The 72089-nt window shown below is 42.6% G+C and overlaps 3 protein-coding genes across 3 annotated transcripts; 1 reads left to right on the forward strand and 2 right to left on the reverse strand.

The window, feature by feature from the left end:
• Positions 1–30643: 30643 nt before the first annotated feature.
• On the reverse strand, positions 30644–34707 carry LOC130122857 (transmembrane protein 109-like). The gene is made up of 3 exons (XM_056291907.1): positions 33644–34707; positions 31974–32076; positions 30644–31466 (listed from the first exon to the last, which is right to left on the reverse strand). Exons 1-3 carry the CDS (start codon positions 33884–33886, stop codon positions 31108–31110), a joined length of 705 nt encoding a protein of 234 aa, XP_056147882.1. The 5' UTR covers positions 33887–34707; the 3' UTR covers positions 30644–31107.
• A 160-nt stretch (positions 34708–34867) lies between these two features.
• rnf20 (ring finger protein 20, E3 ubiquitin protein ligase) lies at positions 34868–56947 on the reverse strand. Its single transcript, XM_056283771.1, has 22 exons — positions 56657–56947; positions 55979–56161; positions 55571–55639; positions 55358–55456; positions 55083–55230; positions 53393–53578; positions 52759–52874; positions 50293–50439; positions 50111–50185; positions 49870–49989; positions 49089–49268; positions 48771–48906; positions 48434–48555; positions 48112–48268; positions 41084–41396; positions 40448–40565; positions 38796–38945; positions 38348–38560; positions 37653–37778; positions 36834–36974; positions 35908–36012; positions 34868–35598 (listed from the first exon to the last, which is right to left on the reverse strand). Exons 2-22 carry the CDS (start codon positions 56150–56152, stop codon positions 35422–35424), a joined length of 3072 nt encoding a protein of 1023 aa, XP_056139746.1. The 5' UTR covers positions 56153–56161; positions 56657–56947; the 3' UTR covers positions 34868–35421.
• Positions 56948–62248: 5301 nt separating this feature from the next.
• On the forward strand, positions 62249–65760 carry aldob (aldolase b, fructose-bisphosphate). Its single transcript, XM_056291581.1, has 9 exons — positions 62249–62399; positions 63094–63206; positions 63332–63543; positions 63659–63713; positions 63994–64154; positions 64287–64370; positions 64539–64713; positions 64863–65062; positions 65495–65760. Exons 2-9 carry the CDS (start codon positions 63095–63097, stop codon positions 65588–65590), a joined length of 1095 nt encoding a protein of 364 aa, XP_056147556.1. The 5' UTR covers positions 62249–62399; position 63094; the 3' UTR covers positions 65591–65760.
• Positions 65761–72089: the final 6329 nt, after the last annotated feature.

Genomic DNA, 72089 nt, shown 5'->3' on the forward strand with positions numbered 1-72089 from the left:
CTTCACGTTTACATTTCAAGTAAGTTTGGAATGTATTGTAAAGTTGCCACATTTCAGGCTACTTTCTAACTGTGTTTTTAGTTTTATTTCATTTGATAGTTTGATTGATTGAGTAAGTGTCACCACCTTCAAAGTTATGAGAATTATGTAAATGCTTTTTAGAGCATTCCTGGATCTTCTCACTGTGGACTGCATGCAATTTCCCAACTCTTTATCAAAAGTTGCCCAAAAATGATTCTTTTGCAAAAAACAAAAAACAAAAAACAACAAAAAACAAAAACAAAAAACAAAACAGACATTTTCAAAAACTGACGTTTGCGTCTTTGATTTTAATGGGGAAAACATTTCCAGTAAAACAGATCTGGGACTATGGAAAAAGCGTAAGGGGCTATAGCCCAACAGCTCAGACCTAGTCACGCCCATGGTACTAAGTGGTCTTAGATCAAGCTAATTCAGTGGGCTCAGCCTCGACACTAACACCGCTTAGCTCAGGCATTGTCGTTGCCATCATCACAAACCGCTCCTCAAAGTGCGCTGATTGGTCCAGCTTCCAAAACAACCGATTCTCAGTTGTACGTCTCCAGAGTCTCGTGGCGAACTGAGCTGAGCTCGCGAGTTTTAGGGTGGGGCTACTAAAATGTAAAAACACCGGAACGGTTCTTTAAATTAAAAAGCACAACAGCGGTAGCCGCGCCCATTCAGCTATGATTGAAATCTGGTTCGAGCTGAACAGAAACACAGGACATACAAAGTCGAACCTCTTTAAATAAGAAACTTTTTTTTTTAGCCGTATCCTCGGGATTTTGTTAGATGTGCAATACTCGTAGGTAGTTAGTAAAGCTGCTCGAGTTGCGGTAACCTGTAAGTGGGCAGTTACAATAGATCAGACAGCTTTCTTTCTTTTCAGGACATGCTTCGGATAATTTTAATTTTGCTCGTGTCCTGTTCTGTTGGTGAGTAGTCCTCTTCATCCACTGAATCAGACAAGGACAACTCTTAACATACATACTAAATAAATGAATTCATAAAACCTAATTAAATTGTAACATGCTGAAGTTTTCGCCGGATAATGACTGCGGTCAAGCTAGCCGCCAGTTGTTCCGCGTTCAAATCAGCCGTCACACAGATCCAAATGCGGATGTATTAGGCTTATTACGTTACACAATGAAACGGTATCTGAAATGGACAGGTTTCCAAACTCTTTACGGTTTATTTCTTCGCAGTGATATTTATAAACACACTTTGGGGCCAGATTAATATTTAGCTGTGCTAGAAATTAATTTATTCCCTTGAAAGTATAGACGCAGAGCTACTATGCATGCTCCTCTAACTGGCTTTGCATTTTTCACATGAACTATAATTCTGTACACGTTTGGATTCAGAAACACATTGTACAATGGCAAACAGTGGGAAGTGTGTTTTACTGCGGGGAAATCCCCTATCTGCGCCAATTAGATAGCATTTTTCATGCTAGGCGTTACACACCCTACAAAATCAGAAATCACCAGAATTAGTCTAATTACCTCAATGATTTGGATTTTGGATGAGTCAGGTTATTATATTATTGGATTTTAGTGGCGGTTGGCATCCGAAATATTGCATTACCGCCTTTACTGGATTTAAACTAAAATTTCCACTGACCAAATAAAATAATTAGTCCTTCCCACCCATTTCCCACTCTGCTGTCTACTGCTACTACTACTGCTACTGCTACTACTACTACTACTACTACTACTTTCAGCTGTTTCCATCTCTTCCTGTCCTCTGCATCTTACTCTGTCACACCAGCCACCTGCATGTCCCCTCTCATCGCATCCATAAACCTCCTCTTTGGCCTTCCTCTTTCCCTTTCCCCTTGCATCTCCATATTCAGCATCCTTCTCCCAATATACCCAGCGTCTGTCCTCCACACATGTCCAAGCCATCTCAATTTTGCCTCTCTTGCTTTGTCTCAAAACCATTCAACCTGAGCTGTCCCTCTAACTTGTCTATTTCTCAGATTTCTGAGAGAGACTAAAAGCCTCTTTCAGCAGCTGCTGCACACCTTCTCCAGTAAATCCCACAAAACCCAGAAATGTCTTTGCTGCATCTGCAATTATATCAATTCTCTCAGATTTTTTTTACTCCAGCAGTACAGTTAATTACCATTGCCAAAAAGGCCAAAAACTTCATCTGATCTTTACAAAAGCAAAACTCGGCGTGCTTCTTGACTGACCTGTCCTCCTTAGCTTCTTGTCTCACGTCATTCTCATTATTTCTCTCCATTCTTTTAGCAGCATCAGCATACAGCAATCCCATTTCTGATCTGATCTTATTCACTTTCTCTTACTTGGGGTCAGCTGTCCAAAGTAACGGGGAGTGCAGAAGAGAGGTGAAGAAGAGAGTGCAGGCAGAAAGTGCTTGCAGTGCAAGGGAAATAATGATAAGGGATCAGCACAGTGTCCAAAAAGAATTAAGTAACTACTACTAATATTACTTTCAGCTGCACCCGTTAGGGGTCGCCACAGCGGATCATCTGTCCACACTCTTCTGGACAGAGTGGGTGGAGAAGAGTGTATATCAACATCTCGAAATGACTCGTCATCTATTGGCAGTGGCACGCCACTTATTACTCCCTTCTTCTTTGCTTTTAACCCGAGTGGGAAGCAATCGACCTTAAGGGCTCTATCTCTGATGCTTTGAGATACAATCAATGATAACCATCCCACTTCTAGTTATCCTGCTCAGTCGTATATCTCCAATTTCCAACCTCATGTGGGTCCTTGAAAATCCTGTCTTCTCTTATTATCATATATATATATATATATATATATATATATATATATATATATATATATATATATATATAATGTGTGTGTGTGTGTATATATATGTGTATATGTGTGTTTGTATATATATATATGTGTGTGTGTATGTATATGTATATATATATATGTGTGTGTGTATGTAGTGTGTGTGTATATATATATATATATATATATATATATATATATATATATATGAGTGAGAGCGAGATTTTTCAATACACATATGTGTGTATAAAAACTACTTACATATGTATGTGTGTGTGTTTGTGTGTATGTATAAAAACAAAAATCTCCCTCACCCTTTTTTGGGTGGTGTGTGTCTTCCTCAAGCTTGGGTCCTCTACCAGAGGCCTGGGTGTTTGAGGGTTTGGTGCAGCATCTTAGCTGTTGTTCCTAGGACCACACTCTTCTGGACAGAGATCTCAGATGTTGTTCCTGGAATCTGCGGGAGCCACTCTCTCAGTTTGGGGGTCACAGCCCCTAGTGCTCCTATTACCACTGGGACTACTGTGGATTTCACCTTCCACATCCAATCTAGTTCTTCCCTCAGCCCTTGGTATTTCTCTAGCTTTTCATAAGCTTTCTTCCTGATGTTGCTGTTGCTTGGGATTGCTACATCGATCACTACTGCTGTCTTCTGTTGCTTGTCGACCACCACAATGTCTGGTTGGTTAGCCAGCACCTGCTTATCAGACTGGAACTTGGAGGTCCCACAGGATTTTAGCTCTGCCATTCTCAACCTCCTTTGGCAGTGTCTCCCATTTGGACTTGGGGGCTTCCGGTCTGTATTTAGTCCAGATATTCCTGCACACTATCCCAGCCACTTGGTTATGCCTTTCAGTGTACACATTCCCAGCTAGCATTTTACACCCTGGTGATAGCACCTTTAGATAGCAGCTAGATGGCTCAATTGGTAAGAACATCGGCTTTACTTGCCGGAGATTGGGGGTTCAAACCCCGGTTAGGACAAGTCTCTGGTAAGAGTCCGTGGTTTAGACTTCTAATGCTATACAAGCCAGATACCTCAGATATGAGTGAGAGTAACATGAATAGAGTTATACTGGCTCGGACGTTGCCCGGGTTAACAAGGTCTGCATCAGGTGTTTGGGAACTAGGGCAACCTGATGAGAGATGGGCTACAGGAAAAATACATTCATACATTCATGGACAAGGGCCGAGTGTGTGTGTGTGTGTATTTATTTATATATATATATACACTAGGAGAAGGACAACTCTGATTTCAGACCTGGGTAGATGAAGCTCGTTAGCCTTGTCAAGCAGTTCATCTAGGAGAAGGAAAACTCTGATTTAAAACCTCCACTGCCTTGCAGGTATATTGTTATCCGGGAAAGGCTTCGGGAAGAAACCCTGAGGAAAAATCTGCATCCATCTCCATTGCCAGTCGTCTCGCTAGTCTTGCCACTGGTAGTAGGTGGTCTCGGACAAGAGAGTGGGGTTGATGATGCGCAATTCTTCCTCACGTTAATCATCGTGCAAGTTATCTGTCATCCATCACAGGATGACTAGATGATCCTTGTCGCTGCGACAGATGAATAACACACACACACACACACATATATATATATATATATATATATATATATACATACACACACACACACACACAACCATATCCATGTATACATTGTCATTTATATGCCTAATAATCTATATATGTATGCTTATATTTGTACTTGAAGTAGTCCTAAACTCAAATTTATGAGGCAATTTGACTACTTATAATGAATTGATCTTTTATTGGCTGCATAACATTCAGAAAAATGCAATTTCCATTGTATGTATATGAGAGTTTGTCAGCTGATTATTCCAAATTACCACAGTAAAACGTAATTCCAATTGCTTGTGGTTGTACTTAGAATGGCCCTCTAACCAGAATTTTTTTCGATATTTTGACTATTTATGATAAATTGGGGTTTTTAGGCTGCATAACTTTCAGAAAAATCCAATTCCATTACTTGTGTAATAGAGTTTGTCCACTGATTACTCAAAAATGCTACAGTGAGAACACTTTATATTTCTTGTGGTGGTTGTCTGACTGATCGATCTGAATTACCTTGGTAATTAAATTAATTATGGGGATTTCTGGTTTTGTAGCCTATGTAATATGGCAAAAAAAATTTTTTGCTGAGATCAGAGAGTTTGCCAGGTGATTACTCTAAATTGCCACAGTAAAACCTACTTCCAACTGTTTATGGCTGTACATAGAGTGGTCCTGAACCCAAATCTATGTGATATTTTAACTACTTATGGTAAACTGGGCTTTTTTAGGCTGCATAACTTTTAGAAAAATGCCATTTCCATTGCTCGTATATGAGAGTTTGTCAGCTGAATACTCAAAAAGTGAGAACAGTTTATATTAATTGTAGTGGTAGTCTGACTGATCAACAATCTGAATTAATTAGATAATTAGTCTATTATGGTCATTTCAAGCAAGAAGCAAGAGGCAAGAAGGTCCTGGATTCGAGCCCCGGGGTAGTGCAACCTTGGGGGTCGTTCCAGATCATCCTTTGTGTGGAAACATGAGGAGACATGTTCTCCTCATGTCTGCGTGGGTTTCCTCTGGGTGCTCCTCCCACAGTCCAAAGACATGCAGGTCAGGTGAATCGGCCATACTAAATTGTCCCTAGGTGTGTGTGTGTGTGTGTGTGTGTGTGTGTGTGTGTGTGTGTGTGTGTGTGCGCGCGTGCGTGCGTGCGTGCGTGCGTGCGTGTGTGTGTGCGTGTGTGCCCTGTAATAGCCTAGCAGCCTGTCTAGGGTGTCTCCCCGCCTGCCGCCCAATGACTGCTGGGATAGGCTCCAGCGTCCCTGAGAGCAGGATAAGTGGTTTGGATAATGGATGGATGGATGAATGGTCATTTCTGGTTTTATTGCCTTTGTAATGCACCAAAAAAGCAAATTAATTTATTCACATAAGGGAGTTTGCCAGCTGATTACTCTAAATTGCCGCAGTAAAACCTATTCCCAACTACTCTCGGTTGTTCTTTGGGTGGCCCTGAACTCAAATCTATATGATTTTTTTTTGGTAACACTTTCTATGAAGCTTGCAACTATCTATAAGGCCCATAAGCATCTATAACGCCCTATAAGTGTAGCTATAAGTCATTGTAAGATTCATTATAACCATGTATACGCCCTCACAACACCTCATAACCACCATTATGATACATTATGTCAATTTAAAACGGATTTATGCATTATAAATATGTCATCATTAGCCTGTTTATCTGTCAAATGTCATAATGCATCATAGCCAACTTGTTTTGTAGAGATGCATAATGACATTTCAGTGCTATTTCACCACAGTCTTCAGCCATAGCCATTAGTCATTGTAATACACATTATAGGAAAGTATGGGCATTATAGATGATTATAGGGCGTTATAGATGCTTATAGGGCGTGATCCAAGCTTCATAGAAAGTGTTACCGATTTTTTTGACTACTTATGGTAAATTGGCTTTATTGGGTTGCATAACATTCGGAAAAATGCAATAGCTTTTGCTTGTTTATGAGAGTTTGTCAGCTGATTATTCTAAAATGCTACAGCGCAAACACTTTATATTTCTTATGATGGTTCTCTGGGTGCTCCAGAATCTGAATTAATTTGGTTTTTAGACTACTTATTGTGATTTCTGGTTTTGTAGTGTGTGTAATGTGTCAAAAAAAAAAAGAAAGAAAGAAAATGAATTGGATCAGATAATGGGGTTTGCCAGCTGATTACTCCAAAATGCCACAGTAAAACCTACTTCCATTTGCTTGTGGTTGTACTTAGTGGCGCTGAATCCAAATATTTCACGCATTTTTTCTACTAATGGTGAATATATAATACTATTATAATGCCATTGTGAAGGGGGTTGGAAAACTATTTCAAAGCCTGGTTCATTTTGTACCGTAATAAACGTAATATTTGTGCACTAAAATTTGCGTGCCGGCTGATTTGACTGAGGAACAACGACAGGCAATTAATTAGCTTGACTAAGTGGGTAACTGCTATAACTATTGTAAAACTACCACAGTCTTTAACGTTTTTTATCCCAACAAGTTTAATGCGGACCTTGAGCATGAACAAAGTGCAAATCTGCTGCACCACTTGTAGTAATCACATGAATTAAATCGTTATTCAAATAAGTAAACATTTGTTTATGTTCTCTTAATGTAAACATAAACAAATAAGTTTAGAAATGTTATGTAAGTTAAATTCTGCTTCAGCAGGTCCAACATGCATTATGAACTTTCTATTTTGATGACCATCGGAACTATTTCTGCCCCTGGCAATTGATTGTTTTGAATTTATTTTCAGTGCTACAATGGATTTTTGACAATAATCAGAATCAGAATACTTTTTTCATCCCCAAGGGGAAATTGGGTTATAATATTCTCTCTTTCACAGATTCTTTGTCTGTCATCATATCTATCTGTCTGAAAAGCTATTTATGTGAGGGATTTCTGTCTGTGTTTGTTTTACGCATGAAACGTCAAGTCTGCTGTAGGTTTATTGTGGGTTATTGCCTTTGTTCTTCCAAAAAGTTGAAAACAAACTTATAACTATATAGTGATATAATGCACCATATTTTCAATTGATAACAAATGTTAATGTCATTGTTCTGAGAGTGAAGAATTTTATAGAATCATTTACCATTTTTGTAATATTATGTTAGTTGGCAAATCAGTGTAGACATTCCAGTCCCCCCACCTCACCCCACCATCAGATCTCTCACCTCCTTATTTGTGTCATTCATGTTTTGAAGGCTCATCTGAACCAAGGACAGAACAGGCCTGCTATGGCAGTTCTTACAAATTATTTTCTGACTATGCGGCAGTTTTTCGCTATGCAAAGCTATTCTTCACTCCAAACAACCCCAGGGGTGCCAGGAAACTAGTGATGGAAAATCGTCAGGTAAGCAGGTACCAGATCCTGGAAACAGAAGGAAAACATTTCCCTGCATTCACATTTAAAAAAAGGAAAGATGGCAGAGAATCGGGTCTTGATTTAATGGGAACTGATTACTGGGTGGAAACTGTCTCTTTGTGGTTGCAAATTTGGTGTCCATATATCCAGGTGACGGACCCACGCTACAAGACCTCAGATTTTGATGTTATTGTGCTGGAGGTGACAGAGAAAGATGAAGGGACATTTTCTGTTATGTATACAAAACACAGCAAGATAACCGATATCATCAAATTGAAAGTTAAAGGTGAGAACAATATAAGGCACAGTCTTGTCAGGTTCAAAGGAAATCAGCAGTGCACTGCAGCTCTAGCAGAGGATGATAACTGTACATTAGTAAAAAAAAAGCATATAAATTAACATACATTTTAATGTTCTTTCAGATTATAGCATGTTTAATATTTTCAAAGAAATGAATACAATTCTTAGAATAAGCTAATCTTTTGTTTTCATTTGTACGTTTTCTGATTTTAGATTGCTCTACGAAGGAATTTAAGCAATATGGGGACAGTTACTCTCTTAAAATTCCCAGAAATGCAGAATCACTGGATTTGACTCCCCTAATGAGCCCAGATCAACCAAGGCTTCTGTGGAATCGCACAAGCCCTAAAACCAGTACGGGAAGCAGAGGGCAGAGGATGCATAATAATTGGATGATAAAAAACCTCACCCCGGTGGACAATGGCTACTATACCTTTAGAAGCAAAGATCAGCGGTTCATATCCAGGACAAAGTTTACAGTAACAGGTAATAACATAACTTAAGCCTTGACTGTAGGAGTAGGCCCCTGTTTGAACTGTTTGAATCTTTTTATACCTGGAGTACTTTGATTAACATCAGCTATTTTCTCAAGTAATCTATTTTTTATCCCATACACAGAGCGGACAGAATCTTATGAGAAAAAGGTCACAGAGAACTTTCAGATCAGTTTTGCAGTTTTGCTGAACCCCACCTTGGCCAACCTGGACTTTCTTCCCGGCTCGAGCTCAGAAAGATTTACGTTGATGAGGGCAGGTGTACTGTTGGACAACAGCGTGTGGTCTCCAATTAGCGAGTTAATGTTAGGGAGACTTGAGAGAGTGTCATCCGTTGACCCCAGGAGAGGAATTGTGATCTATGATCTCCAAGTATCAGATTCTGGCCGTTATGAGGTCAGAGACGAGAATGGCACCCTGGCCCTCATTGTGGATCTTCTTGTGCTGGGTGAGTAATGCTACGTTTATCCTAATAAAAAAATAAGAAAATCTGGGGCATCCGGGTGGCATGACAATCTGTTCCGTTGCCTACCAACATGGAGATCGCCGGTTCGAATCCCCGTGTTACCTCCGGCTTGGTCGGGCGTCCCTACAGACACAATTGGCCGTGTCTGCGGGTGGGAAGCCGGATGTGGGTATGTGTCCTGGTCGCTGCACTAGCGCCTCCTCTGGTTGGTCGGGGCGCCTGATTAGGGGGGAGGGGAACTGGGGGGAATAGTGTGATCCTCCCATATGCTACGTCAGCCTGGCAAAACTCCTCACTGTCAGGTGAAAAGAAGCGGCTGACGACTCCACATGTACCGGAGGAGGCAGCCCTCCCCGGATCGGCAGAGGGGGTGGAGCAGTGACCGGGACAGCTCAGAAGAGTGGGGTAATTGGCCAGATACAATTGGGGAGAAAAAGGGGGGGGGAAAGTAAAAACAAAATCTAAACACCCCATCACTGATGTATTAAATCAACTTAAACAATATTCATTTACAGAATGAATATTGTTATATATTGTTAATATTTACAGAATGAATATATGAACATCTCTCTTACAGAAGTTGCGCCCACATCATTATATATCAGTGTTGCTGTTACCATTGTCTTCATGGTGGTTTTCTGCTGTTGCTGTGTGAGGAAGTGCTGCTGTAAGAAGAGCGCTTCCAAAAGGAGTGACCCTGTTTCTCAGACAGTCATCGGTTACACTGATGCAAGTCCCACTGATTTTGCATTCTTATATATAGTTTTTATTTTTGGGGGTTTAAGGCCATGACCTCTTTTCATATTCCCATTTTCTTATTCAGCATTTAACAATCATTTAACAGGACACCAGTCAACCTTCAGGCCTAAGTATCCCTGCTTCAACACCTGCTCCAACCAACTATTATCGCCCCACTAGATACATCTCCCCAACGGAACCCATATCCAGTCCCTCTGAGCCACCACCGGTAGGTGTAGTATATGTCAAGCTTTGTATGTTTTTACTTTCTTTATTTCTTTTTTCTTATTCTTATAAACATGTGTCAGGCTCATATGTTTTGCTTTAACTTACAGTTGCCCCGTACGACTGACATGTATATCTTCTTTTACACCAAGAACTTGGTATTTTCCTCGGTTTCCAATCCAGAAATTGGGAATAAGCCCCCTTTTCAAATCACCAAGTTAGTCGATTCCAGCTTTTTCCTTGAAATCCCACTTTGGTACATGCCCAGCAAATCCCTGCATTTTAATTGTTAATAATAGTAATAATAATACATTTTATTTGTCGGTGCCTTTCAGAACACTCAAGGACACCTTACAGAACACAGTAAAAAACAAGAAGCACTGTATCAGACAGCATAAAATCAAAAAAGCAGGGTAGACAATAAAAAGTTAATGCAACAGATAAGTATAAACTCATCATCTGCACAAAACTCAATGAAGCGTGGATCAGACTGAATATGCCAGTTTGAAAAGGTACGTTTTGAGAAGGGATTTCGAAGTTGAAAGAGAGTCAGTGTTGTGAATGTCTTGTGGGAAAGAGTTCCATAGGCAGGGGGCAGAATGACTGAATGCTCTAGACCCCATGGTAGTCAAGCGGGCCGATGGTGTAGTGAGTTGGAGAGCAGAAGAGAATCTGAGAGTGCGGGAGGGCGTGTGGATATGAAGGAGTTCGGAAAGATACGAAGGAGCTAGGTTATTAAGGGCCTTAAAGGTGAGGAGCAGGATCCTGAAGTCAATACGGTATTTAACAGGGAGCCAATGGAGTTGCTGAAAAACAGGAGTGATATGATCTGTGGAAGAAGTTCTGGTAATGATATGGGCAGCTGAATTCTGGACCAATTGAAGTTTAGGAAGACACTTGAGGGGAAGACAAAAGAGGATAGAATTGCAGCAGTCAATACTGGATTTAACCAGGGTGTGAATGAGTATGGCTGTGCTTTTAGGTGTAAGTGATGGGTGAAGATGATTAATATTGCGTAGGTGGAAGTATGCAGACCGAGTAACGTTGTTGATGTGAGCGTCAAAAGGCAATGTGCTGTCCAAGATGACACCCAGACTCTTAACTTGAGGCAGTGGAAAAACTATAGAATTGTCAATCGTCAAGAGAAAAACTATCAGGTTTGGCCAAAGTAGATTTCGTGCCTACAAGGAGGACCTCCGTTTTATCACTATTAAGTTTGAGAAAGTGGTATGAAAACCAGGATTTAATTTCTAGTTATTACATGAGACATGAGACCCTGTCCTTTCTTCTGTGTCTTCAGTTCCTGATTAAGATTGAGCTTGAAATAATGGCGAGTAGACTTGATTTTACTCATGTGTTGCTATTTTTCATATATTGCCAGTTCTTTATTTGTACAGTATACAGTTTTTTTGTCTTTGTTATTTCATCAGCTGCTTCAGTGCAATGGCATAGATGGATTGATAGATAGATACTTTTTTTAAAATTAAATTAATTCATTTAATTTACACTTTTTTTAACATTTTTTATGTTTTTATTTTTGGGGGGTTAAGGCCATGACCTCTTTTCATATTCCCATTTTCTCATTTAACATCTTCATTTAACAGGACACCAGTCAACCTTCAGGCCAACGTTACCTTGCTTCAACACCTGCTCCAACCAACTATCACCACCCCACTAGATACATCTCCCCAACAGAACCCATATCCAGTTCCTTTGAGCTACCACCGGTAGGTGTAGTATATGTCAAGATTTGTATGTTTTTACTTTCTTTATTTCTTTTTTTTATTCTTATAAACATAAGTGTCAGGCTCATATGTTTTGCTTTAGCTTACAGTTGCCCCGTACGACTGACATGTATATCTTCTTTCATGCCAAGAACTTGGTATTTTCCTCGGTTTCAAATCCAGAAATTGTGAATAAGCCCCCTTTTCAAATCACCAAGTTAGTCGATTCCAGCTTTTTCCTTGAAATCCCACTTTGGTACATGCCCAGCAAATCCCTGGATTTTAATTACGTGAGACCCTGTCCTTTCTTCTCTGTCTTCAGTTCCTGGTTAAGATTGAGCTTGAAATATTGGGGAGTAGACTTGATTTTACTCATGTGTTGCTATTTTTCATATATTGCCAGTTCTTTATTTGTACAGTATCATCAGTATCCTCATCAGTTCCGTAACCTATGGAGGTTGTAGGAGCACAGCTGTTGCCTCAACAAATCTCTTCCACCGTTCCTTATCCATCGCAGCTCTCCCCGCCTCCACTACGCTCATCTGTAGCCATTCTCTGATATTGTTTACCCAGGTTTTTTCTTGGTCTCCCTCTCTTCCTAGTCCCTTCTACCAGGCCTTGCAGGATGTCGTTTGCCAGTGTCCTTTCTGTTTGGTAGATGTGCCCAAACCAGTTTAAGTTCCTTTTTTTTTATCATTGTCAGTAAACTATCATGTTGACCAATAGCTTCCTTAACTCAGTTAAGCACTTCAGTATTGGTGACGTGCGCTGTGTATGGGATTTGAAGCATTCTTCTATATGCTCTAAGTTCAAAGGCTTGTATTTTTTTCTCCATAGCTTTTGTTAGGGTCCAGGATTCTGCACTGTATAGAAGAGTTGTTATTATGATGGTGCAGAGCAGTTGCATTTTGGACTTCATTCCAAGGATTTTATCTTTCCAGATTGTGTTGAGCTTGGTCATTGCACTTGTTGCGATGGTAATTCTGCTCCTAATTTCTTTTTCCGATCTTCCGTCTTCATTATTCACAGATCTGAGATATTTGAAAGAGGTGATTTGACCTCAAGTTTTTCACTGCCAACAAGGATTTCCATGTTCTGCTCTTCAATCTCTTCAGTCTCCCTCCTCGGGTGATCTTTTGTTGTCATGATTTTGCTTTTTTGAGTACTGATCAACATACCCATGTCCTTAGCCGTCTTGTCCAGTCTTTTGGTTATTTCAGCTAGTTCTTCCCTGTTGCTGGTGATTAGAGCTATGTCATCTGCAAAGCGAAGGTTGGTGATTTTTCTTCCACCAATTGTGAGAGTTGGTTCAAAACTCTCCATAGCTTTGGTGACGATCTTTTCAAGGAATACATTGAAAAGGCACGGTCACAGTAAACAACCTTGTCTCACTCCTACTGTTTTAGTGAACCAGTCAGTGAGTGTGCTGTCCACTAGCACTGCGCTTTTCGAATCTTTATAAAGAGCTTTGATAATTTGGACAAGGTGTTCATTGATGTTATGTTTTCTCATGATTTTCCATAGAGCCTGTGTCTACACTCTGTTGAAGGCTTTCTTAAAATCAATAAAGTTGTGATGGGCTTCTCTTTGATGTTCCATAAATTTCTCACAAAGAACCCTCAAATTGAAGATTTGCTTGATTGTGCTTCTTCCAGACCTGAAACCAGCTTGTTCTTCAGCAAGAATCTGCTCAACTTGTGGTGTGATTTTCCTGAGAATGATCCTGAGCATTACCTTGCTCGCATGGCTGATTAGACTAATGGTTCTGTAGTTGCTGCATAATTTCAAGTTTCCTTTCTTTGGAAGTGGAATCAATACCGAAGTAGTCCACTGCATAGGCCATTTCTTCAGGCTATACATTTTGTTGCAGATGCTAAGTAAGATGTCTATAACTTCGTCGCTGCCATTTTTTATTAGTTCCACTGTTATATTGTCTGCTCCTGGTGCTTTGTTGTTTTTCAGATGTTTGATGGCTTCTTCAACTTCACATCTTAAGATGTGATCTTCGTCTTCTGTGCCTTTGTTCTCATCAACTATTGGTTGGTTGTATACTTCCTGATTTTCACTGAGGTCACAATTGTAAAGATCATTACAGTATTCCGCCCACCTCTTTGCAATCACTCTTTTGTCTGAGATCAGTTCTCCATTTGCGTCGTTAATAGCATATTTCTTTATGTTTTGTTCTGTAGTTAATTTCTTTACTGTTTAGAAAGACAAAGCCAAGATCAAGGTCTACGACACAGCTGTTCCCCTGACTCTACTATACTCCACTGAATGCATGACCCTGTATCGCAAGCACATCAAGAAGCTCACCAGCATACAGCTTCATCATCTGCGAAAACTGCTGCGACTCAGATGGGAAGGCAAGGTGCCCAATGTGGAAGTATTGAGACATGCTGGTACTGTCAGTGTTGAAGCCCTAATAACAGCCTCCCAGCTCAGATGAGCAGGCCAATGTGAGAAGAATGCCAGACAACCGCTTACAAAAGGGGTTTGCTACGGGGAGCTGTGCCAGGGAAAAAGGAAGCAGGGAAGCCAGAAGCTATGCTTCAAAGATGTGCTCAAGCGCCACATGAAGATCTGCAGCATAGATGACTCCAGCTCGGAGACAGTGGCCCTGGACAGACAGTGATGGCGCGCCACAGTAAGGCAATCGAGAACAGCTGTTGAACAAAAGAGACAAGAAGCCTTTGATAATGCCCACCATGCAAGACATAACAGACCAACTCAAACAACATTCGTCTGTGACAAATGTGGACGATATTGTCACTCTAATGGGGGCCTGATGGCCCACAGGCATGCTTGCCAAGCTTAAACTGCATCACAGTCATCATTGTTTTGATGGACTGCCGAAGAAGAGAAGAATATTTCTTTCTTTTTTTATCCTTATAAACATAGTATGTGTCAGGCTCATATGTTTTGCTTTAGCTTACAGTTGCCCCATACGACTAACATGTATATCTTCTTTCACAACAAGAACTTGGTATTTTCCTCAGTTTTAAATCAAGAAATTGTGAACAAGCCCCCTTTTCAAATCATCAAGTTAGTCGATTCCAACTTTTTCCATGAAATCCCACTTTGATGCATGCCCAGCAAATCCCTGCATTTTAATTACATGTGACCCTGTCCTTTCTTCTGTGTCTTCAGTTCCTGTTTAAGATTGAGCTTGAAATAATGGGAAGTAGACTTGATTTTACTCATGTGCTGCTATTTTTCATATAGTGCCAGTTCTTTATTTGTACCTTATAGAGTTGCTTTTTGTTTTTGTTATTCATCAGCTGTTTCAGTGCAATGGAATAGATAGATTGATATATATATATATATATATATATATAGAGATAGATACTTTATTATTGCCACGCAACAATATCGTTGGTAATTTTGGTACATACGTGTAGGTGCAATATTGGTACAGCATGGTAGCTCAGTTTCAGTGCAAAAAGGAAGTGAGAAGAACAAGCAACACCACAAACCTTTACAATAACATACACACAAAAAGGAAACACAGAATGTGAGTTTATGTCGAGTGAATATATATGACATGTACAGTTCAGTTCCCCACCATATCAAGTTGCCCAACAAGCAGAGAGAGTACAATGACTGCTGTACCAGAGCAAAGAAGTCTAGTCTTAGTTCAGTCCAGTGCATTCAGGTCGGTATATTGGGTCTTGTAGCAAGGGGGGCTAGCAAGGGATGTTAAGTGTTCTGACTGCTGTAAGATAGAAGCTGTTTTTGAATCGAGTGGTTTTGGTTAATAATGACCTGTAGCACCTTCCAGAGGGGAGAAGCTGGAAGAGGTGGTAGGCTGGGTGGGAGGGGTCACTGGTTATTTCAGCTGCCCGGTTGAAGGTGCACTTTATACATAGTGAATTGACTGGGGGAAGGTCACAACCAACTATGTTGGAGGCTTTATTGTCGGTTGCCTGAGGAAGTACAGTCTTTGCTGAGCCTTTTTGATGATGTGGTTGGTGTTGATATTCCATTTCAGAGTGTTACTGATGAAGGTACTGAGGAATTTGAAGGAGTCTGTCAGGGTTATGGGTTGGTCAGTGATATGAACCGGGGCTTTGATGTTTGCCCTCTTGAGGTCTACAGCTATTTCTATTGTTTTTTTTTCTAAATTTATTTCTGATGTTTCCCTTTTTTCTCCCAATTTAGTGGCCAATTGCTCCCTATTTTAATTCAAACACCCACCCTCGTACTGCATGCGTTCGCCAACTGCATCTCTCCAGCTGGCAGTCTCGAAGGAGACGCCTCGCCACTTCCGTGACAAGGCAAATCCAGGCCGAACCACTGCTTTTTCCGACACACACAAAGACGCATTCATGTGACAAACACAAGCCGACTCCACCCCCCTCCCGAAGACAGCGTTGCCAATTATTGCTGCTTCATCGAGTCCGGCCATAGTCGGATCTGACGAGACCGAGGCATGAACCCTGGTCTTCAGTGGGCAACTGCATCAACACAAAGGCGATGTTTAGACCGCTACACCACCGTGGGCCCCATATTTCTATCGTTTTTGAGGTACTGAGTAAGAGGATTTTTTTTGCTGCACCAATGTACAGCCCAATTCACATCTTGGTGGTACTGAGTCGTGTCATTGATAAGTCCAATGATAGTTGTGCCGTCAGCGTAATTGAATATTTGGACTGAGCTGTAGTGAGATGTAAACTTGTTGGTGTAGATGGAGAAAAGCAGAGGCGATAACACACAGCCTTGTATTGCTCCAGTACTTAGGCGTGATGTATCATTGTTAACCTTGACAGATTGAATTCTGTTTCTTTCTGTTTCTTGCTTAGTATCCAGTAACACAGAGCTGGGTTGATGTTCATGTCTAGAAGCCTGGTGAAGAGCTTGAGAGGATTAATGCTGTTGAAAGTTGAGCTCAAGTCTATAAACAGGATGTGTGCGTAGGTGTTGGTAGATTTCAGGTGTTACAGAGTGAAGTGAAGAGCCTGGTTTATACCATCCTCAATGGATCTATTAGCTCGATAAACAAACCAATATGGATCCATCAGAGGGGATATACAGGACTTAAGGTAGGAAAGGACTAAGTGCTCAAACATTTTCATAGCCACTGAAAGGAGGGCAACTGGCCTGCATTGAGGCATGTTGTTTTGGCTGACTTAGGAACCGGGATGATGGTAGATTTTTTTTAAAACACTGTGGGACTGGACTGGACACTGTCATAAGGAGGTGTTGAAAATGTCAGTGAACACTGGGGTCAGTTGATCCGCACAGTGGCTAAGCATAGCTGGAGAGAGCTGATCTGGCCCTGCTGCTTTCCTTTTATTTTGTTTTTGAAAAGCCTACTCACCTCAGCCTTCTGGATGGAAAAAGGATGGGTGAGGGAAGGAGGGAGAGGGGTGATAAGTGCTGGGGTGTCCTCAAACCATACATAAAAACATAAAAATCATTGAGCCTGTCGGAGAGACTAGGGTCTTCATCTGGTGGTGAAGCGGGTCCCTTTTTGTAGTTTGTCATCTCTTTCAGGCTTTTCTAGACTGCTCTGGAGTTATTGGTAGTGAGTTGTTCCAGTTTTTTTTTTTGTAGTCAGATTTGGCTTTCCTGATTGTAGAACACAGTTCATATTTAGCATACTTATATTTCTCCCTGTCGCCACTGTCTTTTTCCTGCGTAGTTCAGCTAGTTCTTTTGAGAACCAGGGTTTGTTATTATAATATAGTTTGCTATTAAAGGGAGGAATATTTGGCAGCTGGAGTATGAAACCATCATCTCTTGGATATATGCATTTACTTCCTTTTTTTTGATTTCCTCCCTTTTTTCTCCCCAATTGTATCCAGCCAATTACCCCACTCTTCCAAGCCATCCCGATCACTGCTCCACCCCCTCTACTGATCCGGGTAGGTTTGCAGATTACCATGCCTCCTCCAATACATGTGGAGTTGCCAGCTGCTTCTTTTAACCTGACAGTGAGGAGTTTCACCCGGCGGATGTAGCGCTTGGGAGGATCACACTACCCCCCCCCCCAGTTCCGAATCTCCCCCGAACAGGCGCCCCGACCGACCAGAGGAGGCGCTAGTGCAGTGACCAGGACACATATCCACATCTGGCTTCCTACCTGCAGACACGGCCAATTGTGTCTGTAAGGATGCCCTACCAAGTCGGAGGTAACAAGAGGATTTGAACTGGCGATCCTCGTGTTGGTCTCATCTCATCTCATCATCAGCCACTTCTCCGGGGTTGTGTTGTGGTGGCAGCAAGCTAAGTTGGGCACTCCAGACATCCCTCTCACCAGCAACGCCCTCCAGCTCCTCCTGGGGGATCCCAAGGCGTTCCCAGGCCAGATTGGACATGTAGTTCCTCCAGCGAGTTCTGGGTCTACCCCGGGTTCTCCCCCCAATTGGATGTGCCCGGAAAACCTCCAAAGGAAGGCGCCTAGGAGGCATCCTAATCAGATGCCCGAACCACCTCAACTGGCTCCTTTCGACGCGAAGGAGCAGCGGCTGTACTCTGAGCTCCCTCCGGATGTCCGAGCTCCTCACCCTATCTCTAAGGCTGAGCCCAGACACCCTACAGAGGAAACTCATTTCAGCCACTTGTATCCTCAATCTCCCCCTTTTGGTCACTACCGAAAGCTCATGACCATAGGTGAGGGTTGGAACAATGATTGACTTGTAAATTGAGAGCTCTGCCTTCCGGCTCAGCTCCCTCTTCGCCATAATGGTCTGGTACAACGTCTGCATTACTGTGATGCTGCATTAATCCGCCTGTCAATCTCCCGCTCCATCCTTTTTAATCACAATTTCCGCACCCCATACGCCACACGACCCCGGGAGCGCTCTTTTATTCACACCGACCAGAACTGACAATGACGTGAAGAGTCCCCCCCCCCCCCTAACTCACAAGTGGCGACATCAGTCCAAGTCACGGTCCTACAGTCAGTTAGTCAGTAAACGGTCTCCTACTTAGTGTGAGTTGAACCCCCAAAACAACAACATAAGAATAACCACAACATGAACACCACATCATTAAAACACAAATTTAAATCTAACATTGACAGTCCCATCAGCCATTGCGCTCCCCCAGCACAGAACCGCCGGCAGTCAGAGCGACCGCCTCCCCGGTCGCTACAGTATGCCGTCATTGTTTTGTTTGTGTGTGTGTGTGTGTGTGTGTGTGTGTGTGTGTGTGTGTGTGTGTGTGTGTGTGTGTGTGTGGCAGATTTGGAATGGAGTGTTTACTCATTTTATTATTAAAAATGTACATTCACGCAGCCATAGCTCACTGTTTAAAATAAAAAAAATTTGGGTTTTTTTTTGCATTTGTACATTAGGAAAAGTTAGGCATACTGTTGGTCTAAGTTGCTACACAGCCACCTGCCACTACCCCCTTCCCGCGCTAATGCTTTTGATGGTACATAAATGCATGTATTTTGTTGCTACAGTGAAGGGATAAAAAGCCCCTTAGTTTTCTTTTTAATTTATTTCTAGTTTTTCCCCTTATCCCACCCGATTAACCCAATGGCATATGGCCAGAACTCTTGTCGAATAACTCCCCTGGCTCACGTTTCCACAGGAAGGAGGTGGTCGTAACACCAGCTTCCTTCAAACTCGTGTCGGCTGCTCTCGCTATTTTACACGCTGACGCCTTGCATGGATTGCATCACCTTCAGGCCGCGAAGGAGGCGTAGGGAGAATGCTTTCAGTTGCTTGGCTGCAGGTGCCCGGGTGGGCCAGAGGGGTCGCTGGAGAACGACGAATCACCGAACACTACACCGATCTACACCCACTATCCCTTGGGTAAGGGTGGCTGTGAGGCCACAGGTGTGGCCATTCGGGGGGCAACCACAGGAACTGCCACGGCTGTGGCGACGGTCTCCCAGACTGCCCCCCGAATTCGTTGCATTGGTGTCAGAAGTGGGATGGTGAGACCGTGAGGTCATTGGAAGTGCGTGTGCCCAGAGGCGTGAGGGAGTTTATATGCTGAAGCGCGGGGACGCGCTTCCCGAAGGAGGGGGTTGGTGTAACGTGCATGGATAAGTAGACACGTTGGTCCTTGACTAACGGGTCGGACCCTTTAGTCGACTGGTTAACGTTGTCGCTTGTTGAGTGGGAGACACGGGTTCACGTCCCGGCCGTTCCTGTGGTTGCCCCCCGAATTTGCTACAGTGGCCTAATGAATGCCTTAGTCCATGGGCCAGAGCCCAAAATTTCCTATTTCGGTACACTCAAGGTGGCAAAACTTACTTATAATTTTTGAAAGGATCCATGTCTGTAGATGATATTTTGGTATGATAACCATTCCTGAGTGGCAGCTGTATCACAGTTATCAGCTCATGAAGTTAACCACCCGCTAAACTAAATTGCATTTTAGACGCTGGTGCATATCCTGGTTTAGCCTCATGGTCAGGACATTTTTCAATGTTCTATAATATTGTCTTTGGTATCATTTTAAAGGGGACCTTCTTAGCTTTCATTCAAGCCCTGTTGTGGATATTTCTCACAAATATAGAGGTCACTTGAGCTCTTCAACCCGTCAATAACACACATCTTTCTGCAATGTTCGCCTAAACTATATACTTTCTTTTAGCCCTGTGGCATCTAGGAATATCAGGGACACAAAACACAAAAACTGGAATACTCACAGGACTGTAAAGATTCAGGAAATGTATAATATACCCATTCTATTTCATTGTGTGAGGTGATTGTGAGCCATAAATGAGAAGGGCATTATTACTAAGAAACTAACTAGACCAAAGCCAGTTAGTCCATGGGTCAGACCAGATATCGATATCACCCAAGGTGACACAACTTCACTGGTGCCATTTTATTTGGTACACTAACAGAAGTAAAATAATACATGATAACCTTTCCAAATGAGCAGCTATTTCATTTTTCTTTCAGGAAACCTGTTTCTGTGCCTCTCACGATTGTGTATTTGCCCAGATTTTTACAAATATAGCATTTCAACACCCCTGGTACTGATTAGCCTAGCTTAAACTCTGGGACAGTTCTTAGTTGGCCAACAACCAAGGATAACCAGTACTGTGTACTTCCATTCATTGTGCTAAGCTAGGCTAACGTGCAGCCAGATAGCTTTCTACTAAACACATATAGAGGAAACTGGTATCTATCTTCTTGTCTCACTCTGGAGAAGATTGTAAGCTAATTTCCCATAATGTTAGCATGTTCTTTTAATGTATATGTTAATATGATTAGTTAAAGTGGCTACGAGGAACTTTCATCTTGTGTTGATTTTAGCGGCCTCATGTGGACAAAATACAGCTGTTGCATAGCAACTAGGTAATGTATCTATTTGTGGCTATGTAAGATAAATAATGGTAATATGACGCTGGTGAAGCAAAGTAAACTTTGTTTTAGTAGTGTTCATACACCTAAGTTACATGTATTTGTTTGTATGTGGCAGGTGAAAACTGACTGAATATGGCCACTGGTGAACAAGCAAGTTTTTACTCAATACCAAAGCGCCCACGGGTGGAGTGCATTATCCACTGTTCTGATGATACAGATAAGCTGGTTTCACTACAAAGTGTCGACTCATGGAGAACTCTGCTCAGGGCAGCTCAGATACGAAATCATGCACCAGTTTTGAAACTGGCAAAAGACATTCCTGAGGGACAGATTCCAGCAATCTACTACCACAGAAAGTGTCGCAGTATCTTCACTATGAAGCAAATTCTTGATGGCCTCCTTGCAAAAGAAAAGAAAAGTTGTGTCTCTGCTGAAGAGAAACAATCTAAGAGAGTAGCTCGACATGCTCCAAGTACATCTAGGACTTATGATGCAGAGTGCATATTTTGTAGAAAAACAGCAAATATTCCAAGAGACAGAATACGAGAGAAGTACTGGTGCAGTGTCGAGAACTGCGAGCTGATGCAAAGATCAGGAGTGCAGCCACAAAGAAAGGGGACAGCAGAATCCTTGCCATTGTGAGTAGAGACCTTGTAGCAGCTGAAGGGCACTACCACAGGTCATACTATAGACTTTACACCAAAGAAGAGGTTTCCAAAGGAGAGGTTGCCAGCAATGAAGATGATGATGCTGCAGCCCAGTATGAAGCTGCTGTGAATAAGGCATACAATGAGCTGTTCCTCTTCATCAGGATGGAGCTTTTTGGCAATCCTCAAGTGATGACAATGACTGATCTCTCTTCTAGACTGGTAGCTTCAATGAACTCCCAAGGCATTGCCCAAGTCAAGGAATCAACCAAGAAGCACATAAGGCGAAACCTGGAGAGTGAGTTTGCTGGAGCCTTGCAGATATTCCCTGATGAGAAAGGAAAATTCCTCCTCTATCCCGATAACTTGTCCATGAGGGAACTTGCCAAAGAAAATCAGTCTCTCAAAAGGGAGCTGCAGACCCTGAAAAGTGTCAGTGCACAAGATGTTATAGCCAAAGCAGCCATGAAATTGAGAGCAGACATTAAAAGTCAAGATGTTCCTCAAACCTGGCCGCCTGAAGTCAAACCAGAAGCAGAATGTCCTACCATTCCAGAGTCGCTCATTATCTTCCTGTACTCTCTACTCACAGGCTCAAATGATCCTGATCATGCATCCCAGAGAGTGCAGTGCCTTCTGCAGTCATTTGGCCATGACATAGTATATGCAGTGACATGTGGAAATACCAAGCCTTCCAAGCACATTGTTCTGCCATTCAGTGTCAAATCGTTGACAGGAAATGTAGAGTTGATAAACATCCTCAACCGACTTGGTCACAGTGTGTCCTATTCACAGATGGAAGAGATCAACACTGCCCTGTGTCTCCAGAAACTCTCATCATCAGGGAGTGGCATTGCCCTTCCAGCTAACATCCATCCTGGCATATTCACAACTTTAGCCTGGGACAATATCGACCGTCTTGAAGAAACTGTCAGTGGTGAGGGAACATCTCACAGAGTCAATGGGATTGCTGTGCAAGCAAAGCCAGTCAACCCACTTCCTGTCCAACCCATGCCCACTGTTCCCAAAACAAAGAAGAGAAGCATTGATGGACCCCCACCAATGTTACCAACTTACAATGCTGGACAACGGGTAGGGCCACCACAAAGCAAAAAGTCAGATGCCGATACTGCAGCCAATACTAAGCTTGCCAGAGAGAAAAACCTTCTTTGGGTCCTAGCACGCATGTCACAACAAGAAGAACAGTCAGTCAGCAGCTGGACAGGCTTCAACATCCTGACTCGAGGAGAGATGACGGTCATCCCCGACAATATAGGCTATCTGCCTACCATCAATGCTCCAGCGACACAAATGTCTACTGTCAACGAGGTGCTTAACCAGTCACTGAGCATCATGCAGTGCTTAGGCCTGAGCAAGATTGTCTGTGTCTTTGACCAAGCCCTGTATGCGAAGGCTGTCGAGATCACATGGAAACACCATGACAAGTTCCATGATATCATCGTTAGGCTTAGGGTATTCCACACCATCTGCACACTGCTGGCAATAATAGGAAAGCGTTTCCAAGATGCTGGACTCAAAGACCTCTGCATTGAGTCTGGCATGATTGCAGAAGGCTCAATTGCTGGTGTTATGGATGGCCGCAAGTACAACAGGGCAGTGCGACTACACAAGCTCCTGTATGAGGCTCTCATGTGACTGACCTTGAATGGTTTCCTGTCCTGGTTGGAAGAAACTCACAGGAATGACATGGTTCACCTGAATGAGACACTGAAGACCATTGACAGCCTTGGGAAAGAAGTCTCACAACATGCTTTGAAGGAGGTCCTCGAGAACAGCTCTTGTACACGCATCATGGATCTATTTGAAGTCTACCGTGAGTTCCTTAGAGGTGGAAACGGCAGCCTCTCGAACTTCTGGATGTCCTATTTGGACATGGTTGAAATCTTGTTGGGGCTCATCCGAGCATCCAGAGAGGGAGACTGGATGCTACACTTGGCTAGCATTCGAGCAATGATCCCATGGTGCTTTGCTTATGACAGGATGAATTATGCACGCTACCTCCCCTACTACTACGCCCAGATGTCTGAGCTGCCCATCACACACCCAGATGTGTACACAGAATTCATGGAAGGAGGCTTCTCAGTCCAACTGGGCTCCACCAATCCCTTTGGCCGAATCCCTGTTGACCAAGCTATAGCAGAAACGGTGAACAAAGACACCCAAACAGCTAGAGGGACAAAGGGATTCAGCTTGAAGCCAGGAGCTGTGACCAAATATTATCTCACAGCTGAGTATAGAAGCATGTACCTCAGACAGCTGAGAGACCTGACAGGTCAAGGCAGGTGCAAATGGTCTCATCCAGATCTACAGAGTCCAAGGATCAAGAGAGATGAAGCAGATGTCCAGTCTCTCATGGACCTTATGGAGAATAACTGGCTCAATCCTATGTCCCCTGATGAGATTGATTTGGTTAGCCTCTCCACTGGCAACATGGCTCCACCTGATGTGACCATAGATCTCTTGAGAGCTCTTGAGAAAGGAGAAGAGGCCTACCAAGCATTCCAGCAAACAAGGTTAGATGCAGACCCACCACCTGTGAAATTCCACGACAAGATGACCAAGCAAAGTCTGAAAACATTCTCCAATGTCAGCACAAAACAAGCCCATGGAAAGAAAGCACAGGATGTGGTTCTGAAGGCAGATAGAAACCTTTTCAGTCACATGATCCTGGTGGCTGAAAGCAGGAAGGTGAATCTGAAGGATGTCCTTGCCTACCCATTGGGCCCACTACCATGGGCACTGGCAAATGCTGATGGGTCCTTACGAAAAACAAACAAGGCTGCACTTGCCAGAGAGCTTGAAAAGAATGTATCTCCTGCAGAAGACATCCCAATCCCATCTACTTCCATCATTGATGGGATGAGCCTGGTCCAAAAAATGAATGGCAACAACAAAACCTTTGCACAGGTGGCAGAGTCAGCCTTGACCCAGGTCCTCCATGAGGGAGCACAGAGTGGGAGGATTGATGTTGTTTTTGATGTCTATCACCAGACTTCGATCAAAGATGCTGAACGACTGAACCGGAGTGGAGACATCACTCTCCAGTACAAGAATCTTGCAGGGGGACACCACGTCCAGCAGAGGAGAAAATTTCTGTGCAGTTCCTCCAACAAGACCAGTCTCATCAAGTTTCTGGTGGAAGAGTGGAAACTCCCACGATACAGAGCTATGCTGCATGGCAAGGTGTTGTACATGACCTGTGAGGAAACCTGCTACAAGTTGACAGAAGATGGGTGTGAGGAAGCAGCAGAACTGCACTCCACACATGAAGAAGCTGACACCCGTCTGCTCCTGCATGCATTGCATGCAGCAAATGCGGGCTCAAAGTCAGTTATCATCACAGCTGAGGACACTGATGTCATGGTGCTTTGTCTTGGCTTCCAGAAGGACATCACCTGTCCCATCTACCAGAAGTGTGGGACTCAGAACCGCACACGGTTTGTCGACATCACCAAACTGGCAAGTTCACTTGGAGACAGCATCTGTGACAGCCTAATTGGCTTACATGCCTTCACAGGCTGCGACACTGTCAGTGCATTCGCTGGTCGAGGGAAGCTGAATGCCCTGAAGATAGTGAGAAAGCACACTTCCTGCCAAGAGACTTTTAGTCAACTGGGACAGACATGGAATGTGAGTGATGAGCTGTTCCAGAAAATTGAGCAGTTCACCTGTCGGATGTATGTTGCTAATAGCAGCACTGCTGAGGTGAACAAACTGCGTTACCAGCTCTTCTGCACCAAAAGGGGAGAGGTTGAGTCCAGCCAGCTGCCACCATGTAGAGACTGTCTCTTTATGCATGTTCAACGAGCCAACTATCAGGCAGCAATATGGAAGTGCTGTCTGCAGGCTAACCCTGTGGTGCCAAGCCCTACTGAGTATGGATGGACAGACGATGAAGGCAAGCTGGCCATTTACTGGATGCGCTCCCCACCTGCACCAGATGTGGTCTTGGAAATGCTAACATGCAAGTGTGTGCATTCATGCAAAATGCCAAGCTGCATGTGCCTGTCAAATGGACTTCCATGCACAGACATGTGCAGGTTACAGACCTGCAGTAACCAAAAACAGCAGGATGGTCCAGAACTGGACTTTGAACTTGGGGAGTCAGATGATGAGAGAAACGAGCAGTTTGATGAATGACAGTGTGATGATTCTGATGGTATTACTGTGGTAGTAGTCTATTGATGCACAGGATGTTGATTCTGGACTTGGTTACTCAGAGCTTGATAACAATAATGTAACCATATTCACATATACCCATTACCCTACCCATTACCATTACATATACCCACTAATGATATGGGATTACATGTATCATTGACTAAGTATATGTAAATGTCGATGTTGTTTAAAATATTAAAATAGTTCATTACCTCACTATGGTATTCCTTTTTATCATGTATTTTGATTGTGTATTTAAACAAATGTATAGAGACCAGTTTGTGACCTAACTGGCTTTGGTCTAGTTCTCATTTAAGGCTCACAATCACCTCACACAATGAAATAGTATGGGTATATTATACATTTCCTGAATCTTTACAGTCCTGTGAGTATTCCAGTTTTTGTGTTTTGTGTCCCTGATATTCCTAGATGCCACAGGGCTAAAAGAAAGTATATAGTTTAGGCGAAAATTGCAGAAAGATGTGTGTTATTGACGGGTTGAAGAGCTCAGGTGACCTCTATATTTGTGAGAAATATCCATAACAGGGCTTGAATGAAAGCTAAGAAGGTCCCCTTTAAAATGATACCAAAGACAATATTATAGAACATTGAAAAATGTCCTGACCATGAGGCTAAACCAGGATATGCACCAGCGTCTAAAATGCAATTTAGTTTAGCGGGTGGTTAACTTCATGAGCTGATAACTGTGATACAGCTGCCACTCAGGAATGGTTATCATACCAAAATATCATCTACAGACATGGATCCTTTCAAAAATTATAAGTAAGTTTTGCCACCTTGAGTGTACCGAAATATCGTCTGGCCCATGGACTACCTTACCCCGTGGACGCTCTGGCCGTGACCGGTTACGGCGAGTCTGGGATACGAACCTCCCAGACACATGACGAGCGGGTTGCAAGAACGGCGGTTTACTCCGCTCGGCCACCAGACCTGCCCCATTAGTTTTCTTTGGGAGTGTGATGTAATAGATGTTGCTGAAATCCAAAAAGTTACCTGGTGCCGCTTTAAAGTATCAGGCACTTATATGAATTTTGATCTCCACACTGACCCAGGCTCTTGTGCCCGGTATATGAATCTATGTACACACATTTACCCACTGACTGTTTTTGTCTGTTTTCTGATCTCTTCATGCAGGCTGCAGGGTTGAATGGAGAGGCACCGACTACCTCTCTTGGGTCAGACTACCTGTCCTTGGATCCTGATCCGCAGTTTGTGCTGAAGGGGCTGAACTTCCTCACTGCCCCCCCCCTCAGCTCAGACACAGCTTTCTGTGATGTTTATACCTCAGACAAACTCAATTTCAATTAGAGGGTATACTTCGAGAATAGATTTATGTAGTGGGAAATTAGCTCAGTAGTCAAAACACAATATAAATTTGATAAGAATCAGACAAAAGCCAGTACAGTATTGATGCAAAGTTTGTTTTTAACATATTTTAAGATTTTTTTGTAGTTACTCGCCTTATTTTATTTTTGTGTACACTATCCAATGGTTCTCAAGACTCGGGTCCAGCTGTATGCCAGAAAAAAATGAGTCCAGACTAAGTCTATGACCAAGACTTAAAGCTGTTTCTGAAAAGCATTTTTCAATGCAAGTATAAAGTTTCAATAAGAAATGCTGAATAGAATTGTCAATATATGGGAAAAACTGGACACACTTTAAGTGGCAGTGTGAATTGACAAACAATCTTTCCAAAAGCAATCAATCGTTGTCTATCCTTCTTTGCTTATGGATTTTTTTTGTTTTTTGATGATGTCCTGTAGGCTACACAAGCAGATTTTTTAGAACTACAACAGACTCACTTTATCTCTTCTTTGGCACTTTGCTAAAAAGTGCTTGGTATTTGGATGAAAAGACAGTTTGGGGTAAAGGCAAAAACTAGTCAAATATTTTGCAATGTAGATACAAAGCCCGTTGACGGGGAAAATTCAACCACCTCAAAGATTTAGGAAATCGGGGGCAATAGAACGTAAAATAACAACCGAAAGAGAAGTGGCAAAGAAAATTGTTTGAGATTTCGGCTCCATTGTGGAGAATAAAATGAAACTAATCCCCAGATGTTAGACACTACTTTCTGTGGTTTTGATGTGTATGAATCCACACAGCTGCCTTCTACAGTCAAAGGAGAGTAACACACTACATATCCATGCCAACCACTTCTGCGGGTTAACTAATGAATGTTAAATATACAATTTTAAGACTTTGTCAAATGTTTGTAATGATTTTTTTTCTTGAAGATTCAGTCCAGAGAAAATCACGATTTCCAATCTCATATTTTTTAATAGAGGGCTTGTTTATGGAAAATTATCCACGATGTTAGAACTGCTTTTGTTGTGAAAACGTGATTAAAGCCCCTTGACAAACCCCCTCCTGGTTGTCAGTATGATCAAACCGTTTCAGAAAACCAGTCTGACTCTGGAAACAGATTACACCATTTAATACCCTGATTTGATTTGTCAGTAAATGAATTCTCATCATCAGTTTGTCAGTTGGTCTGTTTTTGAAAAGTTGCCTAGCAACATCATGCAAGCTGGCAAACTAGCTATAGCTATCTATTAATAGTGTTGTGACCTCGGGGCCACCCCCCTTCAACGTCCTGAGAATTGGTTGTATTCAGAGGGGGGTAAATGGTTATAACAAATTAAATGAAACTTCTGAATCTGATAAAATGACACTGCTAACATTATTAATCCACCATCCAACTTTGTTGACTTAATTTAAGTCACTGGACTGGATCTTTAAAATGTTAGCAATGGGATTTTTGTTTATAGTGTGTATTTTATTTGTATTTGAACATATTAAAGTGGTTTCATGATATATTCTATGCAATATTTCAAACACAATGAAGTGGACATTTGCAATCCACTTTCCTTTCATGGCTCTAAGTACTCTGATCTCTAGGCAGTGAGATCAGTATATATTGTGATATGTAAGTCTAAATTTTTAACTTTCCTCTGTCAAAGTTTACATGGATCTTATGACCTACATATCATAAGCTATTTTTCCATAATATCTCAATGGGCCTATTGTCAGATGTTTTATAATCATGAAATGAAATGTGATTGCTGGCCATCACTGTCTATTACAGCTGTATGGTTAAACTGAGAAAGCAGTTACATGTTTGTGTTGTGTTGTGTTGTTGTATTTTGCTGCGTTTAGATTTTGTGCCATTTTTTGTTTTTTTTGCTTATACTTCTCATATACTACTTGTTGTATTTTACGTTTGATTTGTATCATGTTAGCAACCCTCCAACTTACTTGGCTATGAAATTTGATTGATTGTCATTCTCAGCAAGTGACAGGGACATCATGCACACACACACACACACACACACACACACACACACACACACACACACACACACACACACACACACACACTTTGCAGGGAGTGGTTGTTTATAATTGAAACACATTTTAAATTTTCCACACAACCATCTCAGAATTCATACTCAACAGTCAATTTGTTCACAGTTAAATTCTTCCTGAGTGTCTAACACAAGCTGCTTTTCCCTTTCCAAGGTTTTCATAGAAAAAAAGAGATAACCACTGCACTGTTCTAAATGAAAACCAGCTTTGTGCCTTAAGTGCAAGTAACCTGAAACTCAAATATGATTTTTCAATATTTCTGATGTGCGCACACCAATCCACACCTTGATAGATTTACAGTCGCACGTGCACACACCCACATGCACAATATTTTTTGTTTATTTACTTTGCTTAGATTTCCAAATAGTGGCTTTTGCTTCCTATCTTAATCTGGTGGAGTAAGTCAATAGTTAAACCCACAAAACTGCCTTTCACTATTACATGGAACAAAGAGCACTTAACATTACATAGAGAATTATTTTAGGGTTATAGCTCAGTCGTTAATTTTTATATATCCTTATTTTTATCTGTTTGTTTTTCAGCTCAGATTTGTAGGTATTGACTTTGTGGGTTGGGGGGGGGTCATCATTATACAAATATTTATTGCAGTGACATGATATGCAAGGGTATATACCTCAAAAAACAAATTATGTGATAATCTGACCATTTTTGTCTGTCTCCCTAAACTGTATAGTAACTTTAGCTGACTGTCCATTTAAGGTACATAAAATGTTTTCAAACTATCACGGTTTGAGCCTTTTTTGTTTACAGCCTAAGTAAATAAGGAATGCAATGAAATGTCCAAGAACATCAGGATTTCCATGTTTAATAATGCAACTCTCATCAAACCTGATAAGACCATGCACTTCGTATTGAGTTTCAGCCCCTAAGTGACATACGATACAGATGTTAAACTCCCATCTCAAACGGGCCTAACATGACTTGTGGACAGATTGCAAAAAAAGATGTTTTTTTGTTGTTGTAAATAATCAAAAACACTTTCATTGGGCATCCAGGTAGTGTGGTGGTCTATTCCGTTACCTACCAACACAGGGATCACCGGATCGAATTCCCGCGTTACCTCTGGCTTGGTCAGGCGTCCCTACAGACACAATTGGCCACGTCTGCGAGTGGGAGGCCAGATTTGGGTGTGTGTCCTGGTCATTGCACTAACGCCTCCTCTGGTCGGTCAGGGCGCCTGTTCGGTGCGAGGGGGAACTCGGGGGGGGGGGGGGGGTAGCATGATCCTCCCACATGCTACGTTCCCGTGGCGAAACTCCTCACTGTCAGGTGAAAAGAAGCGGCTGGCGACTCATGTATCGGAGGAGACGTGGTAGTCTGCAGCCCTCCCTGGATTGGTAGAGGGGGTGGAGCAGCGACCGGGATGGCTCAGAGGAGTGGGGTTAATTGGCCGGATACAATTGGGGAGAAAAAGGGGTAAAAAATTGAAAAAAAAAACTTTAATTGATTAGTGTTATTACTGATAGAATAATGACTGAAGATGCGAAGTGTGGACTACATGCAGAGTCTGGACTAAGAGTGAAAAATCCAAGATGGTACATATGTGACCTACTCAAAAAAACCTTGCTGTCATTGTTACTGTTTTTGTCATCAAGGGAAGTATATTGGACAAATATGTACATTATGTGTAGAGGCATTGCTCTCTCCTGTTGCCGTTATATGTCTAGTGTTGATGATTTGCAGCTATCATATACTGAATAGCTTGTGTACTTTTTAATCCAATTTTCACAGTTCAATTGTAATTCCAACACACTTGAGACGAGTAAAATAAACACCACCAATTAAAAACTCCGAGGTTACTTTATTTTGCTTAACTAATACACACACAGACACCATCAACATTACCATAGCCTTAACCAACATTACCATCAATCTTGCCCATTTCAAATGCTTTTCCTCCACCTTTCTCCATCACTCTTCCCGTTTCCTCCTCTCCACTGCCTTCAGCCGTCCTTCCAGGCTGCTCAGCCGGTTCTCCACCACGACTGTCTTTTCTGAGCCAGAGGTGACAAGTCCTAACAAGACGTATCCCAGCACCAACACGGCCAGTCGTACCGCCGTGGTGTCTGACTTGGCGCCGCTGTCGCTAACGATCAGCCCGAAGAGCCAGAGCGCCATGACGGTTTTCAGCATCCAGAACACCCGCCTCACCGTGCCGATTAACAGGCGGAGGAGGACAGTCAGCAGCCAGTAGCCAATGAGGGCCAACAGGCCCCACTGGGCAACTGAGGTGACGCCCTCTGGAGTGAAGCGGGGGAATGGCAGAGGGACTGTGAGTAGGAGGGCACAAAGGGATAATAAGAGGTAGATGGTTAGCATATTGCAGAAGGAGTTGTGGTTTTTGGCACTGATCTCATGTGAAGTCATGGCACATTTATGAGGAATGGAGCCTGCGAGTATGAAGATGTATGCCTTTACGTAAAGTGGCAGGAGCACAAACAAATACACCTACATTCTTTGTCTGGGAAGAAAATGGCAGAGAAGTTGCCCTAAGGCAAAAGCCAGGCAGCATATTCTTTCTTTTGCACTGATCATTACACAACCACAGGCTTGACTGTGTGAACATTTTTTTTATCAGTTTGCCATAAAAATACACAGGGGTGCCAAGTAGTCATTACATAGAAGTATACATTTATTCCAAGTGCAAGAGTTGAGCATGCGTCATTAACTAAACACACACTTTCCAATGTGTGCAGACAGGCAGGCGTGCACACACACACGCAAACACACACACACACACACCCCACCACCACCATCACCATTATTCTGGTACCCACCATCAATGCCAGTGACCCTGAGGATTTCGGTGACATAAACAGCTATTACATTCAGGCCACTTGCAGCTCCTTCAGCTAGGAATCGGATCACTGTCTCCACAAACTGGAAAGGATGGGGGGCGATGCAAAGTTTCATAAGTGAACAATGAAGACAGCAACATTCAATTCCTATTAATAGTCTCTTACAGAGGGACACATGTCATTACAGCACAAGTTGTCTTAAGAGTTCCCTTTCATGGCCTCATTGCATGTGTACAGATATTTAATGATACTAATAATAACGGGTGCCATTTCCAACAGATTAAAACTAAGAGCAGCAAACGGTACAAAACTGATGAGTCCACACAAAAGGTTGATGTGTAATGTGTGGTTAACTTATCTGCCCTACTGTTTTCACTGACTCATTCACCTGATTCACTCATTTATGCTTGCTCATAGTACTGTCTATGAGGTGGCTGGGCCATCTGAATGTTTGCCATAGAGCTTGGTAGCAGCAGTTGCTAAGTGTTTGGAAAAAATACATCATGGAAATTTTACCCTATTACAGGTCTGAAGAACTCCATATTTCAATCAGGCTTAAGAAATATGCTACCTTTTGCAGTTAAAATGGGGTTTCTTCTTTCTTTTTTTTGGCTCTGGGAAACACTTGTGCATACGTGTGTTTGAGACTTTGGAAAAGGGCGACAGCTGATCGCCGTCTTTCCCACTGTGAAGAAAAGCCCCCTCTCCTTTTCCATTCCCTCTAAAGCCCCTCTCTGAGCATAGCACAGCCTCCTTAGCTGAGGTCAAGGGCAGACCTGTATGCTGGATATAAATCTTCTGCACCTGTTGCCACCTCACACCAGCCCCTGAGTGACTGTGCAGTATGTCAAAGTGCGACATGGGCATCTGTCGCTCCACGTTAGTGTGTATGCATAACTCAAAGACACTTCACAGTGATTTATAGGGTTGGCTGAGTCTACACACACACTGAGGAACTGGTGTGCAGGAGCCCTAAAATGAACACATGCACTCACACACTCCACAAGAGTTAAGTATTCCTCGTCAATGATGGATGAACATGAGGTAGTAATGCTCATACCCTCTCCACAGACTATGGAGTGACATGGGGGGGCCATGTCAGCATGAGTTAATAGAGGCGCCTGGGAGTTTCTTACCATGGCCATCGTATAGAAGTTCTCCTGACCAAGCACTGACTCTAGACACAAGACCACACTCTGTGAGGAGGATCCGGACACAGAGTAGTAGTAGTAGCAGGGGCGCGGGGGTGCATGGATATAAGCAGACGTGAAATTAGGGCAGAGAAGATGTGAGGAGGAGGAGGAGGAGGGGGGGGTGGGATTATCAGGTTCAGGAGTAAAAGCAGAGGGAGTGCATTTGGATTGAGGGTCGAAGAAAATAAAGAGGGGTGGGGGTGGGGTGGGGTGCAGATACAGGGTAGGATTAGAAAGGTAAAATTAGTCAGATTCATAGTTTAACAAAAAACAAAAACGCCCCAAGGATAGTAAGTAAGGAAGGCAAAAATTTAGGAGCGAAGTTAGATCCACAGTGAACGTGATATTAACAAAAAGATAAAGACAAAAGCGGAAAAAGAAGATAAGTGTAAAACCACTTGGTAAAAACAGGTTAGGAGCAGGAGCAAAAAGCTCAGCAGGGACTCTGGTTATTACCTCGACTGTCGAGTCAATCACACGGGTCCCCACGATAGACTCCACGAATCGGTGGACTTCCTCGCAGGTTCCCATGATGAGGGCGCGGAGACTGACCGGGGATGCAGCCGGCGGAGGGTTCTCCGTCGACGGCGTGGCCTGCCCAGCACACTGCGCCGCTAAACCGAGCAGCAAGAGGCACATAGATGGTAAAAAACGAGGCATGGTGCATTGGGTCGGTTTATGACCCGACGCGGAAGACATCGTTGTAGGTTGCCCCCCCCCCCGCAAAAAAAATTAAAATAAATAAAAAAGAAAATGTTGAATCCGGCGTGAGGAGAGCAGATCTGAAGCCAAGTTCAGTGTGCCTTGGCCAGGTTTACAAATCCAGTATTTAAAAATGGCTTCTGTCGATAGCGCTCGTGCAAAAGCAGTGGGATTTTTTTTGTTTTTTGCACAACACATTAATTTGCAGTAGTTAGAAATACGTGTGCCGTGCTCACACACTTGTGCAAATACCGATTAACAACCGACAGCCCGAATTGGCCCATCAAAAAAGGAGGGAACGATATTTATGTAAGTTTTACACTGTTCAAACCGACCCGGGCCAATCTTTTAATTATAAACTTTGGCAGCGTTGCAAGCACCAAGTCCCGGACCACGCCGCGCCGCCAAGGACATTCCAGCAGTAACGCCGACTATATTTGGTAAAGACCTGACAAGGCACCGAACAAGAGGATGTAAATCTGCGTTGTCCTCAATCCAAACGTCTCGGACTGGGTTGAAAACGGACACAATGTAAAGAAAGAAAAACGTCCCCCGCTAAGTTTTTAAGACAGCTTTGCGCGTAAAAGGAACCCGGACGGACGCGATGACGTCAGACTGCTTTAAGCCTCTTATTTCAGCGCAGAGCCCGAAACGCAAGTCATTTCTGTATATTTGCGTCCCCTGGGTTTGAGTTTAACCGCGCTATTGTGATGGATTGTCTTGCACAACGGCTATGAATCTTTGTTGCCAATCTGGTTTCGCAGTCACGTCCTTCCGACGTTTTTCACGCCGACTTCCATAGTCCTACTCTGTCGGCATGTCTGGACCTCAGGAGGGGATGGGCTTGGAAGGAGGCGGTATGCAAAAGATGAATCAAGATTAGCACACTGGGACTTGTGGTCTTTTACCCCAAGTCCACTATTAGTTTGATTCAGAGGATGTCATTTCAACAAATCAGGTGTCAAAGCAATACCGCACAATTTGATGGCAGTTTAATATCTAGCAGAGCAGCAATCACACATCATAAAATCAAAATCTGAACACATTAAAGCCTGAAGGGTCAGTTTTCAAATAAAAAAAGAGACAAAACAGCAACATCGTACAGATATCAACTACAGATGGAGCAGAGTTCCTTAAAAAAGTAACTCACTACTAAACATTTTCTTCACTTGATGGCGCATCTGCTTCTTTCTGCATGTGCACACACGCACCATCGACAAAACCCTATTCGTTACGCAAACTGGCAGAATCTCAGTTGTCTTGACCACCGCCCCACCACCATCAGACTAACAGATGGGAGAGGTTGAATTCAGTCATGGTTTAAAAAGGGCCATCAGCCCCTGGTAGACTGGAATCATCACGTGGCTCTCACACTGGTACTACCCCATACACATTGGAAGAGGGTGAAGGCTAAGAACCAAGAGGAGAAAACAAGTGAACACAGTGGTGAGTCTTGCTCTCGGCAGTGTCTTTTGTGACTGTGTTTGTTGTCGGACCCCCCCCCCCCCCATAGAGCATCATCGCTCAGTGACCTAGCCGATGTAAATGCGATGGAAGTCATTGGCTCCAAAGGCGGCATTGCACTTGGGGCATTTCCTCTGGCGTGTGTCATAGCGGGTCTTCACACATTCAAAGCAGAAGACATGGAAGCACTTGGTCAGGACGGCATCCTTAACCCGGGAATTACAGCATGGGCAGGTCAGACGTGCCTGGGAAAAGGATGAGAGGAGGAAAAGAAGCTGGTTAGGAAAAGGTGTAGTGAAAAACAGCAAAGCCACCTCAGTTTTCATCTACATCTACTTAAGATACTTCACAGGTGCAAACAAATATTTACTGGCACCACTGTGAGACCCAAGCCCCATCTCAATGGGCATTCGTTATAATGTCCTTTACCAAGACATTGAATCTCTTGCAGCTCTGGAAGTGCCATTCTGTTGCTCCAATCTTCCAGGAAGAGCAGAGGGAAAGAAAATTTCCTGACTCGGATCAATAGATTATAACATCATAAACAATCCTACCTTATACTCATTGATTTCCTCATTGAGAATCTCATCTCCGTTGCTGATTTTCTCTGCCGGTTTCTTCGCCTTCTCAATCTTCCTCCGAAGTTTGGAGATGTCCTCCTGACACGATATGGAAACCAAGTTTAGAAAAAGAGCTGTCAGTACTTCAGGGACTGGAAAGATATAACGTTGCCCAGATGTCTATGGATCCAGGTGAGCATTTGAATAATTTCTTTCCTGCTGAAGCTACAATCCTGAATTGTCATTTTTGTTCAACTTACTGTCACCCTATGGTGATTCTAGTAATTGCATTGGTGTTTTGAGTGCTCAAAATCCCTGAAATCAATTCCAAATAAAATCAAGTTGGCAGTTTCTGTCAGCACCAATTTCTGAATTCACTTAAAAAAAAATATCAGCCAGTGTTTTAGCTATAGATGTTGCTGTAACTGTTGTAAACATTCTATGAGCTTGGTCTGCCATATTTGCTTGTGAGCCACAATCGCTTGGCTTCTTCAAATGCTTCACTATCTGCCTTAATGCTCCATATTTTTCTGCCATGGTGATTACTTGAAAACAAAATGCACTGTTATATTTTTTTCCTGGGAAAGTCCTACTTGACTGTAACAATTAAAAAAAGAAGCTACACAAGCTTTCAAGATTCTCTTCTTCATTTCAACCTATTCTGGTAAGACTTATGCTCTGTGTATGCACTCGTATGTATATATATTAAATGCCTCTCATGGTGAGACACCTAAACCAGAGCAAGGCTCCACTCTCCTTGACATTTTTCATGGATTAGCTGTTGTGAATACACCAATAACAGAAACTATCGAAAAGATTGTAAATATTCAGGATTGTAGCGCTAAGAACAATTGCTGTTCAAAGCTTTATGGCTAGGGTTTGTCTGCGCCTATATATTTGTGTGTGTCTGAGTGTATCACCTGTGCACGTCGGGCATTAAAAGACTCCTTTTCCCTGGAGATACTGTTCTCAATGACCTCCTCTCTGACTAGGTTGAGTTTCTGCTGCACCTGCTCAAGCTGAGAACGCACCTCCTCTGACAACAACGCCGAGTCCTGAGCCTGGATGATTGGGGAATGTGGGAGAGAAGAGGAAAATAGTCATGCAGGGCAATTGAATCTCCATCTATTGAATTATTACAGGCAAAACAGTATAATCAAGGCATGGACAGCATTTTTTTCTTCTAGAAATAGAATGTGGGATTGTGCTGAACCTATTTGTGTGGGGTTTGTTTCCAAAATGGCACCAACACCTAAAGTTTCATCGTATTGTATAGACATGAATTAAATTTGCTCTCATTTTATTCAAACACACTATTTAAAGAGATCAAAAGTCTGTTTCTATTCAAATCCTGATATCCTACATGTTTTCAAGAAAAATGTTGTACACCCACGACTCCTTTGTCATTCATATTAAGAGAAAAGCTATTATTATCGTCCCATATGTATTCGAACAAAGAATTTTCCTTCTTTTCCTCTGAACTGTACCACCTTGTTGTGACCCATCCCAACAGGCAATTATTTTTTCTAGAAATGTAAAATTTATGTGACTGCTTTAGAATCTGTGAAAAAACACTATTAATTTCATAAGCTTAATTTATTTAGTTCTTGTCGAGTGAGTATATATAAACTTTTTATATTTTCAACAGCAGTGGTTGCAAGTGATATGCAGCACAGACACCCCCCCCCCGAACCCCAATCAACTCCTGAATAAGTACAGCATAGACAACCATGTGTTACCTTGCGTTTGTTCATGTCCAGAGCCTGTGTCCTTAGGGCCAGCTCTCTCTCTGCAGTACTGATAGTGCCCTGCAAGAGGCGCTCCTTCTCCTCCAGCTTCCTCACCACCTGCAGCTGTGCATCCACCTGGTGAAGGGCCACAACCGGAGGGAACAGTTGACACAAGAATCAAGAAATAAAATGGAGCAAGGAAAGTAGCGTGAAGAAAGCTGAAGATGATACCTAACAACCCCTGAAGGAATATACTAAAAAATAACTGACCTAACAATAGAGTTCAATCTTCTATCTTTCTGTGTATTTGGGTTGAATTTGTCTATATAACTGTAGAAAATCAACAGTAAGAAGCTGCACTTGACTAAAACTTGAATAAAACTTAAGACCCAATAAACCATAGCAACTGCTAAGGAAGCAAATATGTGCAGATAACAGACCCAGCATGGATTATTTTAAGTTTCTAACATATGGTGATTACTAAGCAAAGTATTTTTAGTAAAGTTTAGCTTTTTTGTTGACATGTTTGGAATAAGGATTTGATCCTTTTTCTATGAACTTTAGATTCAGAAAGAGTAAAAAACAAACAAACAACTAATGTAGTTATGTATTACTGTTAACTTTGCAGAGTGGTTGTGGCAGAACATGTAATTAATGTGTGTGTGAAAGCCAATGATGTGGTGGAATGTGCCTCAAGGTCCCACCTGTGTTTTGAGAGTGAGCAGCTGGTCGGCCAGCTCTTCCTTCTCTTCTTTGAGAAGCTTGTGGATCTGGTTGGACTTGATCCGCTCACTCATCAGTTTGAAGTTGGCATCGTCCTTCTCCCTGAGCTGCTGCATCAGTCGGATGTTTTGCTCTTGCATGTCCTCAAATGCCTGGCCTGTCACATCCATCTCGCTGAGCAAGGCATCCTCCTCCTGCATAGGGAGGTCGGGTGCGGGTCAAGATTAAGGTCTGATTAATACTTACACATCTGCACGTTTCCAAGCAAATGCATTGTGCTGTTAACATGTGCCTTTAAATTTAAATCTAGGAGGGACTGCCTTTTCTGTGTACCAATGAAGAGGCATGTTTCAGCCCTGAGAGGGCCATGAAAAATGGGGGAAAGACTGGCGGAAGCTGTGCACACACCTAAAACACAAGCTCACGCACCTGTTTTGCTATTGAAAGCTTCTTGTTGAGGATGTCGATCTGCTCCTCTACAGAGCGAATCTTCCTCAGGGCCTCTTCGTCAGCCATTTTCTTGCCTTCCCTTCGCTCCCTCTCTTCCAGGTCCCTCAGCCTCTGCTTCAGCTCCTCTGCCTGGAATGCATAAATTCTTGCATCATCCTGAATTTACACAACTCATCACTACGCGACATTATGACACTCTTATTATCAATTACATCTGTTTAGCTCCTGTGCCTCCTAGCTGGATTATCAACCCCATAGCTCAAAATATGCAAAAAGATTCAGAACTCATTATCAGATTTGTTTCTCATGCCACCTTTCCCCAGTTAAAGAAATGACAATCAAACTTGTCTTTATGCATGCTCAATATTTCAGGTAAGAAAATCAAAGAAAGAAAGTTTAATCAGTTCATCTGGACACAGCATTTATTGAAAGAAACGTTTCATCACTCATCTAAGTGACCTCTTCAGTCTTAACTGACTGCAGGTATCCCCACCCGTATGAACAATACAGTGGCATAACGATCGAAAATGATCGGTTTCAAATGCAAACTGCCATGAGCATTAACTAGAGTTTCAATGGCACGGTGTACTATTCACAGAAGATTGGGGAATTGTTGTAATCACAGCATTGTAAGATGGCGATAGATGTACTCTTAGCACCCCCCCCCCCCCAAGAACCAGTGGGGATTCTGTATGTGGCGGGAGTGTCGGACCGGTTGAGATGCGTATTTTCCAAACGTCACTTCTCAGTTGCTTTCAAACCCCAAAACATGCTACGCCAGAAATTGGTCCACTCCAAGGATCAGGTCCCCTGGTACAAACAGAGCAATATAGTATTATAGTATACACTGTTAAGTAACAGGAGGATTGCCTTGACTTGTACTCAGAGAAACCAAACAGACACTGGCCAAGAGGATGCCACAACACAGAAGAGCTAAAACGTCAGGCCAGGACTCTACAGTCTACACCTATCTACAGGCCAGTGGCCACTCTTTCAAGGATGAGGATGTGCACATCCTTGATAGGGAGGTACACTAGTTTGAACGGGAAGTCAAAGAGCCTATCTATGTGAAGGGGGGGGCTAAGAGTACATCTGTCACCATCTTACAATGCTGTGATTGCAAACATTCCCAAATCCTCTGTGAATAGTACACATTGCCATTGAAACTCTAGTTAATGCCCACGGCAATTTGCATATCAAACCAATCGTTTTCAGTCGTTATGCCACTCTATTGTTTATAAGGGTGGGGATACCTGCAGTTAGTTGAGACTGAAGAGGTCACTTAGATGAGTGATGAAATGTTTCTCTCAATAAACGTTGTGTCCAGATGAACTAATTCAACTTTCTCTGAATCAAACTTGTGTTTATAGCATCACTGTCAACATTCCAGGAAATTAATGTTCTTATAGGAACCATTCTTAAACCTCAAGACCTATTTCCATTTATTCTAGGAATGAACCTGGGTCTCATAACCAAAATATCTCCTTCCCCACATCAAAGTTTGATAGAAAAAACACTGACGCTACATTATAATAACAATTTAAAATATAGTGCCATGCTGCTTCAGACCTACAACATTCTATTGTGGAAGTAAATGTGGTTTATGACTGTGCTTTGTATGGTTCAAATACCTCTGACTTGGTCTTCTTCTCAGCTGCCATGAGCTGGACTTTGTCCCTCTGCTCCTTGGGTGCTGACCGGTACATGTCTAGCAGCAGCTTCATCTCCCGCTGGGACTCCTGGGCTTTTCTGTGTGGACAAATTGGGAGCCTTGGTGACTACTGTGATCATTACTTCTGCTTGCTCCTGTGGTTAACCAGAGAGAACATTTCCTAGACAGGCTGGCGAAAAAAGTGTTGGCAAGGTGGTTACAGTTGTTTAAATTGATGTTTTGAAATGTACTATCGGTTTTCAAAATCTCAAAAGTATAGGCCTGCATAGTTTCACCACCAAAATCTAATCAACTGTTCCCCTTCCAATGGTCCACCTGCTCAAAACATTTCAGAATCCATCCATCCATTTTTGAGATATCTTACTGAAAGACAGACGAGCTGAGAAACAAGGGCAAAAACATAAGCTTCTTGGCAGAAGTAATAACTACCAGTGATCAACAACATCAACCTTGGTTAAATTGATCATGTGAAATTTGACTAATTCCCACACAAACATGTGTTAGACATCCCATGTCTACAGGAAGGACACACTGCAAAACAGTGTCTGAAGGACAGGTGGGGACTGAGTGACTTGCAATGGGACATTAGCCTTACTTGAGTTCTGTACGGACAATCTTCAGCTGCTCCATCTCCTTCCTCTTTGGTCCTCCAACCACAGACAGGCGTTCCCCAGCTGACTCTTCCAGCTGGCTACTGCTCCCTGGCTTCTCCTTCTCCTCCTTCACCACTGCATTACCCCCGCTGCTGCGGGTTGGTCGCTCTCTCTCCTTCTCTCGCTCTCTGTCCTTCTCCTCTTTCTTTATTGTGTCCTTCTCTTTCTTCTCCTCCTTCTCTTTCCTGTCCTCCTTCTCCTCCTCCTTCACTGTTGCCTCTGCCTCAGTTCCAGTCTCCATCTTCACCAAGGCACCTACACACAGACAGTCCCCGAACACACACACACAGACACACACACACAGACACACACACACAGACACACACACACACACACACACACACACACACACACACACACACACACACACACAATTTAATGAGTGTGAGATAACTGCAGGTCCAATTAGACAGAGGTCCTACCGCAGAGATCATGCATTGCCAGTACTCTGCGAATGTTTGTCAGAAAAGTGCTGTAATAAATAATATGGAGTTGGTTAGCTGTTCAAAATAAAGAACACAGTGGATATCTGGGCCTGACCCAATACTCACACTTGATCTGCACTTGACTGCTTGGGCCCTTGGCTCACAACAGCACAAACAAGGTGCACTATGGGTCATGTACACTTAGCCAAGTACTAGTCCAAAGCGGTCTTCACTCAAGAGCAGGTAAATCGTTTTTAAACATTGTTGTTGTTGCAGAGCACCTTAACATGAGTGTTCCTACATGCCAATTTATATAAACTGTCGTTGTAACCAATTATGTTCACTGTAGTAAATTATGTCAGCATCTGTAATTTGATCAGGTAAACAAATAGAGACAAATCAGGACCAAATTTCTTCCTCTATGGACTGTCTGATGAACATGAATCACCTCTCTCTCTCAACTGCCTGATGAACCTGTTTGTCCTGTCTTCCCTTGGTCACAGTTCTACCCTCCTGGAGATTTAAGCTATCTCTGCCTCTTCTGTGAATGTGAAGTCTATTTTAACTGCAGGGCTCCATGAAGCAGAGCTGGTTTTGTGGCGTGGGGTCCTGCAGGCTCTTGATTGCTTTTGTGGGGTGCCTGACATTGTCTTGAGATGGTCACAGATTCACTAAATTTTCCTTGAACTCTCTACTTACAATTTTATTACCCAGTAGATTTAAATTTGCTAAATTTTATGCATCAGTTGTATGTGTTCTGCATTACCTGATATGTGTGTAATCTATGATGTTACATTATAATTGTTATTTTTGTGTAATTTGTGCATTTTGTGCACCTATTGCATGTCTGTCCACCTTGGATGAGTGATTCCCCCTCTGTTGCTCTCCTGAGGTTTCTCCCATATTTTTTTCCCAATACGTTTTTTCTTGTGGAGTTTTTACTCATTTGGGTCTAGCGGTCATTTAAAAAAAGCTGGTTTAATAGGTGGAAATGGTTGCACTATGTCACAGAGAGAGACACCGTTCTTTGCTTCACCTGCTGCAAAGCCGTAGAGAAGAGATTAAGACATCACGATAGAAAGACAAGTTCATTCACAGTAGGAGGCTTTTGTAACTGGCATAAAGCAACCACAAAGTTCAGCCAGGACAAGATGTCAGACATACATTCAGAATCAGTGAGAATGCTTGCTTCGCTGAACAACACTCCAATTATTGCTCTACTGTCGGACAGTGTTGAGAAAGAGCAACAAACTGCCAGAACTGTCTTAGAACTGATATTTAGATTGATAAGATTCCTCGGCAGTGAAGGGCTTCCGTTAAAAGGCCATAATAATCAAGATGGAACGCTTTGGAAACTAATGATGGAGAGGACATATGATTTGCCTGAATCCTGTGAGTGGCTACAGCGAAGAGACAACTGGATGTTGGACACAATTCAAAATGAAATACTGGAAATATTTGCCCATGCTCTTCAAAGAGAAATCGTGTTCGAAGCGAGAGCATTATTTCTATGGTTTAACTGCAGATGCAACCACCGATGTAAGTACAACAGAGCAATTTTTCTGTAGTCTGTAATACGTGGATTCAAAACTCGAGGGAGTGAAGGTTTTCCTCAGGTTTTATGATGCGCCTGAATCAACTGGAGAAACACTTTTTTTCTGGCATTAAAGATGTTTTAGTGCACTTGAATTTGCCACTGGAACGTCTAAAGGGATTTTGCTTCAATGGCACTGCTGATATGTCAGGCCGCATTGCAGGCGTGCAAGCAAAACTGAAAGAGCAGTGTCCAAATGCACTCTATGCGCACTGCAGTAACCATTCACTAGATCTGGTGTTACAAGAAGTGGCGAGGGAAGTTTGCATTATTGCAGAAACGCTAAACTTTGTATGGAATGTCTCAGTGGTGACAGCGGAGTCCTCAAAGCGTAAGACACTGTTCCAGTCTATGTTTGGTAGTGATGAGGTGGTCTGCCACTTGCTGTCATTATGTCCAACTCGATGGATTGTGCGCAAAAGGGCTATTTCACGGGTTTGCTCCTCATATACAGCCCTTTTGGAGACACTGAAGGTGCTAGAGCAAGACACGACACTAAGGGGAGATACTCGGGTGAAAATACAGTGCATCCGGAAAGTATTCACACCCCTTCACTTTCCCCACATTTTGTTATGTTACAGCCTTATTCCAAAATGGATTAAATTCCTTTTTTTCCTCATCAATCTACATACAATACCCCATAATGACTATGCGAAAAAGGTTTTGTAGAAATGTTTGCAAATTTATTAAAAATGAAAAACTGAAATATTGCATGTACATAAGTATTCACACCTTTTGCTATGACACTCAAAATTGAGCTCAGGTTCATCCTGTTTCCACTGATCATCCTCGAGATGTTTCAACATCTTGATTGGAGTCCACCTGTAGTAAATTCAATTGATTGGACATGATTTGGAAAGGCACACACCTGTCTGTATAAGGTCCCACTGTTGACAGTGCATGTCAGAGCAGAAACCAAGCCATGAAGTCAAAGGAATTGTCTGTGGGCCTCCGAGACAGGATTGTATCGAGGCACAGATCTGGGGAAGGGTACAAAAAATGTTCTACAGCTTTGAAGGTCCCGAAGAGCACAGTGGTCTCCATCATTCGTAAATGGAAGAAGTTTGGATCTACCAGGACTCTTCCTAGAGCTGGCCGCCCAGCCAAACTGAGCAATCGGGGGAGAAGGGCCTTGGTCAGGGAGGTGACCAAGAACCCGATGGTCACTCTGACAGAGCTCCAGCGTTCCTCTGTGGATATGGGAGAACCTTCCAGAACGGCAACCATCTCTGCAGCACTCCACCAATCAGGCCTTTATGGTAGAGTGGCCAGACGGAAGCCTCTGCTCAGTAAAAGGCATATGACAGCCCGCTTGGAGTTTGCCAGAAAGCACCTAAAGGACTCTCAGACCATGAGAAACAAGATTCTCTGGTCTGATGAAACAAAGATTGAACTCTTTGGCCTGAATGCCAAAGGTCACGTCTGGAGGAAACCAGGCACCTTTCATCACTTTGCTAATACCATCCCTACAGTGAAGCATGGTGGTGGCAGCATCATGCTGTGGGGATGTTCTTCAGCGGCAGGAACTGGGAGACTAGTCAGGATCGAGGGAAAGATGAATGGAGCAAAGTACAGAGAGATCCTTGATGAAAACCTGCTCCAGAGCGCTCAGGACCTCAGACTGGGGCGAAGGTTTACCTTTCAACACGACAACGACCCTAAGCACACAGCCAAGACAACGAAGGAGTGACTTCGGGACAAGTCTGTGAATATCCTTGAGTGGCCCAGCCAGAGCCCAGACTTGAACCCCATTGAACATCTCTGGAAAGACCTGAAAATAGCTGCTCAGCGACACTCTCAATCTAACCTTACAGAGCTCGAGAGGATCTGCAGAGAAGAATGGGAGGAATACTCCAAATATAGGTGTGCCATGCTTGTAGCTTCATATCCAAGAAAACTTGCGGCTGTAATCGCTGCCAAGGGTGCCTCAACCAAGTACTGAGTAAAGGGTGTGAATACTTATGTACATGCAATATTTCAGTTTTTTATTTTTAATAAATTCGCAAAAATTTCTACAAAACCTTTTTCACTTTGTCATTGTGGGGTATTGTGTGTAGATTGATGAGAAAAAAAAGGAATTTAATCCATTTTGGAATAAGGCTGTAACATAACAAAATGTGGGGAAAGTGAAGGGGTGTGAATACTTTCCGGATGCACTGTATCTGGTCTATACAAGCAAACTACAAAAGCAAGAACATACTTTGGCCTTTTGAGCTGTGAGGCTCTTTTTGGACCGTGCGAGACCGTAGCCAGAACTCTCCAAAGTGAGAAGGCAAGTGTGAAGGGCACACTGGAGTGTGTGACTGCGCTACGAGAAGATGGAGTTGTCCTGGAGATGACTGCCAAAGTGGAGGCTTGTGCAGAAAAAAAACAATCTTCAAATGCCCCTTCCTCCACGAACCAGCAGAACCACCCCTGCCCATCTAAGGGATACAGAGAAGGCCGAGGCCATCATGACTGATGTAGGAGAGCAGCAATGGCGGCATGAGTTCTATGAGGCCTTGGATCTTGTGACAACTGAGCTAGAGCGCCGATTCCACCAAGAAGGACTGCAAGTCGCTGCCCTGAGAGAGCAGACTCTTATCAATGCTGCAAATGGAGCCTACTCTGGGTGGAATGAGATCAATGCTGCACAGCTCCCCGATCAGATTGACAATCTCGTCTACATATGCAGCTCACATTGATGGGTGAGCTCTCCAAGACAAAAGGACTCAAGTCAGCTCAAGATGTTGCTGGATTTGTCAGAGCACTGCATCCTCAAACAAGGGAACTACTGACAGAGGTGGAAAAGTTCATTGAACTTTGCCTATGTCTACCTGTCTCCGCCGCTTCCTCTGAGCGGTCGTTCTCTACCCTTCGCCGCCTCAAAATGTGGCTACGGAACAATATGACCCAGAGACGACTCACACACCTGACTTTACTGCACATCTACAGAAACATTCTTGATCGGATGGAAATTCAGCCACTGATGAAGAGATTTATCAACATCACACCAGAACGCAAGTCCACATTTGGAATCTTCAAATAAGTAAGACTGACATGCATTATTATTCATTTTTGGTTATTGCTGCTGCCGTGCAGAATGTGTGTAATAGTCAATATCATGTTTGTAGTAGGCTATGTATGTAGCCAGGAATTGGCAATGCTATGAGCTGAGTGGCATACATTAAAATGACATACATAATAACTAGCAGGAAAGGCAATTTCACATTATTGATATTACACCAGTTAATGTGCATAGTGCAGACTGTTCTTAATGTAGGCCTAATGGATATCCTGTGTCTGCGTTAATGGCATGTTTTCGGCTAGCAGTGTTGATGTGAAAAAGAGGCGTTTGTGTGTGTAACAGATATAGGCCTATTAGAACTTTGGTGTGTCAAATGATGGGCATGCGTGTGTGTCATTTGATTGACCGCTTAGCTGTTCACATTACTGCATCCGTCCCAGAGCACTAATATTAGTTTTGAATAGCTTCCCTTCCTTTTACCTCTCATTTGACTGTAAATTCCAACACATTGTTGGTAGAATATTTAACATTACGTCTTTGTAGCGTGTGTGTGTGTGTGTGTGTGTGTGTGTGTGTGTGTGTGTGTGTGTGTGTGTGTATGTGATCTCCGATGTGCTGCAGAAGACAAGTGCAGACGCAGAAAGGAAGGAGTTTCCACCAAAAAGGCCCAAACCAATCCCACGATTACCACCACCCACCCCTGCCCACACTGCACCAAAATATGCGGCTCCAGGATTGGCCTCTTCGCCCACCTGAAGACCCACAAGGACCAAGAAGGAGGACAGTCATACTTGACCCCGAGTGACAACCGACGATTATGGTGTATGTGTCGTGCGTACTTAGTTATACTGTACGAGTGCAATGGGGTCCGTCGTTGTGCCACCATGCGCGTGTGAACGTGTGTGAGTGAGAGACAGAGAGGGAGGGATATTTCCTTGGCAAATAAATACTAGCCTAGATAGAGAGCACCTCAGCATCCCCACTCAAAATACCTTCCTGCCCCTGCCATCTGACATTCCAACTGCACACCTCACCATTGTCACAGTTCCCTCATACATATCCTGCACCACTCCTACATACGTCTCAGCTACTCCTGATTTCCTCATACAATACCACACCTCCTCTTCTCAGCACCCTGTCATATGCTTTCTCTAAATCCAGACACAACGTAACTCCTTCTGGCCTTCTCTATATTTCCCAATCAACATTCTCAAAGCAAACATTGCATCTGTAGTGCTCTTTCGTGGCATGAAACCATACTGCTGCTCGTTAATCGTCACCTCTCCACTTAACCTAGCTTCTATTACTCTTTCCCATATCTTCATGCTATGGTTGATCAACTTTATACCTCTGTAGTTGCTACAGTTCTGCACATCACCCTTGTTCTTGAAAATCGGTACCAGTTTGCTTCTTCTCCACTCCTCAGGCATCCTCTCACTTTCCAAGATTGTGTTAAACAATCTAGTTAAAACTCTACTATCATCTCTCCTAAACACCTCTGTGCCTCCACAGGTATGTTATCTGGACCAACCATATATACAGGCGAAATAAGAGACAATAAAGTGCAATGGTGCAAAGAATATATCTGAGATGTTGAAATAAATGTTAGCAGGTTACTTACATACATGCCTGAGGCAGATGGACATGACAGAGCATACAAGTATACATACAATGTACAGTTTACACACTTAATCCTATAATGAAAAAATATTAAGGGAATTCTCCAATTTTTACAGTCATATCTTTTCTATTAATTTGTGATGACAGTTGAAAATCTTTGGGGAAAGAATTTAATAAATTTCCATTGAAAAAACTCTTTTTTAAATTTTTTTTTTAATGAACGGAAAAAGAAACTGAACTGTGATCCAAAAACCAAGCTATGGATTGAACCATCAGTTTAATGAAACTTTAGTTAGATTCACTAACAGTTAGTTGCATAGTTACCAGTGTTGCTGGGTGTTGCGGAACCGTTGTCAGATTCTGTTTTGACAGCAGCATCACTAGAGGCGGCTGGGGTGGGAGGAGAGGTAGTCTCCTCCTTCACGTCTATTTCTGTGCTCGACTGGGATTGGAGGATGGTGCTGCCCTTCAAAGCACGGACCTATGGGAACATGAGCATCATTGTGACATGTGTTGGTGTGTGTGTGTCATTTCCCTCTATCCATCAGAGAGGAAGGGCTCATTCCAACATGAAATGACATGTCTTATGTTTCTTTGTATGCTGAGTGAGGAAATAACTCAATGCATCTCTCTATAACTGACCCACCTGATTGAGTTCAGTTTGAGTCTCTCTCAGTCTCATCTTGTATTTCAACACTTCTCCTTTCATCTGCTGATTGTGGGTTTGCAGAGTGCTGATCAAGTGACGCATCTCCCTGTTAATAGGGCCTGAGAGTATGAGAGACAGAGAAAAACAGGCAAACACAGGAAGCCAGGAGAACAGATGGATAAGAAAAAGTGAAGCTTAAAACTGTTGTTTGTTTCAGGGGCATATCCTTCCTTGAGACAATTGTGTGAAACCAAAATAAATATCTGAAAGTTAATGCATCTGTTTAAACTTCAACCAAACCTTTCGTTGGATACAGTTGAGACCTGGCGGGTACCTGCTTGCTCATTGGCTGCAAGGGTCTGCTCAAATTCAATGCGAAGCATCTCGTACTCCTTCCTGACCTGGGCAAGTGTGTCCTCTAGCTGAAACACCTCTGTGCGTACCTTCCTCTGCAGGGCCACCTCATCATTCTGTAGACAGAGTCGACCAGGGTTAAATGCAGTAAGAGATAAACACACGCATGAGTACTTACACACACACACTGGACACTTTGTTTTTTGCAAACTACCATGCCTGTACATAAAAATCATTTCCCTTTTAACACTTTTTATATGCACCCCACACTCACACACACACACACACACACACACACCTCCATGTGTTCTAGCTGGCGAAGACGCGCGGTCCTGGTGGTGTTGAGGCGACTGCGTGTCTCATCCAGCTGAGCCTTCAAGACCAGGGATTCATTGTAGAGCACAGAGAACTGGGACTGCAAACAGCGATATTCAGAGCTCTCCTTTACCATGCCCTCTGCACGACTTAACAACTCTGCCTGGATGAAAGAAAGAAAGAAAGAACAAAAAGAAATAGCAAACCGCGTGTTAGGGAGTGCAGAGAGAGACACAAGATTGAGATGGCTTGGACATGTGTGGAGGAGAATTGCTGGGAATATTGGGAGAAGGATACTGAATATGGAGCTGCCAGGGAAGAGGAAAACAGGAAGGCCAAAGACTAGGTTTATGGATGTGGTGAGAGGACATGCAGGTGGCTGGTTTAACAGAGGAAGAAGCAGAGGACAGGAAGAAATGGAAACGGATGATCCGCTGTGGCGACCCCTAATGGGAACAGCTGAAAGTAGTAGTAGTAGTAGTAGTAGTAGTAGTAGTAGTAGTAGTAATAGTAGTAATAGTAGTGTTAGGGAGTGCAGACATAGCAAATACCATACGACACAGCAAAGTAATTAATGACAACGAAGTATTAAATAATATAGTTTTACTTGAGAAGTCAAAATATTCACTCATCTCACTGCAATCAAAAAAAGTTTGAATAACTTTTTAACCCCTGAAAGGATAATTTATCCAAATAGGGCCTGGTGAAGTAATCAAGCAACTAGCTGGATTCCAAAAGATAAGACAGTGTTAGCATGGCTCTACCTTCATGTTGTTATTATCTTGGTTGACGGTCTGCAGGTCCTGCTGAAGTTTCTGCAGCTCGCTTAAACGGTTTTCCGCCAGCTCCCGGTTCTCCTCCAACTCACTGTTCATCTCCTCAAACTATGTGAAAGAGAAAAATTAACAGTCTAAATGGTATTGGGAAAAACAGCACTCTAGAAAAAGCTGGCATCTCACATGTCACACTTGCCCTTCATCACCTAGACCGTGAATAATCCTCTACCTTTCTCTTGTTAATGGTGATGGTCCCACATACACTGCTGGCCTCCCCGCACACCTTATAGCCTTTACTGTTCACCTGGGATACATGAAAGACAAAGGATAATATTGAGCCAACTACAACCGATCAGGGAAACTGCACTCACAACACAGCCAGATCTCACACATGCACAGGGAAAACCTCACCCTCTCAAGGATCTCACTCAGGTGTGCATTAAGTCGGTTCTCTCGGCGGCGGATCTTCTCTGTATCCCATTGGAGCTCCTCGATCAGACCCTGCAGCTCGCTGACCCGTGTGTCTGCCTTGCCCATCGCACGACCCAGGGACCGAAACTGGGGGAGAGAAAGTGGGGAGACTAGAATCTTGACACAGGTATGTCATTACAGGCTTGGGTGTAAGGAGACAATTATTGCTAATACCACTCTATCAGCATGATTCGGCAGGGTACCATGGCTAAATTGTCACAGGAACAATGTAATGAGCTATATGGAAGAGAACACAATGGTCTGTGTCACCATCAAGTAAGATTGCTGAATTTTATCTACTGGCCTACAGGCAAGTATAATGAGGTGGCATATGTAGCTGTTTTGCACTAAATCCCACAAAATCCTAACTGGTCTTTAACCAGTTCACCAAGTCAATTTTGTTATCAGGCATACAACTGAGAGTAACAACAATAACACTCAGAGATGTGGCAATGTTCAGTTGTGGATAAATGAATGCTAATGACAATGTCTGTAATGAAAATAAGAATAAGATATTGGTTGGTGGGATATGCGGAATATGCCTTCACCTCCGTTAATCTTGCTTCTTCGGCTGACACCATTTGGATGCCTCAAATGCCTATCAGTAGTTCAACTTTATGTAACTGTAGTTATACTTGCCTACTTAGAAATCAGCACCAGAATTTGTTGTAATGACTTTGTGTTTTGACTTTCTATGTGAGCAAAAACTCCCAAACAATAATGAAACTACTAATCCTGCAGAGTGAGAGGCCTTCTAAGTTACCTTTAAATAATACACATCAAAGTATGAATAGGGATGGTATTGTTAAGATTTCCTACCAATACTGCTTATCCTGTACTTTAGATCCGGAACCTAATGGTACTCTTATTAGTTCTTTTTGTTATTTAACCCCCCCCCCCCAAAAAAAAAAACAACTACAAAAAACTACAACAAAAAATTAATAGCAGAATTAACATTGCTTTGTTTCCTCATGTTTGGACAGAACGTTACTTTGAATCATTAACCAATGATTGTATAATTTAGTTAACTCCGTGCTGGCTCTAGGCTGCTAGCATACATAACATACCTGAGGTGGATGGGCCAATGAGAGATAAAGTACGAGCTAGGCAGCCGAAAACTGACCATTTCTCCACCTGTATTTGATGCACTTTCGCTTGATGTTTCGAAAGATTGCTTGTGTTTCTCCCCCTTACACGCAAAAGACTTGTTGCACTTGTGGCATTGAGCATCGTTAGCATCGACTCTAGAGAAGTATAACGAGACTTTTAACTGTTTAGTTCTCTCCGCCATTGTTACTGAGAGCAGGCTGTGTTTGAGAGAGTGAGAGACAGTGAGAGAGAGAGCGAGTGCATCATAGACAAATGTCTTAATAAAAGGTACAAGATAATGTTTATGTAGCTTAAATAAAAAGAAAATTATTTTCTTAATTTCTCCAATACCAATAGCAGAACCATTAATATTGGAGCTTATCAATATTACAGTCTTTAGTACCGGTGCCCATTTAATACCAGGTTTTGGTACCCATCTCTAAATATGAATACATGCATCATAGGGATTATCACAATGTTGCTTGGTCTTAATAAAACATCAAGGTTTCAAGGTATTCACTTTTCCATCTGGAAAACAAACAAAAGGGAATTTCAGTGGAATGGAATGACTTAAATAACACTGAATCCTGATCATATACTGTGTTCTGCAGGATTAAAATAATTAAATAATAATAATAAAAAAAAAAACTTAATAGATACGTAAACATTTCAGTTGAAAAATACAGCAAGTGGCCACAATTTTATGCACTGAATCTGCCACCACCTGTAACAAAATAAATGTATATACATATACACACATATGGAGAGAGAGAGAGAGAGAGAGAGAGAGAGAGAGAGAGAGAGAGAGAGAGAGAGAGAGAGAGAGAGAGAGAGAGAGAGAGAGCGAGACCGACCTATACAGCGATCTAGAGACCTATACAGAGATCTATCCATCCATCCATCCATCCATGATCCAAACCGCTTATCCTGCTGTCAGGGCTGCTGGAGCCTATCCCAGCAGTCATTGGGCGGCAGGCAGGGAGACACCCTGGACAGGCTGCCAGGCCATCACACAAGGCATATATACAAATAAGTGAACAACAGCAACTTGTACACTGTAAAACTATACACCATGTGTAATATGCAAGGTACGGTACGGTCAAGTGGGTCACTAGATCAAGTCAGCCTAATCATCAGTCAGAGGGCTCAGTGGCTAAATAATCAATTTTCCCATCTATTTCTTTAGGGTGCAGAAGCATTTGTCAAAAAGCCTGGCATTCAACAAGAATTAATTGTCACAAAATTAGACTGTTTTTAATGGTGAGTTTGGGTGAACCCCAAAGTGACAACAGTGTAACATAACATTGTTTTTCATACCTCGCCGGTCATGTGACTGTGTTTCTGTTGGAGATCATCTGTCAGCAGGTGTAGCTGGTCATTTTCATTGTTCAGAAGGGTGTTGAGCTGTGAGGCTACCTGCCACAAACAGCCCTCTGGAAAGACCAAGAGATGTGAAATACGATTGGGCTGAAACATATCCACATTTTCTTACATAACAGACACTTGTATCCAGTGTGACTTACAAAAAAGACAATTAGCAGATATATTTGTGTGTCACCATGCAGGCATCTCAGACAGAGCACTGAAAGGTAATTGATAGCAACGAGTGTATGTCATGTCAAACGCAATTGGTGTAAGTGCACAACAGGTATATCACCAATAGTGACCTGAGTAATAGAGGATTCCAAATTAGCTGGACAATCCCACAACTCACTATCACAAGAGACATGCTTAAAAACATCTATGAATCTACAATTAAGGTAGGCCCAGAAAATGGTAATTTTCAGCCTTTTTTTGACTGAAATAATTGAAAAAGCATGAGCTGACTTAATCCCCTTCCCAAACACTGGCTGAAATCTTGTGCTGACATTGCCTTTATCAAACAAACTTCCTAACCTGTTAAGCAATACATAACACCTCCTCTCTTCATCCACCCTTTCCACCATCTCACCTGATTCTGAGTCCAGATCAATCTTCAGCTGGTCCACGGTGCTCTTAAGACCCTCATAGATCTCCACCACACGATTGGCCTGCTTCTGGCTGGACTCCACCCTCTCTTGCAGCTCCGCCTCCATCTCCTCACTGGTGCTACTTGCGAGTGTGGCGAGGAAAGAGGTGGCTGTCTCTCCCTGGTGCCCTTGGTAACAACAAACGCAGGGTTTTGAAATTGAACAAATATAAAAAAACCATAAGATGTTTCAGAGGACACTGAAAGCTTAGGTTTCCAATGTATGTTCAACAGCATCATCCAAGTCAAATACTACCTCTACCTTTTTCCTGTGCAGTGTTGTTCTTTAAACAAAATTAATTGCTTGTGTGAATTCCAAAGTTATCTCTAATAATATCTTATACTTTGTTTACAGACAGAATTTTTTCATTCTTACATTATCTGTACTGTACACAGAACCCTGCCATCAACTGTACAGGGAAAAAAAAAATCCCAGTAGGCTCCTCCAGTCAACAGGCAGGCTAATTCTGGCATCCCAGAGTCATACTTCTGAGAAAAAAACCAGACATGCAAATAACTTGAATATATGAGGGATATAGGGTAGGTTGACAAGGACTTAACTGGCTATTATTTTGGCAAATGTGAAAACTAAGAACAATCTCACCAACTTTGAAAGAACAACTTAAGTTGTTGTGGCACATTTGGCAAGATTTTCAGTGAAAAAAAAAGAGACTTAAGTGATTTGCTGATTTTTCATGACACATATAGCCAAGGGGATGTAGACATGGAGGTCTGTGAGAAAAATATCATCCACTAGGTGATACTGAGCAGAAAAGCAGACAATTCAATTGGAATTTCTATGCACTAGTTTAAGAGAAAACATTGAAATGGCAATGAAGCAACACTGACTTTGATAGTGAATTTGATTTGAAGGCATGTGCAGACACTTTGATAAAGAGGAGGAGTCTCTAAAGACCTTCAGAGAAGGATGGGAGAATTTGGTTGAAATGCATTATTTTTTTTAATATACTTTAAACATAATTTTGCAGGGGAAGTGGTGTAGAGAACACAGACAGTGAACATAAAGAAAGAGATGAAACCAGATAATCTTTTATATTACTGTTGAAATGGAATGGAATCTTCTGGGATGACAATGCCCCAATCGAAAGTAATTGCAAAATGTGGCCCTCCCAGTCACCAGATCTTAATCTGATTGAGGGGGACATTTTTGTGCAGTTTCTAAGATGTTATCTGCCGTCACCTAGATAGAAAGTGATTGACCTTCTTGAGGCAGAATAGTGTCACATTCCTCCAACAGATTTCCAGATGCCTCAGGTATTTTGGAGGCTTTGAAATGACTTAACACAATGTTGGTGTTATTTCTAATTTAGAAGCTACCGGTGCACTATTTACATTAGACTTGCACTGCACTGCCATTACAAAAACACTCCCTCAACAGCCATCTTGCAACACCACCACCTCACTCAATTGATCTTCAACTTTACCATCAATCCCAGCAGCAACAGACTAAGTCAGCTGACTTTGTATGGCTTGAAAGTTTCTACCATATGATGCAGTGTGTACAGTGATACACATGGTATTGTGAGGACCTGTCCAAAACTAAGGCCAGGCAGTTTGTTATTTCTCTGTTATTGCCTTCCCAACCTTGTTGCTGAGTATGTTCTTTCTTTACCTCTGTCCTTGGCTCTCTCCTGGTTTGAGTCTCCATCAGGTTCTGGAGTTTCCGGCTTCAGGCTTCGCCCATCCACAATGGGAGATTTCTCAGGCTCACTACCTGATTGGTCGTAACGCCTAACAATGAGCTTCACATTTTCATCAAACTGAAAGCAGAAGCATCAAAGGGAAAGAGTCACATTCTGACCATTTCATTCATCTTAAACAGTTAAATGCACACTATGCAGTAGAAGAGGTTATTTTTTGTCTATCCGTGTCTGTTTGACTGTTTACCTGGTTCCAGTATCTATTGAGGATCAGCAGACTGGCATCATCTGTGGCCTGGCGGGTCTCCAATCTCTCAATTCGCTCTCGCAGCTCATCCTCAATAACCTGCATATGAGGAGGAGCAGACCAGAGACTTCTTTAAAACATACCCACAGTAGCTGTTTCTGTGTGTGTGAATGTGTTTTGGGCGCTTATACTAATGTTTATACACTTATTCACCTGTCTTTGATCAAGAGCTTCTCCCAGCTTTCGGTTCTTAGCTTGGAGAGCTTTGATATCTTGCTCCTCCTACAACAAGAGACAAAAACACATGATCATGAATTAGAAATAGGAACAAGTTAGATTTGTAACGGTACAGTGACAAGTAAACTCTCTCGAACAGTGGTTCTAAATCCAACGCTCAGAGACTCCTGGTACTGTTAGTTTTCAACTCTACCAGGTGGGAAATTTGTTCTTTTCTTGTACTAGTTCTAAAAATACTTTCATGAGATGACTGAAATACCTGACACAACAGGTGAATGTAATCAATTTTCTAGTGGAATAGAAAAACAGTAGTACTGTGGGTCCCTGAGGATCACATTGAGAACCTCTGTTCTAGCACAAGACCATATAGTAGGAGATCCTTACGGAGTTGGACACCCCTCCGAGTTTGATGACCGTTTCCACAGCGGTGCTCCCTCCAGCGGTGGCGCTGACCCCTGGCCCTCCATCCTCTCCTCCTTCCCTCTCCCTTCGCTTCTCAGGAGGAGCGCCTGAGGAGGAAGGACCGCTGGTGTCGCCAGGACGCTTCTGTCCTGACATCTCAGACACCTACAACAAAATTAGAGGCAAATAAATTGGCTATATTATTTGTAAACTGAACTCACTGTCAGGTTAACAAAGTTAACGATTAGAGGAAATGAAAGTCGTCTATCGATCACGTTGATTTTCCAAACTCGCAATATTGTTATCTAGGGTGCTGCATGGGACTGGGGAGGAAATGGTTGTAGACGCATCTTTGCTAAAGAACAGCTATCTTTATTTCTATAGCGGAAGCAGATTCACTTAGAAGTGTCATAAATGGAAAAGTCACCTCACATCTGACAACTATCGTTTTTGGAAGCATGACTTTAACTACTGATCTGAGACCAAGTCAATTTAACGTCAAGCAAACGTTAGCCGTTAGCTTAGCCTTAGTTTGTCTATTTAGTTCGCGAGATTTATACTGTGCTGATGGGAGCAAAACGCGATTATTCTTTCCCAAAATGTCAGAGTCTTTCGTTGTGTTGTTGTCAAGAAGAATCTCGGCTCTTTAACATGTCTTACCGATTTGTACTAAATTGTGTGTGGATGTTGATGTTGCGGGTTCCTGGGATCGCCTTCCGGAAACGGAAGTATTCAGTCTTCTTCTTCTTCTTCTTCTTCTTCTTCTTCTTCTTCTTCTTCTTCTTCTTCTTCTTCTTCTTCTTCTTCTTCTTCTTCTTCTTCTTCTTCTTTTTAGCCTAGTCTGTTGTTTTAGAGTGTACTGGTTTTGTTTGACGTGTTTGTATATTTGAAGTCTTGATTAAAAAATACAATCTTAAAAAAAATCTTCTTCGTCTTCTTCTTATTCCTCCTTCTTCCTCCTTCTTCCTCTTCTCTTGGTTTACTGGCGGATCGCAAACAAATTTAAGGTGCATACCGTCATCTATTGTAAAAGAGTGTGTAACATCATGTCATTTTACCCTATTTCTTAAATTCTACCCATCAACCTTGTGCCACTTAATAAAGTAAATATTGCCTTCCTGGTGATTTTAATCCCCTCTCCCTCTCCTTCTGTTACCAGTATCCCCATCTGATCCCACTCCCGTCCCATCTCTCGGACTTTATCCTGTAACCTTTCTCTTTCCACTTCATACATGTTACAATGCAATATTACATGTTCAGTGTTCCACAGTTCTCACACTGATCACTGTCCCCTTTTCCCATTATAAACAAAGTGCCATTTAATTTTGTGTGAATCAATCTCAGTCTTGTTACTATGATTTCCTCCCTTCTGTTTCTTTCTTTATAGTTCTTTGTTATGACACGTTTTTGTATTTTGTAATACCACCTTCCTTTCTGCCTTTCTGGTCTTCCTCCCACCTTTTCTGCCATATCGCCATTCTTTTCCTCTTAATCACTGCTTTTCCTTCTCCTTTTCCAAGCGGAACTAATACTGTTATTTCCTTTTGTAATGCCCTTTTTGCTAGTTTATCTGGACACTCATTCCCTTTCAGTCCCTCATGTGCTGGTACCCAACAGAATTGTACATCTATGCCACCTCTGTGTAGTCTTAGCAAATTATGGTAAATTTCAATGATTAACTCTTCTCTGACAGTTTTTGTTGACTGTATACTTTCCAAGACTGCTATTGAATCTGTACATATCACCACCCTATCAGGTCTGACCTCTTCAACCCACTGTAACCCAATAATGACTGCCACTATTTCTGCTGTATATACTGATAACTGGTCAGATATTCTTTTGGAAATAGATATTTTAAACTCAGGGACGTACACCAATTCCCACACATTCCTGTTTGCTCTTGGAACCATCTGTGTAGATTTTGAGATCACTGTGATAACTATTTCTGAGGTACGCACTTGTTTTAACTTCCACTTCATTTATTCACCATTCTCTTTTCTTTTTCAGAATACTCAAGCCTGTCTTTACTTCTGGGAACAGCCAAGGGGGTACGCTACTAAATGGGGTGGACCTGGTAAACTCTAAGGCCTCCATTCCATACGTCCTTGCTCTTTCATCTCTTGCTCACCCAAACCCATACCTCGGGAACTTGGAATATTCCCAACAATCCCATAACGTCTTCTTTGTAAGGTTTTCTTCCCCACTTCCTTTTAATCTGACCCAATATGCAAGTGAGAGTTTCTGTCTTCTTAACTCCAGTGGTGTCTCTCCTATACATATTCGTAGTGCTCTACTGTCCACTTTTTGCAATGATGCTTTGCTGCTGCTCCATATACTATACAACCATAATGTATTGTGGACCTCATAACCGCCCTATAAATGTCAAATAATGACTGTTTATTTGGCCTCCAGTCGCTGCCACCACAGTTTGTAATAAATTTATGACTTTTTTTGCATTTCGTTTCCAGGTGTTTGATATGTCCGTTATCCAAGCCGCTTATCCTAATTAGGGTTGTGGGATGCTGGAGCCTATCCCAGCAGTCATTGCGCAGAAGGTGGGGAAACACCCTGGACAGGCCGCCAGTCCATCACAGTGTGTGGGAACAACCAGCATTTCTAAACCCAAAAATCACATCTATCCATCCATTACCCAAACCGCTTACAGGGTTACTTGGAGAGCAGGGTTTAGGAAGATAAGGGCTCTGGTATATGAGTATGTACCAGGGTTTATGAGCACAGGTAGTGGTAGATGAAGTGAGGGGAAGGGGTAATGAAATGAGGTTGGGAACAGCGGTGAGGGTGATGGGAAAGATCGAGGGGGGGGGGTGCCGAGTAAATGGGTCAGTATGATTGAGAGATAGGCTGTGTTGGATGAGGAGGGAGAGATAGAAATGTATGTGGGAGGAGATTGGAGAGTGAGTCTAATGAGCGTGAAAATGAGAGTGATGTATAGATGTTTAAGAGGGAAAGCAGTGAGAAGACTGGCTGCAGAGAAAGTGTGGGGGAGGGTTATGAATGAGATGGATGTAGGGAGGATATGGAGGAGTCTGAGAGTGAAGTGGAACAGTGTTAAATGTGAGAATTTTGACTTTTTATTAAGACACAATAGTGTATTCAGTAATTTAATAATTACACTGGTCAACACAAATTTTCTTGCATGGGGTTTTTCAACGAATTCTAGCTAACTTTTGGGTGCTGAATCCAAATCTGGCATTAGTTTTTGCCTATCACATCAGGTTTTTGAACTATGAAAAATCATTACAACTTACTAATTAGTAAGTTTGATGTGAATATGAAGAAAGAATGTGATGTGTGTGGTGTGGGAGTGGAAACATTTATGAATGGGTTTGTTGAATGTTGTGAGCTGGAGGGACACGTTGAAAATGAATTACTAAGTAGATTTTGGAGAGGTGGGTTTGTTGAGAGAACGGAATGAGAGAATTGTGGTTGTTTGGGGTGACTGGTAAAGTGAGAGGGTGTAATCTGAATTTACTAAATTATGTTTTAAGCCATGCAAGGTTTGTTGTCAAGCAAAGGAGGAATATAGACCATTATGAAAAGAGGCAAGCTGAGGTGTGGAATATTTCTAAAAGTATAATGGAAAGAGATGTTAATATGTTGTATAGTTATGTTAGAGAAGAACAGTTTATTAGTGGATTTGTGGAAGGGAGCACTTTTATTGTGATTGAGGAGGGAGGGAGGGCGATGTTGGATTTTAGTTGAATGGTGTGGTTTGTGGAGTGGGATGCAATGGGGATGGTGTGTGAGAATTTTTTTGCTTGGTTTCTTTGATTTGGTGGAGAGTCTGTTGGCAATACTGCATAGCCCTGTTTCAGTGCTATCAAGTTTGCGTTTTAATTTTGATTTTGCCTTGCACTGCTGGGATAGGCTCCAGCATCCCATGACCCTAATTAGGATAAGTGGCTTGGATAATGGATGGAAATGGATGTGTTTGATATATACTCTCCATGTATATTTGCTATCTAGCCATAGGCCCAGGTACTTAAATTCAGGCATCCTCTCCAATGGCTGACAATATAATGTTAACTTCTCAGCATCAATCTTGCGCTTATTTGTAAATTGTAAACATCATGTCCGAAGTGCCCTGTGATGGCCTGGCAGCCTGTCCAGGGTGTCTCCCTGCCTGCCGCCCAATCAGAATCAGAATCAGAATACTTTATTCATCCCCAAGGGATAATGACTGCTGGGATAGGCTCCAGTATCCCCGCAACCCTGAGCGCAGGATAAGCGGTTTGGATAATGGAAGGATGGATGGAATGTCGGAAGTGTTCATGCTTCAACTCGAACAATTTGTAAACTGTATAGCGTCATCTCCCGACAGGAATGTGAATGCTAAAACTGGTGCACACTACAGACAGACTTTTAATCCAAACCTTCAGTTATAATGGTGTACCTTTAAAGTATAAACCTTTAAAGTTTATACCTTTAAAGTATAAACCCAGAAAGGTGATCACCATTTAACAAAAATCTTATGGTAACATGACATCCCCTTATTATTGGACTTTGATAAAACCGAAGAATCACATCTCACTAAAATGTGACTTATGTGACTGTTATCCAAATTATAGGCCAGTGTGCAAGTTCATAATACTATGAACCTACAATGAAAAAATATGCGACCACGATGTTATAAATCAAACATAATTGTGATGCTCAAGAACACAGAATTAGAGCTTTAGTCATAGTCATAACATAAAAAAATGGACAATTTTACTGACATTTTTTAGATTGCATTGTTTCACTGTAGTTGTAGGGTAATCACATCTTTCTACTAGATTTTCCTTCTCTTCATTCACTGTCTTTATTTCTCATTTTATACGTGTAACGGTGACCAACAAGCTAAGGCTGGACTCTGACCAACAGTGTGTGAGGACCAATTGCTCAGGGGTCCAGGGTCCATATTGTGCAAAAGATGCTTTGTAATTGTTTGTGCGTACAGATCCACCCACTGACCTCATAGCTGTCGTCAACTATGCCTGTCTGCAGAAATCAATGCTCAGGGCTGATGGAAAACCTCTGCAAGTTCTATGGTCCATTTCCAAGGATCAATATGGAAACTGTTTATAAATATGATGGACATTTAACATGATGCATGCAGCGGGTACAGATGCAAGGCATGAAAAAGCAAGCAAACAACCAATATAATGTGTCATAACATGCCCCAGACAAGTAAATCCATTTCAGTTGACTAATCCAATAAAACTATTTAACAAGTCAATGTAGGTGACACTTGCACATGTATACAGCTTGGTCTAGTCAGAAAGGCATGAACTGAGGAAGCCTCTTGAATGAGAGGCGAAACGTCTTCACGGATATATACCAAGTCCAGTTGCACTTGATTCAACTCCTTTGGATAACCATGACCTGGATGAATGAGAACATTCACAGACTTGCACATGTATACTAATTCATTATTAGTTGGTTGTAATTGCAGTATAACAAAGTGAATACAAGTGTCTCCTATTATAAAGTGTAGCCAGCCTTATCAGGACCAAGTACTGTAGCCTATCATTAAGTTTGCTGACCAATGTTTTTTTCCACTCTACAGCATAGGGTGGAATATTAAAACACAATAACCTAAAATGTCTTTTTTTAATCATATATGTAAAAATCAGTTGATGTCCACCTACAATAATTGCCCAGTAATGTAATTCTCATAGCGCCCCTTCCCATCCACCCCTGTATGTCTGTTATGTTTATCCGTCGTCTTGTTTCACACCGTTTATTGTAAAGCGACTCTGAGTATTAGAAAAGCGCTATATAAGTTTAATTTATTGTTATTATAATTCATATAAACTAATAAAAGTTGTGCACGAGATACAGAAACAACAGAAATGGGGGAGGAGGAGGGGGTGGCGGCTGTAATTTACTCTTACACCAGGGAGGACAAAGACAAGGAAACCTGAATTACAGCATTGCAGCAACCCCTTCACTGTGCATTCAGACATGTCCCCAGTGTACCGTAACTGTCTGGAGCAGAGGGGGAACGTATCGCTATCAAATCAACCATTCATCAAATTCGTGTTGTGCCCTTACATCTGCACAATTTCAGGCCATACCGGGTGTTCCTTTCGCGCGTTAATTAACATCATCCGCTCAGTTTGTGACTCTTGGGCGTCGGTCTCAAAGTCCACAAGCGATCGCTAAACCACAAACACGCCCTCGTCCGTCAGCCCGGGCCAATTGCACCGCCACGATGTTGGACGCCTCCTCCACATCATGAGCGCCTCCTGCGCGACTCCAAAGAGTCATTAAATAGAGCTTTGGCCCAAAACTTCGGCCTTCTCGATCAGGTAGCGACTGCGGGGAGGTAGACGGGCCGTTTGTACGTTGTTGTTGTTGTTGTTGTTGTTGTCGTCGTCGACGCTTGACCAAATCCCAAGTAAGGAAAGTTTTCGTGCTACAGATTTCCGTATTTTTCATTCACAGCTACTTGAGTCCACGTTGACCTGCGAAATGTAATCAGTATTGACTTCAGCTAGATTTTAATTTTCTTCCCATTTGTTTTTTATTTTTTTAAACGTTGTAATGAGTTGCAGCGTCTTAGCATATGGCTGGGCACTGAAGTATTCGTCTCGACCAATGTGATAGTTGATGTGCAACTTTCTCCGCGCTTGTGCAAACGCGCTTTTTGTTAATTTGCTGATCTGGTTAAAAAACGGGTCAAATGAAGCGATGGCTATCCGTGCTTCGCGTATGAATAGCACAATTGTGCACACGTGTTAATTGACGATGGAAACGCAGGCATCCGTTTATCTGGAAAACCGATCCTTTCTGCATGTTGTATAACTATGATATTAGGGCAGTATTAAAAAAAACAAGTTTAAACAATAACGTTTAAGTGAACTATGGACGTGTTGTGCAACTTGTGTTAAAGGAGACGGCGTAACTTAACTATACTCTCTGATCTGGGTCAGAGTTCAAACATGCAGGCCAAATATTTACAAAAGTAGTGCATGGGAGGGAGGACGTCCAAAGACAGACGCTGAGTGAAAATAAACCCTTTAGATTTATTGCAGTTTAGTTTTGTTCTTAACGCCTGACTTTCTTTTTTAATTTTTTTTTACTGACACTAGGATGACTCATCAGTACCCATCCCTCTCTCCGGAGCAGAAGAAGGAGCTCTCTGACATCGCTCAGAGGATTGTGGCTCCAGGAAAGGGAATCCTGGCTGCAGATGAATCAACAGGTGCGTGGGACAACATTTAAGCAGGAAGTGATCAGAGCATGGGATGAACACTTGTAGCAGTCCTTTTTCTGGAGTTTGTTGCCATCTGAAATCTTACAAACTGATTTTTTCCCCCCTCTTTCAAGGCACCATGGGAAAGCGCCTGCAGAAGATCAACGTGGAGAACAATGAGGAGAATCGTCGTTACTTCCGCGACCTCCTCTTCTCCGTTGATCCCTCAATCTCCAACAGTGTGGGTGGGGTCATCTTTTTCCATGAGACGCTCTACCAGAAATCTGACAAAGGCAAGCTTTTCCCCCAGGTCGTCAAGGAGAAAGGAATTGTTGTCGGCATCAAGGTGGGAAGGCCAATAAGCTCAGTAGCTGAACCCAAATTAGACAGCAATTGTTCACTCATTGAGCACCTATTTTACCTGTGAGAGTTATGGATTTGTTTGGGTTTTCTTGCTCCAGGTGGACAAAGGCACAGCTGCTCTAAATGGGACTGATGGAGAGACCACCACACAAGGTGAATATATTTTAAAACCTGTTGCCTTCAAGTTGACTAGTCTAGGGGTTCTCATTCCAGTCCTCATGAACCCCTGGTACTGTTAGTTTTCTATCCTGCCAGGTAGTTGAATACCATCACCTGTTGTGATTAGATGGGTAGACCGCCAAACACAACAGTTGAATGTAATTAACTACCTGGCAGAATAGAAAACCCCAGTACTGGTGATAAAGACAAAATGCTGTAAGATTCTACTATAGTGCCGTCCAATGCTCCTGTTACCGTCTATATTCCTCGTTAGGCCTTGATGGACTTTCAGAGCGTTGTGCTCAATACAAGAAGGATGGTTGCGATTTCGCTAAATGGAGGTGTGTGCTGAAGATCTCAGATGGCTGCCCATCTGCTCTTGGAATCGCAGAAAATGCCAATGTCCTTGCCAGATATGCCAGCATCTGCCAACAGGTGTGTACAGTTGCATATTTCAGAGATAACTTTACAAAAAATTCAGCTTGGTCACAAAGCACTGCCTGATTACCTCTTGTTAATTTTTTTAAAAAGTTGCTCAGTTGAAAATGATCCTTATCTACTCCCTAGAATGGCCTTGTACCTATTGTGGAGCCAGAGATCTTGCCTGATGGAGGTCATGATCTGCTGCGCTGCCAGTATGTCACAGAAAAGGTTGGTTCAATAGCTCTTAACCTGATATAGATACCAAATACTAAAGCCAGAATGTTAGTTTAATGCTGCTTCTCCCAAAATCTTTGACTACTTTTTTTTTTTCCACAAAATTACTTGCTATGCATTCTACTTGGGGGGAGATGTGTACTGACAGTCCTCTTCTCTCAGGTTCTGGCTGCTGTTTACAAAGCTCTGTCAGATCACCACGTCTACCTGGAGGGCACCCTGCTGAAGCCCAACATGGTCACTGCTGGACACTCCTGCCCTAAAAAATACACCCCTCAGGAGGTCGCCATGGCCACAGTGACAGCCCTGAGACGCACTGTCCCTGCCGCTGTGCCAGGTTAGTGGGGGGGGGGGGGGGATTCTGATTTCTGACAACTCGATGCATGTGGAAGTGCACACTTTCTCAAGTTGGATTTCTTTTAACGTCTAAGGTAAAGCCACATATAGGTCAAATGGCATAGAGTCAAGTTGTTTTTCTTCACCCAGGTATTTGCTTCCTGTCTGGAGGACAGAGCGAAGAGGAGGCCACCCTTAACCTGAACGCCATCAACCAGGTGCCCATCCTACGCCCCTGGAAGCTGACTTTCTCTTATGGCCGTGCACTCCAGGCCTCAGCCCTTGTAGCTTGGCAGGGCAAAGCCGCCAACAAGGCCGCTGCACAGGAAGCTTTCTTCACCAGAGCCAAGGTAACCAAGGGTTTTTTTTTTTTTTTTTTAGATTGGCCAAGTTTGATCACACAAGTAATTTAGCTCGGTACATTGCTCTGTTTACAAATGACATACACATGTACACTGCAAGATGAAATTAAATAAGGTTGGACATCAAAAACTAAAGACAATTATAAAATGATTGCAGAATTATATATGAGCATGTGTTGTATCTGTATGTATGGGGTTTGTCATTATGGGCAAGTGACACTATTAACTTGTAGTCCTGGGCTTGCTGGGTATTAAGAATCCCCTCCTACCTTGGTATTGCACAACTTGATAATGATTGGTAAATCGAGTCTTGAACCTTTGTACCTAACCTTGTGTCCTAACTTTGCCCAAGTGGCTTGGCTGATTATTAACACTAGCTTTGACTTTGACCTACCTTTCCCCATCTGTTTCCCCCCGCAGAACAATGGCCTGGCCTCCAAAGGAGAGTACAAGGCCACTGGCTCAGCTGATCAGGCCTCCATGCAGTCCCTGTACACGGCCAGCTATGTATATTAAATACTGTGAACATTCGAGACATAAAATCCACATGGACCAAATCTGATGACTGGAATTTAAGTCACTATGTAGTCCTTCTGCCAATACCTGAAAGCAAGTTCACTAAATGTTTTACTACTGGTTTGTCTACCTGACTGAATGTAGAGAAGAAATAAATGGCGTGAACAAAATGTTGTTGTTGAATTTTGTAACTATTTGGATAACACAAACTGGAGCATCTTGAGTACATATAGTGGCAACATGATTAATGGGTATTTAAAAGTGAAATGTTGTGTTATTTGAGAGAAAACCGCTCATATGAGTGCCACAGATAAACCATTTTTAAGTCTGGATAGCTAGGAGTCCACAGGAAAGTCTCTCGCACTGCTTTGTGACGTCAGGAAAATGGCTTCAGGATGGGTGAGAGATTGCATTTTCTGGCCTAGTCCATCTGATCAGAGTGATCAAATCAACCCAGGTGGCTGGCGCTGTGTTTTAGGTATGTAAGACAAATTGATAATCAGAATCTACTTTATTGGTCAAGTGTGCCTATGCACACGAGGAACTTGATGCCGATTCAAAGCAGCTTATAACACTTGCATACATCACTCACACACACACACAAAAACCCAAACAAATGTAACAAAAAACAGGATGTCGGAGGCAAGCATGTGTGCGTAACAGGTATGTCACTGCTACACAGAGTTTATGGTTGCGTAATCGGCAACCTATGCCCATATATTATACCATATTGCACATACACTTCCACGACTCCACAATCCATCATGCCTATACACATATTCTCGTATGTACCAGAAGTATACACTATATATTCACCTATCATCCATCACATAACTACATACTGTATTATATGTCCATTTTACAACCACAACAATAACAGCAATAATTTATAACCAGTATACAACAGCTGTATTTACAATTGTACATTTGTATTGCACATCTGGTTTAAAGAGGTAGCGCACATCGTAGATATGTAGGTGAGACATCTTGACCAGAGGGGACTATTTACATAAAAAGTGTCTTATTTGCATAAGTGTCTATTCCTGCACCATGATGTTAAGTGTTCATGAGAGAGATGGCCTGTGGGAAAACTGTTCCTATGTCTGATGGTTTTGGTGCACATTGCTCTGTAGTGCTTGCCAGAGAGTAGGAGTTCAAACAGACTGTGTCCTGGGTGTGTATGTGTGTGTGTGTGTGTGGGGGGGGTCTGTGCCGATTCTGCCTGCCCGTTTCCAGGCTCTAGAGGTGTACAAGTCCTGCAGGGTGGGCAGGGGAGTGCCAATGATTTTTTTTGCTGTCCTTACTGTTCCCTGCAGTCTGTTCCTATCCTGTTTTGTTGCTGCTCTGAACTAGACTATGATGGCTGTACACAGGACAGATTCAATGACTGCGGTATAGAACTGGCTCAACGGCTCCTGTGGAAGACCAAGTTTTCTCAATTGCCACAGAAAGAACATCCTCTGCTGGGCCTATTTGAGGATGGAGTCTATGTTGGTCTCCCACTTAAGGTCTTTGGAAATGGTAGTTCCCAGAAACTTAAAGGTCGCCACAGTTGACACGGTTGTTGGATATTGTGAGGAGGAGCAATGCTGAAGGGTGTCCCCTAAAGTCCACTGTCATCTCCACAGTCTTGAGCATGTTTAGCTCCAAGGTGTTCTGACTGCACCAGAGCACCAGCCGCTCAGCTTCCCACCAATATGTAGATTCATCGACATCCTGGATGAGTCCAATGACCGTTGTGTCGTGTGCAAACTTCAGGAGTTTAACAGCTGGAGGTGCAGTCATTGGTGTAGAGGGAGAAGATCAGTGGGGGGAGGACACATCCCTGGGGAGCACCAATGCTGACTGTCTGTATACCAGAAGTGACTTTCCCCAGCCTCACCTGCTGTTTCCTGCCTGTCAGGAAACTGGTGATCCACTGACAGATGGTGGGGGATACAGTGAGCTGGGAGAGTTTGGAGGAGAGGATTTCTGGAATGATGGTGTTGAACGCTGAGCTGAAGTCCAAAAACAGGATCCTTGCATATGTTACTGGGCAGTCAATGTGTTGCAGGATGTAGTGAGGTCCCATGTTGACTGCATCATCCACTGACCTGTTTGCCCGGCAGACAAACTGCAGGGGGTCCAGCAGGTATCCTTTTCAGGTGGGCCAACATCTGTCGTTTGAAAGACTTCATGATGAAAGCCACTTTATTCGACATTGTATTCTTACAACGAATTTGTTCTCTGCATTTAACCCATACTATTGTGTAGGAGTAGTCGGCAGCTGCAGTGCCTGGGGACCAATTCCAGTTCCATTTCCTATTGCCGAAAGACTTTATGATCATGGACGTCAGAGCGACAGGCCCGTAGTCATTCAGTCCTGTGATGAAGGGTTTCTTGGGGACCAGGATGATGGTGGAGTGTTGGAAGCAGGAGGAGAGACTCTAATACATGCATTTGTTTCATCCAGACTTGATTACTGTAATGTTGTGTTTTCAGATCTGCCACATGCTAGTACCAAAAGTATTCAGATGGTTCAGAATGCTGCAGCTGGAATCCTTTGACCATATTACATCAATTCTTGCTTCCCTTCACTGGCTTCCTATCCATGTTAGATCAGACTTCAAGGTGCTTCCGCTGACTTATAAAATCCTAAATGGGCTCACCCCATCATACCTGTCTGATCTCCTTAAACGTATAGTCCATATTGAGCTCTCCGCTCTTAAAATACAGGGCTCCTGGTGTGTACCCAAATTCAAAAAGAAGTCAACTGGTTACAGGGCCTTTTCCTATTGGGCCCTGTTCTTGCGGAATAACCTGCCTGCTCATAGGCCGCGGAACCGATATGGCCAGTAGGGCCGTGGCCATACCTACTTTGGCGTGCATCAAACATAAACGTGTAAAAATTCAAATCGCAAATACATTACATTCTTAATGTATTGCACTTTCGCGCGCTTCCCGGGCTAATTTCCACTAGCTGTAAACCTACGTACAGAATTCGTAGCCTATCACAAGCAACAAACTCTGTTTCCTAACGATTGATTGGTTATTTGTGTCACGTGAGCTTAGCGTCACACGGACGTGAATTTCACAGAACAAAATACCAGCGCTCTATGTAAGTAGACTAGCTGCTAGTGTGTTCGCTAAATTTTAAGCAATAGTAACGTTAAAATGAATGTTGAAGCGTCGAAAAATAGCTGATTTCTTCGGGTCAAAGTTAACCAAGGTAGCTGAGACAACCACCGTCACTCCAGCCCACAATGAGCCCTCTGAGGAACCAGAAGTAGAATGTCTAACTGTCGCTGCTCCAACTAGCCCCTCTGCCGCCGCTACCCTCAACGTTATGAGCCTATCGCCACATGTACACAGGCTGCTGAAATTGGTTTATACAATTCCCGTGTCAACTGCCAGCGCCGAGAGGTCTTTCTCAACCCTTCGTCGTATGAAGACTTATCTAAGGTCAACAATGACTCAAAGGAGACTCAATGACTTGAGGTGCAGCCACACACACAGGGATGCTTTGGCCGATGTGGATAGTCTCGCCATTGCCAGTGACGTCATCCAGCACAACGAGAGACGGAGGAACGTCTCTGGGAACGTTTAAGACGGGGTGGTGAGCGTTGACATTTTTTAATCCTATGCAACTGGACTTGACGTGTCAATTGATTTATGCTTTCTAATCATACTGATTATACTATTTGATTTTGACTCAAGTGTAGGCTATAATCAGGACAAATAAAAACGGCAATAATAAATAATAATACATAAAGTTATGCGTTACGAGTGTGGCTTGGGGGGGGGGGGGCGTCACGTCATTCTTGGCCCTACCCATTCGAAATGCGTTCCGCGGCCTATGTGCCTGCTGCCGTCAGACAATCAGAGTCTGCTGAGTCCTTTAAATCCAAACTTAAAACTCATCTTTTTGACTTAGCCTACAATTAGTTGCCTTTAAGTTGAGTGCTTCATAACCTGTACTGCATGGCGGGTTGGTTTTTGTCTCACTGAATTTACCAAGCACTGTTCTGCCGGCAAGATTATAGTGTATAGATTGACTGTTGCAACTCTCTTCTCTCACATTTCTTCTATCTCTCTCTGAATGATATCTTCTTCTCCTTTCTCTTCTGTGTGTGTGCATGGTATGATGTGAGTCTCCCTTGTATGCATGTGCAGTCTGTCCTCTTCCCAGGTCTCCATGGTGATGGTGGTTGCCACCTGGACACTGTTTGGCATCCCCTTCATCACATTTTCTTTTTATCCATCCATCCATCCATTATTTGACCTGCTTATCCTGCTCTCTGGGTCATAATTTTGTTATCCTGTTTTAATGTTATAGCCTTCTCTCACTCAGATGTGTGACTAATTTTTTATTTTTGTCTACATGGTGATGGTGGTCATGTGGTTCAGGTCCTGGGCTGTTCCAGTGGCATCTGGACACTGCTTGGCATCCTCCTCATCATATTCTTCATATATTTTATATTTCCATTATAATTCTGTTATCCTCTTTCAATGTTGTATTCTGTAAATTGTGTAAACCCAACATCCATTGCACGTTGTCTGTGTTGGGAGAGGGATCCCTCCTCTGTTGCTCTCTCTCCCTGTTAAAGGTTTTTTTTTTTAGGGAGTTGTTCCTTATCCGATGCGACGGTCTAAGGACAGGATGTTGTGTTGCTGTAAAGCCCCCAGAGGTACATTTGTATTTGTGATATTGGGCTATACAAATAAAATTGACTTGACTTGAGGGGATTTCACACAGCTCCAGGGATCTGTTGAAGATCTGCGTGAAGATTGGAGCCAGTTGGTCCGCACAGGCTCTTAAGACAGGATGAGGAGACACTGTCTGGACACAGTGCTTTCCTAGTCTTCTATCTCTGGAAAAGCTGGCTCACATCCTCTACACGTATATCTTGAGTGCAGCCTGAGTATGGAGTGAGGGTAGGATGGTTGCCAGGGGTGTAATGGGGGCTGTTCCTGGTGGGCTTGAGTGGGTGAGGGGTGTGAATTTGTCCCTCTCATAGATAGAAGACATTCAGCCAGGCCTTTGTTTGCCTTAGTATGGGGGGATGGTCTTCTGTAGTTTGTGTTGTCTTGCTGGCCCTTCCAAACTGACACAGGGTCGTTGGCTGAAAACATGTTTTTCAGTGTAGCTTCTTTTAGCCACTCTGATCTCCTCTGTCAGTGCATTTCTGGCCTGCGTGTACAGGGCTGTATCCCCACTGCTGTAGACAGTAATAAGTTGATGGTAGACTTATGTCTAGCAATTTGGCCACAATGATTGCAGTTAAAGTAGAAGATGATGTTCATCGTGACGTGGCTCTTATTTTTTTTTTTATAGATATATGAAGAGTTTGAAACTCATGTTTGCTCAATGGATCAGAAAGTGAGACATTTGATAAACATGAGCTGTACTGCCATCCACACAGGCCTCATGTCCAGAGACTCCCATATATATGAAGTAGGGTGTGAATGGCACCATTGTGCCTGTGCTAATATTTAATGATCACCGATCATTACTTAACGGAGGCTGTGCCCATGCTGAAGAACATGGGGATTTACGTTGAGGATGATGAAACGGAGAGACTTCAGAGGGTGAGGATACAAGGCAGCTGGACCACTGTGACAGGACAGAGGGAGAAAGGGAGGCAGTCACGCATTACAGAGGCAGACCTACAAGCCCCCATTGAGTGAACTCACTAACATGGTAATTACGGTAAGGACCAGAGAAAGGACTTGAATAAATAAATGCATAAATAAGTGGAGGTCCTGAAACATATTTAGACAATCAGAAGATTTGCCTAATATAATGGATATTGAGTAGGTATAAACAGAGCTGGTTAAAGGCACTGTACTACTTATGTAAACTAACAGAAATATTTGTTTTAATGAGCGAAATTGATGCTCAGTTGGAGTAAGTAGCAACTTAACATAACTGCTGAGAGGTTGCAGGTGCACATAGTGCTATTTCCCCAGAGAGAATTCACCACATCTCTCTGGTCATGGGACTTTTGGGAGTCATATTCTTTTATTATTGTAGAATAGTTTTGAAGATGCTGTTTATTGTTTGCCTTTTTTACTGTGTGATGTTTTGCATAGCTGCTTTGGTTTATATGAGGTGTAGAGCTGATGGGTTTCAACTTAAACTAATGTGAATACGTTGAACCTTCTATCTTATAATGTTCACGGTTTAAATCTTCCCATTAAGAGGAAGAAGATACTGAGCCAACTGAAGAAGCTACAATATTCAGTTGCTTTAATACAAGAAACATATTTGGTTGAGAGTGATTGTAAAAAACTGAAAAGGTGAGTGGGTAAATCACGTATTTCATGCTTCGAATGGCAAGAAAAGGGGTGTAGCTATATTAATAAAAAAATCTTTACCATTATCTGCAGAGAAAGTGATAAAATATAACATGGGAAGATATGTAATGATTGTTGGCTCCATAGGAGATATGACTATCTCTGTACTAAATATCCATGCCCCAAATGAGGAGAAAGAGACATTCTTTAAAAAACATTGCCA

The sequence above is a fragment of the Lampris incognitus genome, chromosome 1 (genome assembly GCF_029633865.1).
Source record: "Lampris incognitus isolate fLamInc1 chromosome 1, fLamInc1.hap2, whole genome shotgun sequence".
Classification (NCBI taxonomy): domain Eukaryota; kingdom Metazoa; phylum Chordata; class Actinopteri; order Lampriformes; family Lampridae; genus Lampris; species Lampris incognitus.

Excerpts from the sequence above, each read along its gene's own strand:
- rnf20 (XM_056283771.1), bottom strand. The coding sequence starts at position 56,152 with ATGTCAGGACAGAAGCGTCCTGGCGACACCAGCGGTCCTTCCTCCTCA. Across the intron at positions 53,579-55,082 it reads GGAGAGAGCCAAGGACAGAG|GGCACCAGGGAGAGACAGCC; the intron begins GTAAAGAAAGAA and ends GTTGTTACCAAG. Across the intron at positions 40,566-41,083 it reads ATTGTCCGTACAGAACTCAA|AAAAGCCCAGGAGTCCCAGC; the intron begins GTAAGGCTAATG and ends TTGTCCACACAG.
- aldob (XM_056291581.1), top strand. The coding sequence starts at position 63,095 with ATGACTCATCAGTACCCATCCCTCTCTCCGGAGCAGAAGAAGGAGCTC. Across the intron at positions 63,714-63,993 it reads TGGAGAGACCACCACACAAG|GCCTTGATGGACTTTCAGAG; the intron begins GTGAATATATTT and ends ATTCCTCGTTAG. Across the intron at positions 64,714-64,862 it reads TGTCCCTGCCGCTGTGCCAG|GTATTTGCTTCCTGTCTGGA; the intron begins GTTAGTGGGGGG and ends TTCTTCACCCAG.
- LOC130122857 (XM_056291907.1), bottom strand. The coding sequence starts at position 33,886 with ATGTCTTCCGCGTCGGGTCATAAACCGACCCAATGCACCATGCCTCGT. Across the intron at positions 32,077-33,643 it reads TGATTGACTCGACAGTCGAG|TTTGTGGAGACAGTGATCCG; the intron begins GTAATAACCAGA and ends CATCCTTTCCAG. Across the intron at positions 31,467-31,973 it reads CAGGGTCACTGGCATTGATG|TCCCTCTGCCATTCCCCCGC; the intron begins GTGGGTACCAGA and ends TCCTACTCACAG.